Raw genomic sequence first — 72089 nt, forward strand, 5'->3', positions numbered from 1 at the left:
ATAGCACTGTATATATATATATATATATATATATATTCTGTAGATCAGTGCTCCTCGATCTTTACTGTGTATATGAACCACCTCTTGCCATGTGGCTTTCTCCCTCTTCAAAGCTAGCAATACAGAATCTTTTCCATGCTGGATTCCTCATGTGCTTCACATTCTCTCTTGAAGATCCTGTCCATATTAAGGACTCACCTGATCATGTTAAGTCTATTGGAGGATAATCTCTATCTTAAAGTCAGCTGATTTGGGGTATTAATCACATCTTCAAAATTCCTTTACAGCACCTATATTAGTGTTCAATTCGATGACCGAGAGAATGTATATGTACATCAGGGGCCAGGAATTTGGGGGACTATCTTTTAGAATTCCGCTTAACACACCTTCTAAGTCAAGGGCAAATTCTCACTTAAAGGGGGAATCAGCACAGCCTCTGAAATTTCCCTGTGTTTATAATAGGAGCTGACTACACAAGTAAGATTGCAAAGTATTTGCATTTAGTCTTTCATTCACCAAATGGTTATTGCCTACATTATATTGTTAAGTATAATTCTATTCATGAGACACAGTGTGCTGAATGAGTTCACCAAGTTCTAGAACTTTAGAGAGCTTAGTCTTTAATGAATAACAAAGGTAGAAGATTAAAAGTCTAATGGAAAGCATGTTTTAATAAGGCAAACAAATCGATAATTAAAGAAATATCTATGTCTCTATGTATCTAAGTACCTATCTATCTATATTTTGATTTCTCTTCATAGCATTTACCATTAATTTAATTATATATTTAATTTGTATTCATACTTATATATATCATATATGTTTGTATATAATTTAAATTAATGGTAAATGCTATGAAGAGATAGCAAGACACAGAAAAGAGTGATGCAGTGTAGAGTGGGAAGCACATTAGGTGAGCTACTCAGAGAAGACCTCTTGAGGACGTAATATCAGGCAGGGACTGGAAGAAGTGAGGGAGTAGACTAGAAATCGATCCCCATACTTAGGGAAAAGTCCAAGGCTCTAATAATCTTAGTGTTTTTAAAGACAGCCAGTTCAATGCAGACAGCACTAAATGAGTGAGAGGTGAGCCATGTGAAATGAGGGAGGGGAGGGAGGCTAAGGCCAGATTATGTAGGAAACTGGAACTCGGTGTGATCAGCAGTATCAGCATCATCTGGAAGCTTATACGAAACCCAGAACTTCAGGCCCCGCTTCAGACCTGCTGGGTCAGAATCAGCATTTTAACAAGATCCTCAGGTGATGTTCAGGTGATTCAATTAGCTCATTAAAGTCTCAAAAAACACTGAGTACAGATAAAAAGCATTGTAACGTATTTGAGTCTTATCGTTATTGATGAAAAGCCATCAGTTTGGTAATGGCTGAGTTTTTAAAAGGATGCTGGCTGTGTACAGAACAGATCATGGTGAGGGTGTACAAGAGTTAGGAGATTACTGAGACATGGTGATAGTTTCATGATGCTCTCACTCTCACCTGTAAGATAGAGGCAGGTATACGACTGCCTGGAGTCTGTATATACAGATGGAATATGTGAAGGAGAACCTGTGCATCCCAGCCTTCAAAGCAAGTCATGGCTATCTTTCCCCAGTTCACAAATGAAAGCTAATTTGTAAATATTTATTCTTCACACTGAAAAAAATATTGGCACCTGCTCTTCCAAGCTAATTCGAATTTTAACATGGAGAAAGAGAGCCACTATCGACACAATCTAGAAGTCAATTGAAGGTGTTGGAGCCAATTCAAAATGACTTTAAAGTATATATTAATGAAATCTTCAGATAGTAAGAAAGAAATACTATCTACATATATAAACAAGGAATCAAAGGAGATGGAGAGAAAAAAGATCTAATTGAAAATCCTGACAGCAAAAAAGAGTTATTGAAATTACAAAGATGACAGCAAATGGGATAAACTCTTGGCTGGGCAGAAAGAGTAAACTAGAGAGGTGGACAATGGTAGTGAACATTTGTCTAGAATACATTACAGCTGATAAAAACATGACATCAATCAAAGAGAAGGTAAGGGGTATGGAGTATCTATATCAAAGAACCAATATACATCTGGAGAAAAAAGAATCCTCCTATACTGTTGGTGGGAATATAAATTGTCACAGCCATTATAGAGAACAGAATGGAGGTTCCTTAGAAAATAGAACTCCCGGGCTTCCCTGGCGGTGCAGTGGTTGAGAGTCCGCCTGCCGATGCAGGGGACACGGGTTCATGACCCGGTCCAGGAAGATCCCGCATGCTGCGGAGTGGCATGAACCATGGCCGCTGAGCCTGCGCGTCCGGAGCCTGTGCTCCACAACGGGAGAGGCCACAACAGTAAGAGGCCAGCGTACCACAAAAAAAAAAAAAAAAAAAAAATAGAACTACCATATGACCCAGCAATCCCACTCCTGGGCATATATCCAGAAGAAACCATACTTAGAAAAGATACATGTACCCCAATGTTCAGAGCAGCACTATTTACAATAGTCAAGACTCAGAAGCAACCTAAATGTCCATCAACAGAGAAATGGATAAAGAAGATATGATTCATATATACAATGGAATATTACTCAGCCACAAAAAAGAACAAATAATGCCATTTACAGCAACATGGATGGACCTAGAGATTAACATACTAAGTGAAGTAAGTCAAAGACAAATATATGATATCACATATATGTTGAATCTAAGAAAATGATACAAATGGACTTATTTACAAAACAGAAATATACTCACAGACATATAAGACAAACTTATGGTTACCAAAGGTGAAAGGGGTGGAGGAGGGATAAATTAGAAGTTTGGGATTAAATATACAGACTACTATATATAAAATAGATAATCAACGAGGACTTACTGCATAAGTATTTATTTATTTCGGCTGTGCTGGGTCTTAGTTGCAGTGTACAGAATCTTTTGTTTTTTTCAGTTGCAAAATGTGGACTCAGTTTTAGCATGCGTGCTGGATCTAGTTCCCCAACAACAGAGCGTGGATACTTACCCACTGGACCACCAGGGAAGTCCCAAAGACTTACTGTATAGCACAGGGAACTATATTCAATATTTTGTAATAACCCATAATGGAAAAGAATCTGAAAATGAATATATATATATATATATATATATATATATATATATATATATATATATCTGAATCACTTTGCTGTACACCTGAAACTAATACAACATTGTAAATCAACTATACTCCAAGTAAAAATAATAAATAAAGGGAAAAAATACACACCCGATATAAGTTCCAGAAGGAAAGAATGAAATAGCAGAGAGGCAATATTCATATTGACAGTGACAGAGAATCTCCTAGAATTGAACGACAAGTATCTGCAGGTGGAAACTACACTCTAAGTGCTAAACAATGTAAAAAAACATTGTCTTTCACTTAGACACATCATAGAAAAACTGATGAACATTAAAGATAAAAAGAACATTAAGGGCATAAACCTTTTTTCACCAATGGAGAAACTAGGTCAACAAAAGATATACAGTAAGCATTCCTTTGTTCTACTTGGTGTGGCAGTACTTGCTAACCACTTGTTAAACTGCTCCAGCCTGAGCCTCAGATTCTCTTCACCAGGGCCCTTTGTGACTTGCCAACTCCTCCTTAAGGGAACATTGCATCTCCCCATGACACAGGCCCTGAGAGAGTGGACACCTGCACAGCAGCATGAGACTCCAGCATTGAGGCTGCTGTGCATTCTGACTTCTCATTGCCTGAGACACATGCATGGAAACATGAAAATATCCCCTAAGATTGCTTGCAAAGCATTATTACCAATGGATGCCTGGTCATGGCTCAAGCAGAATAAAGATATTTTCATATATTCACAAATGAAGAGAATTTACCAGTAACTTCTAAAACTAAAAATACTAGCAAAGACAGATACTTTATGGGGGATAAAAGTGAATCCAAAGACAAGAAGTGGAATGCCAGAAACAAAGATGAGCAATGAATCTGGTAAAATTTACTAAAAATGGTTTAAAAGTTAAATAAACATATTTATTTAGGGGAATGAAGCATTTGAATTAAAATGTTAGGCAAAAATAACAGGGAAGATTTTATAAGAAACAAGCAAAGAAACTATAATGGTATTTAAAATCTGCTTTGTTCTCCATCTCATTTAGGAAAAAACAAATCAAGATAATGTAGTAAAATTAGAGATTATTAGAAAAAGTTAATGACACATGTGTATGTATAATATATGGTAACTACCATAAAAAGAAAACCTGAACATAAGATGGGTGTTTCACAGAAACATGAGCCATAAATAAATACATATAAAGCTGCAGTCTCTTTAATAAGCTGGGTAATACAAACCAAGACCACAATGAGAAGCATTTTTATATCCATTAAATGGACAACATTTAAGAATCCTGACAAATGGGAATTTTAATATTTTTATAGCTCTTCTTATTTTTACTTAATATGGGAAAAATTAACATGTTGCTGAACATGTGATATAGAGAAGCTCACACAATGTTTTAATTTATGTCTTCCAAAATTGAACATAAACATTTCATGCATCACATCAGTCCCACTCTCCAGAGAAACTCCTTCAAATGTGCACCAGGTTATCTGTGTAAGAATGTTTGTAGCACCATTGTTCATGATCACAAAAAGTGGTAAACAGCTTGAATGTCCATCAATAATAATAATGGATAAATAACTTGTATATGTTAAGGTAATGGAATACTATACGTGAGTAAAAATGAATTAAATATAGCTGTGTTAGTCAGCATGGCTCACTGTTAGAAACATAAGCAGGACATGGAAGACTGTATACCAAAGTATAACATTTGCATAAATTACAGAAAGAGGCAAAACAACATGCTGTATGGTTTGGGATGCAAAGAATAAGCGGTACATAAACAGCATGGTTTGGGGATAGCAAAAATAACGTTGTGGGGGACAAAAACAAATTTTCAGCAGTACAGAAATGACTAAATATAGATTGTGATACATTTATGAGGCATATTTATAATATGTGGTCGATGTGTAGATAAGGTGTAGAATTGAACAGTAAAAGAGATGAAAATATGTCAATATGTATAAACAAGTTGCTAAAATACAATTTCGAGTGAGTAATCATGGTGTGCAACCTAATACACTGCATGATGCCTCTTACATAAACTAGATTCACAAGTCAGTTCATGTAGTTTATTGACTTACACGTATGTAGTAAAAACAAAATGTACTAAACACACACCTACATTCATGATAGAAGCTGTGTCTGGGGTGACAGGATAAAGGATTGGGAGCATTTGGGATGGTGGATACATATGTGTTTTTATATTCTCCTTGTACTTTTCTGATTTTTTAATAGGTAAAAATATGAACATTCAACAGAATGAAGAGTATAAGTCTGAAAGTCTGAAGGATCTATTCCCAGCTCTGCCTCTGTATTGAATTACATGGGGCCATCCCTTCACCTTGCCAGCACTCAAGGTCTCCACTTCTAAAAACAGATTATAAAACTATTTCTTAAAGTCTCTTCTGCCTCTGACAGCCTGTAGTCCAACATAAGACTTACAATTTCACTCTGTTTCAGGGACAGTGCCATTGGCCAGGCTGTTCTAATAAGTTGTCCATTAGACCAGATAATCCTTAAGGAACTTTAAGAAAGTGATTTCAGTTTAACATGCCAAAATTATTCTGTACCTTTTACTGACCTTGGGTAACCCTAGGCACAGGTTTTCACTCACTAGTTTATTGCTTAGATTCATAAGAGAGAGATGTGGAAGAAAGGAAATGACAGCTGTAGTCTAGGAGAGGAGTCTTCACTTTGCATAGTTTACCTTGAGGTAGCAATAGAATGCCAAGAGGGTCAAAAAACCAGAAATGTCAAAGCTGTGAGCAGAGGGAGCATTGTTGATTCTGGTTCAATCCTAAGCACTTGAACAACTCTGAGGCTGTCTGACAAATGGAAGGAATTTCAGATGTGGATAAACGTGGATTTGAACTTTCTGCACTGCACAACTTGTAGATGTGTGACTCTCAGTACATTACTTCGCCTCTTTAAGCCTCAGCATCCAACCTCTGAGAGTTACTGAGAGAAAGAAATACAGTGAGATGAGGCAGATAGAACATCTAAAATCTAACCTCCTGGCACATAAAATATCGTCAGTAAATGGTAGCTAGTATTATTTTAGCTGTGCTCTCACTTAAATCACTAGCATGATTTTGTTAGTAATAATAGTACCTAAGTTCTAATGGTTTATGCATGCATTCATAAGCATTAACTCACTATATATTCACAATATAGATGAATATGTAGTTGTAGAATTCTTGAAACAAAGCCAGGTGACTGCTCCATTTTATCAACAGCAAGAGGTTTCTAAAGAATTGAACATTGTGTAAATTATATACATACTCCTTGCATATTTTGCATAAAGGACTTTGAAGCAATCAGCTTTGGAGAGTTCATAGTTCATAGCCCTCCTCATAATATGTGCAAAGTAATGAGAAAATCCATATTATTTTCTTCCACTGACAACATAGATTTGAGATCATTGTATAAATAAAAATATTCTTTAAATGAAGACCATTAAACCTTAAAAAGAATAATAATGTTTTATATTTTAATAGGGTTATAAACTTTCCAGAGTATTTTTAGACATATTCTTTCACCAGGAAATGGGAGCACAAATCAACATGCCATAAAAAGAAGATAACCTTGTGAAGGATGTTTTATTTTTATATAAATGACTTACAAAAACAGATCTACAAGATTCCTTCTTCAGCACTTATCCTAAGATCTCCATGATTTTTAGGAAAGCAGGTATCGAGCATACCTGCTTGAAAGTATCAAGCATGGAGTTGGCCAAACTTGAGTTTGGTGTGATCTTGGACAAGCTATTAACTTCCTTGAGCTATAGTTTCCCATCTGTTAAAAGGGGGGATAATAATATCCATTCCTCAGATATTAAAAAAAGATTAAATTAGCACTCTATGGAATGATACATAGTATATAAATGTTGAATAAGTGGTGAATTCTTCTTATTTTATTTTAATTTCTCATCCTCTTACTTGACTGGAGTTCTATAATATAGAGGACTTGGGGAGAACGTGCCTATTAACTGTGGAAGCAGCCTGGAGTGAGGCAGAGGGGTGCCAAGTAAGACATCATGGGCAGCTCTTACTTTTGTTTGTCTGTGGAATAAGGTAGTCCCTGAGTAGAAGGTGATGCATGATAGTTCTGACAATTTTCATAAAGAGTTATTACCTGATGTCAGTTATCTTTAGGGAAGTAGATAAACTTCCCTACTACCCTATGCTAGGGTAAAATGTGACAGGGAGAAACTGATGTCCCATCTCTAATGTCCAGAGTAGCCGTAAGAGTGTGGTCCTCACTGGAGGTGAGTTCTGTCCAGTGAAGCAGTGCTTGGTTCGTCAGCTAGAAAGCCAGTACTGTGCTGAGACAGACAGGAGGGAGTGGGCACACTGTGAGCCTGTTCCCTCCAGAAATTTCAGAAAAAGGTGGGGACACTGTGAGGGGGAAGCTGATTGTTGACAACAGCATCACAGATTTGCACGAACGTGGTTAAGTTACAAATGTTAGGCAACTGGCAAAATATTTAGCACACAGGATGCTCCACATTGCATTTTCTTCCTCGTCAATTTGTGCGATATTTTCACCCAAATAAGAAAGTAAACAGATTGGTCATGTGTGCTTTGCATCCTGTATTTAGCTACAAGCTCTAATTTTGACTCTTCTATTAGATTGATGACATGACTTGCTTAAAGCTGTAGAGTATTGGTCATAAAGACTAAATTATCTAAGGCAGCAGATCTAAATAGACATTTCTCCAGAGGAGGCATAGAGATGGCCAAAAAAGCACATGAAAATATGCTCAACATCACTAATTATTACAGAAATGCAAATTAAAACTACAATGAGGTATCACCTCTCACCAGTCAGAATGGCCGCCATCAAAAAAATCTACAAATAATAAATGCTGGAGGGGGTGTGGAGAAAAGGGAACCTTCCTACACTGTTGGTGGGAATGAAAATTGATAGAGCCACTATGGAGAACAGCATGCATGTTCCTTAAAAAACTAAAAACAGAACTACTGTATGACCCAGCAATCCCACTCCTAGGCATATACCCTGAGAAAACCATAACTTGAAAAGATACATGCACTCCAATGTTCATTGCAGCACTATTTACAATAGCCAGGACATGGAAGCAATTACTCAACCATAGAAAAGAATGAAATAATGCCATTTGCAGCAACATGGGTGGATCTAGAAAGACAAATATCATATTATATTGCTTATATGTGAAATCTAAAAAAAGGGTACAAACGAACTTACTTACAAAACAGAAGTAGAGTCACTGATGCAGAAAACAAACTTATGGTTACCAGTGAGTAAGGGGGGGGGGAGGGATAAATTGAGAGATTGGGACTGACATATACACACTACTACATATAAAATAGATAACTAATAAGGACCTACTGTATATCACAGGGAACTTTACTTAATACTCTGTAATGGCCTAAATGGGAAAAGAATCTAAAAAGAAAGAAAGAATGGGTATTTGTATACGTATAACTGATTCACTTTCCTGTACGCCTGAAACTAATACAACATTATGAATCAACTATACTCCAATAAAAATTAAAAAAAAAAAAGAATGAATTATCCAGGATGAATTGTGGGACTGTGGTTTTGTGGCTTTGTTGACTGCCTGATTGTTCTACAGGCCAATGAAAAGTCTCTGATCTGTCAACCAAATACCTGTTAAAGTGCCTTACAAAGAAAAGGCTCACTGCCAACTGAATCACAAGACTTACTCAAAGTAATCCCCCTTGCCTTCAAATAAGTATATTTTTCTCCCCAAATTGAAATGCACAGGAATAAAAAGACAAAAACCCTACAAAAATTAGCAAACACTCCAGGAAGTTTTTTCAACATTGCCATCAATAATTCAAAGAAATCACAACTCAGGTGGTATTTTCCGTTTGACTAGCCTATATGTTAGTATTCAGCACTCCCATAACAAGCAGCAATGTGGTAAGTAAAATGAAATGTTTTGCATTGTTTCAGGATCTGTTGTTTAGGGCATTACGTTGAAAAGCACTTACCCGAAAAGAAGAGCTAATATTCTGTTCATGGTGGAGAGCAGGACTGATTTCCATTTGCTCTGTGCATGTCACTAGAGAGGTTCTAAACTATAAACAGCTCAGTGTCCACTAGGTGGTTTATACATGCAATTTCTGCATCATTTGTCTTTGTAAATGGAACTCAAAATTATCTTTACACTTATTCAACAGCCTTTTCTCATCTCTGTCAAGTGGGAATGAACCTTTGGGAATGAAAATATCTTCTAGGTGTATGATTTTGCTGGGAAAATATGAAGTGAATTTCCAGCTCCAGAGTTTGTAAAAACAAGATAATTTTTTTCATTTATTAAGCCAATGATATTCTTAAAAATGATTCCTGTATATTACATCTTATACAATATAAATTTCCAGGGAAAGACCATGAGTTTTGTAATGAGATCTAACAGTGCTTGCTCCCTCTCTGCTGTTTACTGGCCAGTGATGTAGGACAAATTAACTTAATTCTGAACTTAAGTTTCCTCGTAAACAAAATGGGGATGAAAATATTTTTTCTGAGTCCTGTTTCCAGAGACTGTGACACACTAAAATGAAAGCTGAGATGCATGATGTGAAGGGTAAAAATAAAAAGAGAGATGAAAGAAATGAATGTAAAATCTGTGAGAAAATATTTTGGAGACTGAAAGTGACTGAGTCTCATTGAGGGAAAAGTAGCAGCTTTGAGTAAAAAATATCCAGATGCATAGTCAGAGATTATGTTGGGATACCCTTTTCATTGGGAGGATATCATTCCCCCCCCCAAATTTCCCAGAATAGACTGTTGCCCATCCGTTGGCCCAACATGGTTGGTCAGGAAGAGAAACACTGTCCACGAACTGTTCAGAGATGCTGGAGATATCAACAAAGAAGCCCTTGAGAATAGCTGATGGAAAGTAAATCTCAGTGAGTTTAGGTAAGAGAGCTGGTACTTGAGAAATCCCTTGTCCACCCATCTAGCACATAGCTCCAAGGGCTAGGTGATCACACAAAAAAGTACAAACCAGGAAAGAGGGATAAGCAAGCCTCCCAAGGACCAGGGTTGCAAGGGGGATGTGGCAAACAGGTAGTAGGTCTGCACCTTGGAGTGTATCCTTTTCTCAATATAGACACATTCCTCTTGCCCAGGCCTTTCTCACACTTCAAATGTAGCATATATTGAAGCTTAAGAGTTTGCTTCTTCTCCCCAAGAATATATCAACTGTTAAAGTAGCTGAAAGCATCAAGAAATTATGTGACTACAGGGGAAAATAACAAGACACTTAAGGATCATAAACCTTGAAAAGAAAGAGAATAAAATAAATAACCTCTATCTGATGACCCATTGAGAATGAGAATTTAAAATGATATTCACAGATAGAGAGGGTAATATTGGTAATGAGAAAAAAGAAGGCCCAGTAGTTACATTAAAAAAAAATCTAAATTAAAATACTGAATAATAAAATTATAATAGTTGAAATAAGAGAACTGATATATAAGTGAATAATAAACTTAAAAAAGAAGAATGATTTGGAGATCCCTTTCTGAGAAGGCATGAGAAATAAGTATAAGAGGTAAGCTAAGTAAACGGAGAAGAAAAAACATGATTAATAAAATAATAGGCCCAGAAGAAAAAAAGAAAAGAAATAGAGGAAAAGTTAAGTACTTGAATACATTATGCTGAAAGATTTCTCATAATTAATGGAAGATGATGACTTCAAATTGATAGAGCTCATAGATACTACAATGGAAATAGAGAAAAACAAAACATCCTTGATGTAATAGTGAAATTTAGGTAGATCAAATGACGAAGGAGGATTCCAAAAGGCTTCTGGAAGTAAGAAGCAAATTTATATCAGATATCTCAAGAGCAACAATGGCTGAAAGGTGATGATTATTATTTACAACATATTCAATCCAGAGAATATTTAAATTTTTGTATCAGTAAAGATAGAAACAAAGTTTAAAACATCATAAGAGTACATAATAAGGAATAACAGATCAAGAAGATATAACAAACATGAACATACATGAGCCTAGGTATGTAGGCTTGAAATATATAAAGCAACAACTTACAAAGTTGAGGAACAAATAGATAAACTAATAACTGTAGTTGGATAATTTAACATACATCTTTCAGAAACTAACAGGTCAAGCAATTGGATTATAATAGACTTACAGAAAATATAGATAACCCAATTAATGAATTATACATATGTATAATGCATGTGTAGATAGATGGATACTGCTGAAAATAAATATTTTGAGTTCATAGGTAAAAGTCACAAAAATTACCATATACAGGCCACAAATGAAGCTGCATAAATTTCAAAGACCCAAAATCATGTAGACTAAGGTCTTTAGCCAGAATGCAATACAATTGGCACTCAATAATAAAAGAGCCACTTAAAAATTCTATTTTAGATAACTAAATAAGACACCAAAGAGATTTTGAAAGTATTGAGAATATTATGAGCTATTATATGCTAGTACATTTGCAAACTTAGATGAAATGGTGAATTCCAAAAAAAGCATGAAATATAAAAATGTGTCAATGAAATAGAGAGTATGAGCCATTCAGTAAGTGTTAAAGTAATTGAGCTGGTCAGCAAAGGATTAACCAATAACTTCTACAAAAAAAAAAAATAACTTCTACAAATTTTCAAGGAATCACTATTTATTAACTTACATATATTAATTTATAAAATTTATAAAAATATAAATTTTTACAGGAAAAAAAGAAAATTTCCCAGCTTATTTTACAATGCTAGAGTAATCTTTATTCTAATGCACACAGGGTTTCTAGAAAGCCATCAAGGGTGTGTGTGACCCATATACTGCTGATTCCAAAATTGATTGAGAGATTAGGATTAAAAGTTCAGAAATATAACCATGTATTTATAGCCAATGAGATATATGACAGAACTGGCATGCCAGAATAGTAGGAAAATGTTAAGGATATAAGCCCATTAAACTGAGAAATGTGGAGTTGGATCCCTCTCATTCGATATATAAATGTGAAATTCAGAGTGCTTATAGATCAAAACCACTATAAAACTAAAGGAAGAAAATCTAGGAGAATATCCAGGGGACCTTGAAGAAGAGTGGAGGAAAGAGACAGTATCCCAGATCCCCAAACCAAAAACTTCATGGAAAAAAAAGAGTTAATGGATTTTATTACATAAGAATTCAGAAATCCATTAAGGAAGAAAATCTAGACAACTAGCAAACATATGGCAGATTAGAAGGCGCTATTTTCAACAACTAAATCCACTTAAGGACTAATATCTTGAATACAGAAGGACTTCTATGAATCAACAGGGAAACCTAGAAAGCAAAGAAAAATATCTAGAAGTATATGGAAATGTATTCAACATCAGCAATAACAATCTGGTATATCATTTTACTAATATTAAAATATATCCTTTAGAAAATAATTAAGATTTGCATCATAGCAACTGTTGATGTGGATGGGGGTATGTGTGGATGTAGGCAATGTAGAAAAATGTGCAATGAAAGATTGAATAAATGAGTCTATATAATTTTATATATATATATATATATATATATATAATAAGCCTGTGGCAAACAATGTGTAAAATATGTAAAAGTGGTATCTATTCTAGAGCAATTCTCCAGAGAAATATTGACCCAGGGATTTGCATTATAACAGATTTTTAAATATACAAATTTCTTACAGAATTCCATCTTCTAAAATTATGTCAAGGACAAAAATTACAATACTGTAATTATACCTTTAGTGACACAGCTACCTGGTTTTTAAGAGTAGCATACTATGTAATTAGCAGTTTATCATTGAAAAAATAGTCCAAGGATTTTTGCTGGACATTTAAGAGTTTGTTGTGTTCAGGAATCAAGATAATAACAGAATAAAGTTTTCAGTGTGTGAAGTTTTAAAAACTGAGATCTGCTGACTAGTCTTAAAAGACATTTGCACAAGCAGAATAATACATTCAACATCATTTTAACCTTTAAAAAGAGTTTGCATGGTTGATATGGAGGGCAACTGGCAGTAGTTCCATAGTATATGTTATGTTGTCTGTTACCCAGGAACCCCATTCCTATGTATATGTTTCAAAAAAGTATGTATGAAGGTAATTCTTTTCAACATTGTTTGTGGTAGCTACTGTTTGTAGCCATCTTATGTGTTCATCTCTAAATAAATAAAATATGATGGATACATTCACTGTAACAAGCATTTAGGAGCAATGACTTAGGTATACATACAATGGCATGAAGACTTAAAGCTACAGTATTATACATATACAAATCTCCATAGCACAATACCATTTACATAATCCAAAAGCACATAAAAAGAACCATTGTAATCTTTTTTTATGTGACAGAATGTATGACTTGTAAACATTTTTTAAAATCATCTTTATTGGAGTATAATTGCTTTACAATGGTGTGTTAGTTTCTGCTTTATAACAAAGTGAATCAGCTATACATATACATATATCTCCATATCTCCTCCCTCTTGCCTCTCCCTCCCACGCTCCCTATCCCACTACTCTAGGGGGTCACAAAGCACCAAGCTGGTCTCCTTGTGCTATGTGGCTGCTTCCCACTAACTATTTATTTTACATTTGGTAGTGTATATTAGTCCATGCCACTATCTCATTTTGTCCCTGCTTACCCTTACCCCTCCCATGTCCTCAAGTCCATTCTCTACATCTGCGTCTTTATTCCTGTCCTGCCCCTAGGTTCTTCAGAACCATTTTTTTTTCAAATTCCATGTATATGTGTTAGCATATGGTATTTGTTTTTCTCTTTCTGACTTACTTCACTTTGTATGACAGACTCTAGGTCCATCCACCTCACTACAAATAACTCAATTTCATTTCTTTTTATGGCTGAGTAATCTTCCATTGTATACATATATGTACCACATCTTCTTTATCCATTCATCTGTCGATGGACACTTAGGTTGCTTCCATGGCCTGGCTATTGTAAATAGAGCTGCAATGAACATTGCCGTACATGACTCTTTTTGAATTATGGTTTTCTCAGGATATATGCCCAGTAGTGGGATTGCTGGGTCGTATGATAGTTCTATTTTTAGTTTTTTAAGGAACCTCCATACAGTTCTCCATAGTGGCTGTATCAATTTACATTCCCACCAACAGTGCAAGAGGGTTCCCTTTTCTCCACACCCTGTCTAGCATTTATTGTTTTTAGATTTTTTGAGGACCACTGTATTTTTATAAGGTTATATACATATCAAAGGAAATGTAACACAAACATCAGGTTGAGTGCCTATGTGGGAATACAGAACAGGATTGGGGATCAGCAATAGTGAAAAGAAAATAAAAGAGAATAAAATCTTCCATAAGCTAATGAGAATGTTCTACCCTACTGGAAGTTATACTTTCAACTCTAAAGCTGAGACCAAAAAAAAAAAAAAAAGAAGAAGAAAATTCCCAGTAACCAGAAGATGTTTCTGTTAATAGGGCACAATATATTTGTGTCTCTCTGCAGTTAAGAACACTGGAATTTTGAAAGGTTGGGTTAATTCCATATTTCTTATGCTTTTTGTTTGGTCACTATCTTTGTTCCTCGTCAGGCAAAAGAATTTATTCCCTGATGTGAATTCCTTTTGTAGTCTTTGGGCAAAATCTTCAAGTGCTTTAATAATCATGTGATCTTTATTTACTATTCAAATGATGTTTTTAAAAAATATTTATTTATTTATTTATTTATTTTTATTAAAGTATAGTTGATTTACAATGTTGTGCCAATCTCTGCTATACAGCCAAGTGACTCAGTTGTACAGATATATACATTCTTTTTTTGTAGTCTTTTCCATTATGATTTATCAGAGGATATTGAATATATTTCCCTGTGCTATACATTAGGACCCTGTTGTGTATCCATTCTTTCTTTCTTTTTTTAAAAAATTTATTTAATTTATTTTTTATTTAGCAGGTTCTTATTAGTTATCTATTTTATATATATTAGTGTATATATGTCAATCTCAATGTTGTTTTTTTTAATCAGTTTCTTGTGTTCAGTTCCAGGTTCCATCTAGCAGACACCATGGTAAGAGTATGCTCCTTAGTTGATACACAATGCATACTTATAACAAAAACTCTTCACACGTTGGCAGCTGGCCTGTGAAGGGTTCCCAGCACACCCCCTTGCCCGTGATGTGCCAGTGGACAAACACTAGTCCAAATGAGCTAGAATAAAGCAATCCAGAAGAAAACTATGTGGTCCTTGAATGATGGGAACAGGTCTAATAATATGGAGAATGTAAATAATACAAGTGGAAAATATCACCAAACAACAAAATTCCATGCACGGTTTTTGTAGTAAAGATATGTTTGAAAAAAAAAAAATGAAACACTCTAACAGTGATTTATCATTGTCAGAGGAAGACTCGTCTTGGCTGTAGCAGACACAGCCAACCCCCCACCTCCACAAGCCTCCAGCCCTTCAGAGTGCCTCTGTAGAGGCACGTCTTCCAGAGGCCAGTATCTGCATCTTTGTGCCTGAGAACCATTCCCATGAAAGAGTGGGAAGCTGCCCTGTTGATGTGTTGATATGCCCATATGCCAAGAAACCCACACCTCCTTGGGGCAGCTTTCCACAAACACATTTGGGAGTTGGTGCATAACACCAACAGGAAAAACAAGGCAGCATGAACATTGCTTTATGACAAATGAACTCCGTTGGCGTGATGACTGGTAGTCTGGAAATGTTATCGATAATACAACTCTCTTGACTTCCTTGGACTCTATTTATGTCTAAGGCTCATGAGCAGCATGTGCTAATCACTTTCCAGATATCCTTGGGGGAAGAAAAAACTAAGATGTAAAGGTCTACCTTCCCACTTAAAAAGAAAAGTAGAAGTTATGAAAAAGGCTAAATTTTTCTTCAACCCCTGCTGTGATATAAATCTTGGACTGACCAAATATTCAGTGCCAAGAAGCTAAGACAAGGTGAATTTAAGATCTCCTCAATTTTTATCTTGATCTTCCATTAATTAAACATTTTTAGTGTTCTAATTTCTTGTGTTCATGACTATCATTCAAAATCGGCAAGCCAGCCCCTTTCTACACGGAAAAGTCGTGCTTACAGACTAATTGATCTTAAGTAATACTTGGTATTCTTTTGGGTGTGTTTCTTCCAAAGCAATTGGAAAATAGCCTTACCCTTCCCCATCCAATGATTTAGAATGTCTGTTAAAAGTGTCTCTGAATCTCTTATAAGCTCACTTCTTGATGTATGCCAGGATTTCTCTTAGAAAAATAATTGCTATGTAGTTTTCATAATAAATATTGACAAACCAAGTCACATTAAAACACACACACACATACACACACACACACACACACACACTAGTGCTCACACAGGCACGTATGGATAAAACAAAAGAAGTATGTGTTAAATCTAAGACAAACATCTTTTACTTCATTCAGTTAAAAATAATTTCTCCATTGAATCCTAAAAAAAAATCCTTCACAGTTTAATATTTCAATTAAAAGAAATTCCAATCAAAATATTTCGCTGAAGTTTAAAAAGTGATTCTCAAATGTATCTATAAGAAGAAACACGTTAGAATAGTTCATGTCTTTCTTGGGACAGGGGATTAGCTTTGCCTTGTGTGGAATGGACCCAAGTACTCCAGAACATATGTGGTGTCCTGCCTTCTGTGCCCAAGCCAAAGGAGGATTTCTTCCAGCTCCCTGAAGGAGGCATGTTCAGATGACCCAGGACTTTTAAATAGGGTATTGTTTCTTCTCTAAAATTACATTTCTGCCCACATCACCATGCAAGATTTATTATATTTAATCTTTATCCAGTCTCCAAACTGAGACTGTTCTCCATGGTTTTTTAAAGAAATATTTTAGTGATAATTTGTTTAATATTTGTTTCTCTTACTGCAATGTAAGTTCAATGAAAAAAGTAATTTTGTCCATTTTTTTAATTATATTCTCAGTGCCTGGCAGTAAGGGTGTTCAATGAAGAATCTCAATTCAGCATAAACAGAATGAAATTAATACTCTATAATGGGTTAATGAGTTAATCGTCTTTAAAAAATTACATGGAGCATGCAACCTTACACAACTCCAAAATAAATGCCATATGTTCTAAATATTTAAATGTAAATTATGAAATTACAATATATTTTAACAATATATCTATAATTTGGGTGGTTGGAAAAAACTTTTAAAAACACAAAACCAAAAGAGGAGCCATGAAAAATAATATTAATAGTTTTATTGCATAAAACTTAAATGTGTTTGAATAACAAAAGAAGTTTTAAAATGTTAAAAATATATAAAAAGGAATGTATAAAAAAACTGGGTTTTTTATATATCTAAAATAGGAGCTTAATTAAATAGCACATGAAAATGTCTTTTTATAGATTTTAAAGCACTATCAATTGTAAGATATAAAATTACTAGTCTAGTAAATTAATAAACTTCAAAAAATGTTAAAAATCAATGCTGAGAAATATATGTAAACATGCTATTATCAATAAACAAGAAAAATAAAACTTCCCTTTGGAAATGGACATAGAACATATAAGGAGGTGATTTAAAAAAAGAAATAATTCATATGATTTACAGTTTACAAAGATATAAAAACATTAAATATTATTTGAAAATAAAGAAATTTAAATCCTACAGCATTGAGATACCACTTTTTCCCTATCAGATACATAAAGAATACATAATAGAAGTACTCACTGTTTCGAGGAAACAGTGCAAAAATAGACACTTATCTATACTTTAGCACAGAAGTGAAGGAAAATTTAAAATAAAATAATTTGAAATATGCGTATTTATTGCTGTGTTCATTGTGACATTTATAATAATAAATTGGAAACAAATTGTGTCTCCAGTTTGAGGCTTATAAAAATATATTATGGTGCATCCAACAATAGGATGAGCCATGAAGGATGATATCATAGAGCATTTTTATTAATGGGGGAAGGTATTTCTACACATGTGTGAACTATGCCACAAAAACATTGAAAAAGCTTGTATTTTTAGCATAAACCTAATAACGGCTGTTATAGTTTCTTTAGAAATGATTTAATTTTTATTTTTCTAGTATTTCTTCAAGAAGCAATGGGGAGCTATTTGGAATAACATTAAAAATGTATTCTTGGGTAGCCAGCCCAAACCTGAGATTCAATAAGGTTTATAACATGGGAGAGGTGAAACCAAAAACATTTTTCTAAAGTTTTTTCTTTTTTGTTTCTCTGATTCAACCTGGTTTGGCCTACATTTAATTTTCTTGCAAATCAGAAGTAATTTATCACTAATCCCTTAATTGTTTAATAAGGAAAACAAAGGATGATTTTTCCATTCTTATGTAAAGTCTAATTCTCAGAGGACTTTATATGTGCCACATTTATGTCACTTTGCACATGATAATATCATAGTTTATGAACATGCTTTTCTTCTACTGTATTGTAAATTTCATGAAAACTGTATTCTGACTAATCTATCTAATGTATCTTCCACTGTGCTGAAACTAAATATGTTTTTAAACGTAATAGATTCTTAATGTATTTGATGCAATAAATGAACTTTTTCTTTTCCTACATTTTTCCATTTAATATGGGGCCTGAAATGGGTTCCTCTCTTGAGTGCACCTGTTCTTTACACTTAAGCTCTCTCCTTTCTCAATTAGAGCAATTTTCAGATGTTTTTACAGTGTCTTAGAGAACACATCTTCAGTGGCTAAGATATATAAGGGGTAGCCTCAATAAGGCAACATGTCTATTTTTCACGGTATGAAGCCCATAATTTTGTAAGCTAGCCCATTCCATTATTGGACTGCCAAAACTGTTTAAATTTTCTTTCTAACAGGTGAATTGTACTCATTTTTTCTATGAATACAACCATTGATTCCAGCTCTACCTCTTGGAGAAGCAGAGGAGAAATATGGCTTCTTGTCTATATGGCAGCCCACATCTGAAGATTCAGCCGAGTTACCTCAGACACTCCTCTGCTGGGCTAAGTGGCTACTTGTTCCCAGCATTTGTGATGGTTCTTCCTGAATGCTCCGTTGGTTAGCCATGGCCTTTCCAGGATAGACAAATTTGTTCCTGATTTAACCAGCCCTTTACAGAGCACAGTGAGACAATCATCACCTTTATTTTGGAGTGTATATTCCTATGATAATACCTGTTTGCTTTGCCTTTGCTTTTTTCAGCAAGTATGGGCCATTGCTGCATTACACAGATCTTATGGTTATTTGTTCCTGTTGCTCAATGTCCATTTATATTGTCTTTGTTCTCTAGCCCTGCAAGAATTCTCCACTGACTACACAGTAAAGAATTCCAAGGTTTTAATTTTTTCATCCATTTTATTTTTTTCCCCCAAGCTATTGCTGTAAAGGAGAATTGGTAATACACCTTGAAAACTAAATTCTTTTCTATACTAATTTCCCCCACACTGGCACTCTTGTATTATGTATGACGTGAGGACAGAGTCAGCACGATTTCTAGGGCGTGGAGACCCCAAAACGTTGAGATACAAGTCTCAGGGTTGGACACTGCTAAAATCAGAGAACCAAGAAGCCAGATTCAAAAATAGTGTTCACAAAATATCATTCCTTCACCATCAGAGAAAAGGGTCCATGCCTGTTAGAGGCACCAACTTGAGTTCATATTACAATTGTTCAGTAAATTATCTCATTCAATCTTCTCAACCATTCTGTAAGGAAATTTCGTTTGTTTTCTTCACTTTACATTTCAGGAAAATAAGTCTTGGGAAAGTTACATACTTGTCCGAAAGGTACTCTCAGATTCTGCCTTTTCTCCCCTCGTCAGAGCTCTTCCTGAGTCCTTAGAAAAAGAAATCTGAAGAAACTCTCTCAGTTCTGTTATTTACTCTCTTAACCATCTCACCCCAAGACAGTAAGAACTCCTTGTCTGAATGGGCAGAGCCTGAGACACTAGGCAGTGTTTTACTAGACAGTGGACCTCCTCGTATGAGGAGCACACAGTAAAAACCGAGCTTTGCATTCACTTCTCGCCTTCTGTGTTTTCCCCCTTGTGCTCCTTGGCTCCAAGAGAAAACCAAATCAGTGGAACCCATCTGTAAAGAGCCCAGCTATGTGTGCATTTTCTGCTTCCGCTTCTCATCATGATGAAACAAGGTGCCAGGTTAGCCTCTCCACCGGACATTTGTCTGGGATATGGTTCCACACATCCAGCTCTTCTAGACTAGAGGGAAAGAAAAGTAAGAAGTCTCACATAGGTTCCTGAATCTGAACCCAAGCTTGAGAGCTGTTGGGAAAAGGCCTGCCCAGGGTTGTCATGATAGTGTGATCACGCTCTGGCCTAGCTACTAAGTAAAGTGTTGTTTTTAAAAAAATTGTTTTTCAAGTTCAATTTGGCTGTTGTGAAAATATTGTGTCTGAGTAAATATAGTTTCCTCCTTATGAAACTGTGGAGAGAATGAGTGAGTGGTAGTATTTGTGCACCAAAACCCCTGCCTTATACTCTTAACATTAACCTTATACTGCTGACTCCTACCTGTCTTAGGCTTGTCCTGGGAGGCATGGGGTTAACTCAGCTTATTCAAGTGGGAAGAAACACTAGGTGGCCTCGTAGAAACCTTCTGAGCTTGAAATAATGAGAAGGAACATCTTCGTGGGTGGTAAAGACCTTCCTCCTCCTACTTAAAACACAGGTTCACAGCTTAAATTCTGTCCAGAATGCCCCCTGCCGCCCTCCAAACTTTTTCTGCTCCCCTTGTCAGCATACCCTGTCTTTCTTCCCCCGCCAGCTCTCATGTTTGATGCAGTGTGTTCTCTCAGGCTGGACAGCAGAAATAGCCCCTCTATGGACTCCCTACTACTTCAAGTTTACATTTATTTGTAAACTATCTCTCTCCTGCATTTTACATTGGGGCAGACATCAATACTGAGCCTGCTTCTGAAAGCTGGAGGTGAACAGCTTACCTGGGTAAAATGGGAGTGAAGATGAGACAGGTGGGGCCTGGGACCTGGGACCCTTTGCTGCAGGACCGTCACCTGGACAGACGTCTCCTCCAGCAACAGATACACGGTTATGAGGGACTAAAAATAACTGTGTGCACACACGCTGGGGCAAATTATGGACAGCAAGATACAAAGAGACCAAAACTCCAACTTGCACTTCTGAAAAGCCAGCCAAAGCAGGGTGTCAGGAGAAAAAGCAGGGCACTGCGCATGCCCGCTGCACACAGCACCACCAAAAGGGTGGGCAGACACCTCAGCCACCCCTCCCACCGACCCCTGGACACACCCTCACCCTCACCCCATGTAAGGAACAAGGTTGTCCCCCCTCAGGAAGCAAGCAAGCAAGGGAACATGTTGTTTGTTTTCGCTCCCCCCTGCTGCCTCAGGGGTCCCAGTAAAGCCGTGCCTGAATTTCTTGTCTGGTTCTTATAATTTCTATTGGTTAAGGAAGGCCAAGAACCCTGGTCGATATCAAAGATAAGAGGAGTGAAACCTTCCCTAATTCTGTGGGTGAAAATGAGCCCACCTGAAAACCGAGTTTATGATTAATCCCTCTATCTGAAACTATCCTCTTTCTTCCCTCCTCTGACCTCAGTCCTGTGCTAACTGGACACTAATCAACCAGAGTCAGATGACTAAGGTTGCTATTGTCAAAAACATCATTAACGTACTAAAATTGCTAGTATAGATATCATCTTTAACATACAGGCTGTCTCCCCAGGGCAAGATGAGCTCACAGACTCCAAGCCATGGACCACCTGGACAGAGGATCATAAACCAGAGTCATCCTGGCTCCCGAAACTACGATTAAGAAATGTTACCAGACAAGGATTAATCCCAGCCTCTTTGTTCTTCCCTGTTAAAAAACCCATAACTCAAGGACCAAGTGGGAGTGGATCTTTGTCCCCTACTCCCTTGCTGGGCTACCTGCAAATAAACCCTTACTTTATTGCTGTCAGGGTTTGGCTTTCTGTGCTGCAGGCACATGAGCCCTTGCTCGTTTGTCCTCCACGTGTGCACAGAGCTTGTCCTATTGCATTCTGCTTATCCTGTCACCTCTGTCTCTACCATTAAGCTGTGATTTCCTGAACTATCTTTCCCTTTATTCCTTCAGCATGTACTGTTTTGAGCTTTTCCCGTGTGCTAGGGAGTCGTGACTAGCTCTCAAAGTAAAAAGAAGTGAAACAAAGAAATAAATATGATAGAGTTGCAGTCACTTGCCCACAAGTCACTCACAATAACCCAGACAAGTAAACATGCAGAGTCTGGTGACTGCTTGAAGGGTTGGCTAATGCCTATGAGTCCTCGGATGAGAGGCACCTTATCTGGCTGAGAGGTGAGGAGACTCAGGCTGGAGCAGACTACTTTATTTATTTATTTTTTTAATTAATTTATTTTTGGCTAGGTTGGGTTTTCGTTGCTGTGCATGGTCTTTCTCTAGTTGTGGTGAGCAAGGGCTACTCTTCGTTGTGGTGCACGGGCTTCTCATCGTGGTGGCTTCCCTTGCTGTGGAGCATGAGCTCTAGGGAGTGCGGCTTCAGTAGTTGCAGCGCGTGAGCTCAGTAGTTGTGGTTCGTGGGCTCTAGAGCGCAGGCTCAGTAGTTGTGGCGCATGGGCTTAGTTGCTCCGCGGCATGTGGGATCTTCCCAGACCAGGGCTCGAACCCGTGTCCCCTGCATTGGCAGGAGGATTCTTAACCACTGCACCACCAGGGAAGCCGTGGAACAGACCACTTTAAATGGAGTCCAGAAAGATTAGCAATCACTTGAGGCAAGGAGCAAGGCTGGGAGTAAGGGGCAGGGACCCCTCATGCCCTGCAGATGAAGCAATGGCTGTGCAGTCTTCCTGGTGACAGCACAGGTGGGCTCAGAAAATTGAGCGTGTTCAGTGCAGCTGGGGAGGAGAGTGGGAGGGGTGTGGATTGGACAGAGGCTTGAAGGCAGTTACTCATCATTGCCATTACGCTATGACTCCACAAAGAGTAGCTTCTGTCTGTCTGTTTGTCTCTCCCTTATCTCTATCTCTGTGCTCTCATTTTCTTTAATTTTTAAAATTTTGTTGAAGTATAGTTGATTTATGATACTGTGTTAATTTCTGCTGTACAGAAAGTGATTCAGTTATATACACAGACATGCACATATATATATTTTTTCACTTTCTTTCTCATTTTGGTTTATCACAGGATATTGAATATAGTTCCCTGTGCTATACAGTAGGACCTTGTTGTTTATCCAGCCTGTATATAATAGTTTGCACCTGCTAATCCCAACCTCACACTCCATCCCTCCCCCACCCCCTCCCGCTTGGCAACCACCAGTCTGTTCTCTTTCTCTATGTCTGTGAGCCTGTTTTTGTTTTGTAGACATGTTCATTTGTGTCATATTTTAGATTCCACATGTAAGTGATATCATATGGTATTTGGCTTTCTGTGATCTCATTTTCTAATGAATAAATGAATGAAGATCAAAGTAGACATCCCAAGGCTATCTCCCAAATGTTATATAAATATGTATGAATCATGGTTGTTGAAATCCCCAGAAGAAAAAAAGAACTTTACTATTTGTCTCATTATTCCTTAAGTGCCTGTTCATGTGTTTGCTTAATTACTTTAAATGGAAACATAGTGCTTCCCTGGTGGCGCAGTGATTAAGAATCCGCCTGCCAATGCAGGGGACACGGGTTTGAGCCCTGTTCCGGGAAGATCCCACATGCTGCAGAGCAACTAAGCCTGTGTGCCACAACTACTGAGACTGTGCTCTAGAGCCCATGAGCTACAACTACTGAGCTTGCTCTCTAGACCCCGTGAGCCACAACTACTGAGCCTGTGTGCTACAACTACTGGAGCCTGTGCTCCACAACAAGAGAAGCCACTGCAATGAGATGCCCGCGCATTGCAATGAAAAGTAGCCCCGGCTCGCCACACATAGAGAAAGCCCATACGCAGCAACGAAGACCCAACACAGCCAAAAATAAATAAATAAAATAAAATAATCTTTTAAAATCTTAACAAAAAAAGGGAAACATAGTTTAGAATTGCTGTGATTTCTCCTAAGGAAGAAATAAGCTTCAGGGTATGGGAGAGACTCCAACCGTGGACCACAAATTGCCTTTTTATCATGTGAAGTTATTAGTATTGCCCTTGCTTATTGATTATTTGGAGGATTGATTTGGCATATTTCACCGCAGGTATTTTAGTCCGTGCTAACAGCTCCGGAAAGGCGCACCTGTCCAGCCTGTGTGGTGTGATGCCCTGCTCTTTGCAGGCAGCTGCCTGTGCCCTGGACTCACAAGCACTCAAGAGATTGTAGGAAAACCGTGGGAAGGAGCAATGTGAGACAGGAGACAGGCCAGAGGGGAAGTGCAATAGAGTGAAAACAGTTGAGAAGCGTTTGACTGTGTTTGCCACTGAGTAGATCAAGGTGTTATTTGAGTTACATCAGATAATCAAACTGGAACCAAAAAAAATGGGGGGGGGACCTATTCTGTTCTTAGTCTTGGCTAAACAAAGACATGTTTAGATAAAAGCATTATAGATGCTACAATGCATTGGCATTGTAGATCTGTACTATGTACTTTATCAAATTGCTATTATTCATCTTTCCATACACCATAATGACTCTCAGGGAGAAAACAATATTTCAGTGGAAATAAAATGAATTGTGGGTAGAAGGGGAGGAAGTAGAATCCTGTGAACAACTGGAATAAACTTTCCCTGCCAGCTGAGTGGAAAGAGTATGGGATTTGGAGTTAGCCTTTTCTGTGTGTATTTCTGGGCCAGTAACTGAGTAACACAAAATGGGGAGAATGATACATAATTTTCATGGTTGCTACCATGATTAACTAGATAATGCATGCAAAGTGACAGGCAAATTGTGGTTATTGTTGTTTTAACCAATGAGGCTATTATTATTATTATTATGATTATTATGATTATTTTAAATTTTACTCATTCCTCACAGTGAACGGAGAGAAAACTGAGTTCTTGTGAAAAGTCACACAGCAGCTAATGAGGGAACTAGAGTCAGTTCCTCTGACTTGTAAGCAAGTTCTCTTTCGTATGTGCTCAGTTCATCCCTGAGACTCCTTCTACTTCCTCTTCACCGCTTTCCATGTCCTCGTCACCAGGTGGGATAACCCCAAGGCTTGGATGCAAGGAGAAAATCCCCTGACTCTTAATGGAACAATTTGGGGTGTCCAGGAAAGGTGTTCCCTCCCTAAACGCACTCCCCGTGATCCACAATGATAACTGAAATCTCACCACCGATAATCTGATGCTCTGTTTCAGCACTGTCTTTCCCTCTGTCTTTTCAAAGCTGCTACCAGCCATCAAGAGGAGCATCAGTGACTTCAGCAAAGATTCTTGAATTCCTTCAAGTATTCAGGTAACTGAGCCACTGGGTGTTCTTCCACCCTGTGGAAGGTTCTTCCAACCTATTTTCATAGGTTTACATTAAAGTCAGTAAATAAACCAGACACCATTTATTTTAGGTCCTAGGGTGGAAAAACGTTTCAATGAAAGGACCAAAATGGAAATGAGCTCCCCCAACGTTTCATACATAGATATAGCTCAGACAACTGAGGCTGATTTTGTACCCCTGTTTCCAGAACAGGCGTGAGGGGAGTACCTAATGACCTCTCTGAAATAAGAATAAGAAGGGGACATGTTGGCACACGGTAGTAGTTATTGATTGAGAAAATAACTGTAACAAACGTGACTTAAGTAACTTTGAGTTAGGGAGTCAGATCTTGGGTTAAGGCCGTAGAGTCACATATAACTTTTGTTCAAATGCTAGGACAGCATATCTGTAGGATGCTGCAGAAGTTACTTACTCCTCAGGGTTTCTCAGTTTCTTTATCTGAAAAACAGAAATAATAAGATCTGCCTCTTGGGTTGCTGTGAGAATTAAATTAGATAAGGAGCCTTCTATTACATCCTCCATAGAGTAGCCTTTTAGAAGAGGCTAGCTTTCTTTCTTCTGGGGCTGCGCCACTTGTCCTGTGGGATCTTAGATCCCCCACCAGGGATCGAACCAGTGCCCCCTACATTGGAAGCATGGGAGGTTAGCAGCTTCTTCTTTTTTTTTTTTTTTTTTTCAATGGTTTTACATAAAACAGTTTTAATTCTACACCTTATGAGAAACATTTTACCATCACAATAGAGTGGCTCAGAGCTCTGCCCTCATATTTAGGAGGCCTCGACCCTCGTTGCCAACCTAAGATGTTCTGAGGAGCCCAATGTTTCAGCCACACCAGGGAAGGCAGACCAATGGTGATATTTTGTTTGCATAGCATTTCTTTAAATGAAAATCACCCCCAAACGTTTTAAAATAATTTGATTTCATATTAAAAACCACGATGGTGTGCCTCTCTGTGAAAACTGGAAAGTCTGCAAACCAGGTTTCCTTCTGATGAGGCAAAGGTGACCCATTCAACTGCCACTTCAGAAAGGATTGTTCCCGCTCCGACCCTGCTCCCTACTCACTTATCTGGTTGATTTCTCAGCTCAAACTCAGAAATGTAATAGTTCTGAAAAGTTGTCTGTCTTTATTCATTAATATTTAAACTAAATGTTTTTTTCTTAAAATTTGAACCCTTGTAATTTGATGCAAATTTTCACCCAGTCTTAGGGCCGCCTTAGAGCTTTCATACTGCCTCTTGTGAACCTTATGTTAGAGTCAAGAGTGACAACTAGCTGCAAGCATCTAGCATTCCAAAGTCCACTGTTGCAAAAGGGAGGGAGGGAGGTGGTGGTGTCGGGTCTGAGAGTGATGAGAAAGTCGAGACCTGAGCTCCCACTACAGCTCAGATAACAAAGAGAGATGAACCAACTTGTCCTCTGAATCTCCCCTGAGAAAATGTTTTTTTTCCCACTAAGGTAGTGACCTGGCTGAAGTTTGGTGCTTCATCACACTGATAGGACAGAAAAACACACTTGGGATGCACAGTGCATCCCATAGTTGGGAGTGAGCAACAGAGGCTGGGAGAAAGCAGGGCTGGGCAGGTCCAGAAATCCTCCAGAACCATAGCTGCAGGCCCAGAGAGACTGGCTGGTACAAGAGGGGAGCATGTGTGAGTGTTCTGGAAACACACTTGTACTGCAGGTCAGGGCAGAGGGCGATGCCCAAAGCAAGACAGAGAAGAAACAGTTAAGGGAACAAGTGCTCACAGGCCGAGAGAAGGGGTGGATCAGTAAGACTGTAAGTAGTAGTTTACTTTAAAGCCTGGGCCATGTGATATAAATGTGAATATTAGTTTGGTCCCATTGCATGCCAGGGTTAGTCAGTTGCTCTAAATGTGTCAGAAAGATCTGGCAGCGTTTAATCAGAAAATCCACATTCCAAGGGTGGCTACTACAAATATTTGGATTCCTTTCTCACCAAATAATATCAGAGGCTATGCTAATTCACTAGAAAGGTTGTTGGGTGTTAGAAAGGTTGTTGATTAGGAACAGGGAAGGTTAGAAATGTGCTTCCATTGGAGCATTTTTGCTATTCCATACTGGTGGATAAGGTAAAATATTTTTAAAACAATCCCTGCTTTTTAAGGAACAGGACTTTAAAATCTAGTGTCTCCTTCACCGTATACCCTTAGAGATAACATGGGAGGTTTGGTTCATAAATGAGCTAGTGTCTTGCTGCTGGTTTAGAAGAGTATTCGTCATAGTATTGAAGAGATGATTCACTGAAATACAAAACTGGAATATTGTATCATTTGTTTTCAGAGAAACTTCCATGCAAGGCATTTTCAGAGCCTCAAAATAGAATAGTGGGATTTCATTGAGGCTGAATGCTTGCCCATTGGTTGTATGTGTGGCAGAATTTGGTCTGGGACTTGATTTTATAATTTCTTAGTAGAAATTATAAAGGAGGACTGCTCATTCTCACTTATCTCCCATTATTGGGCCATGCTAGTGAGGTCTTCAAAAAGAACCTAGTAACTGTGTATGGCCATGGTGCTCAGGAAGATGGACAAGAATGAGGATGACCTAAGGATTAAAAAGACAAATATCATATGATATTGCTTATATGTGGAATCTGAAAAATGATACAAATGCACTTATTTACAAAGTAGAAATAAACTCACACATAGAAAACAAACTTATGGTTACCAAAGGGGGAAGGGGGTGATGGATAAATTAGGAGTTTGGAATTAACAGATACACACTACTATATATAATATAGGTAACCAACAAGGACATAGTGTATAGCACAGGGAACTATACTCAATATCTTATAATAACCTATAAGGGAAAATGAATATATATATATATATATATATATATATATATATATATAACTGAATCATTTCACTCTACACCTGAAACTATAATGGTTAATCTACTATGCTCCAATTAAATAAAAGAGTGGAGCTGCCAGGGGATTCAGGCTCAGTGTGACCACTTGTGTAAAAGGCTTGGCCCTTGTTATGCCTGCTATGGGGAGTAAGCAGCTTGGTGTGTAGAAAAGCTGAGACAAGATTCAGGGGACTTGGTTGAGGGTCAGCCCCAACTGACCATGTGAACTTGTGTAAGACCCATATCCACTCTGCCCCTCGGCTCCCTAATATATAAGATGAAGTGTTAAAAGTCATAGCCTCAGCTGGGGTGGCACGGTGAGGTGAACTCAGCAAGACCTCAGAGTCTGTGGTCACGGCTAGGATCCCAAGCTCACCACTGATTAACTCAAACTCCCTGTGCAAGTTATGTAACCCACTGAAGCCTTAACTTTCTCATCCATGAAATGTGGGCAATGATATCTATCTGAAAAAAATTGTTTTTAGGTCTCAGTGAAATGAGAAATGTGAAAAGCTCACACATGCATCCCCCACGAACAGTGCTCAAAAATGTTAATTACTCCCCTCCTTGCTTTTCTTTAGGCTCACACAGTCTACAATTCTATGGATCAAGAGAAAATGAAGGTCAGTTGTGACACAGGCAAAGCAATCTTGGGAATGATGATGTGATTTCCTTGGTATTGGGCTCGAGATGATGGTAAATTATTTTTGATGTGAGATGGTTAATGTGCTAGTGAGGGAATATATGTTTAAACTAATAAATAGGAGACTCATTTTCAAGTTAAATTCTTCTCCACAGAAAGAGCAAAAATAGCAGCTGAAAGCTAAGGAATATCTGGAACTTCTAGTTAGGACCTTGAATCCAAGGATACACATCTCTGGGTGACGGATCAGAATTTGGAGCATGAGGAGAATACAGTGTGAGCACAAAAACCATCTCTTCACTACCACTGGTCGAAAGTACCACCAGGGAGGAGGAATCTCTCTCTCTATCAATCTCCTTAGGTGGATGATAGATAGATAGAAACACAGGGATTATATACATACATATAATATATGTACACATATTATATACATTCAGTAGATTTGAAAATTATGGAATTATGATAGAATATGATTTCAATCATTATCAACAATTCTTTCTGTCTTCTTTAAGCCATTACTTAATGACTTCCTTTTTATGAAAAATTGGATTGCTTGGTTCCCTATCTGACATTTTATTTTTAAAATGATTTACTTGTATTTAAAAAGGTAAACAAAACAAAAAGTAGAAGGAAACCATTAAAAATCCAAAAGGAAACCTCCAATGCAATGAAAGAGAATGAATCACTGTTAGCATTTGATAAAGCTGAGCTGCACCTGGAGGCAGGAAGGCAGAGGGTAGAAGGTGAGCTTGGGACAGATTTGTCTGAAGATGAGGACAAGGAAGGCTATTGTACTAGGTTCTGGGAACATGTCTCTGGATCAGTGTGAGATCCTGTGGATCAGTGTAGCTCACAGGAGCACTCTTGAAGTCCTAAGTTTTCTGTGTTGAAATCTCATGATTTCTGCTCTTCCATTTTGCCTCTTTTCAACTTCATTTCCAGCAGTTCCTCAACCAGAAGGTAGACTGAAGACATAAAATACCACATGAGAGTTTTTCCTTCTTCACCTGTACCTATTTTAAAATGATGTCCATGTGTGGACATCCCCCATTTTTCCTTTGTACCCTCCTTCCACCATGCACTGTTGGAAGGCTGTTTGAGGCCAATATTCTTCCTTTAGGGAGAGCTGAATCCTGCCCAAGATCTGAATTAAACACTGTCTTTCAGCCTTCTTCTTCATTCTGAAAACAATATCAGTGTATTTGGCAAATGATCATCAAAGCATGATTTGAAGTTGGGAACTTTTCCATGTTGTGATGAAGATGGAGCTTTCTTCTTTGTTGTCATTTTTTTAGAATTTAGCAATTTTAATAGCATGAGAAGTGGAACAGAAATGGCTTCTTTCAGGAGATTGGTTCAAGATGGCAGAATAGAAGGACATGGGATCACTCCCTCTTGAGAAACCACCGGAATCACAACTAACTACTGAACAATCATTGACAGGAAGACACTGGAACTCACCAAAAAAGATACCCCACATCCAAAGACAAAAAAGAAGCTGCGGTGAGATGGTAGGAGGGGTGCAATCACAATAAAATCGAATCCCCTAATAGCTGGGTGGGTGACTCACAAACAGAAGAACACTTATACCACAGAAGTCCACCCACTGGAGTGAAGGTCCTGAGCCCCACATCAGGCTTCCCAACCTGGGGTTCCAGCAACGGGAGGAGGATTTCCCAGAGATTCAGACTTTGAAGGTTAGTGGGATTTGATTTCAAGATTTCGACAGGACTGTGGGAAACAGAGACTCCACTCTTGGAGGGCACACACAAAGTAGTGTTTGCATTGGGACCCAGGGGAAGGAGCAATGACCCTATAGGAGACTGAACCAGAACTACCTGCTAGTGTTGGAGGGTTTCCTGCAGAGGTGGGGAGGGGGGTGCTGTGGCTCACTGTGGGGACAAGGACACTGGCAGCAGAAGTTCTGGGAAGTACACCTTGGCATGAGCCCTCCCGGAGTCTGCAATTAGCCCCACCAAAGAGCCTGTAGGCTCCAGTGCTGGATCGCCTCAGGCCAAACAACCAACAAGGAGGGAACCCAGACCTACCCATCAGCAGACAAGCAGATTAATGTTTTACCAAGCTCTGCCAACCATAGCAAGACACAGCTCTACCCACCACCAGTCCCTCCCATCAGGAAGCTTGCACAAGCTCCTTAGATAGCCTCATCCACCAGAAGGCATACAGCAGAAGCAAGAAGGACTACAATCTTGCAGCCTGAGGAACAAAAACCACATTCACAGAAAGATAGACAAGATGAAAAGGCAGAGGACTATTTACCAGATGAAGGAACAAGATAAAACCCCAGAAAAACAACTAAATGAAGTGGAGATAGGCAACCTACCAGAAAAAGAATTCAGAATAATGATAGTGAAGATGATCCAGGATCTCAGAAAAAGAATGGAGGCAAAGATCGAGAAGATGCAAGAAATGTTTAACAAAGACCTAGAAGAATTAGAAACAAATGGAGATGTACAATACAATAACTGAAATGAAAAATACACTAGAAGGAATCAATAGCAGAATAACTGAGGCAGAATGCATAAGTGACCTGGAGGACAGAATGGTGGAATACACTGCTGCAGATCAGAATAAAGAAAAAAGAAAGAAAAGAAATGAAGGCAACCTACGAGACCTCTGGAACAACATTAAATGCACCAACATTCATATTACAGGGTTCTCAGAAGGAGAAGAGAGAGAGAAAGGATGCAAGAAAATATTTGAAGAGATTATAGTCGAAAACTTCCCTAACATGGGAAAGGAAATAGCCACCAAAATCCAGGAAATGCAGAGTCCCAGGCAGGAAATACCCAAGGAGACACGCCAAGACACACAGTAATCAAATCGGCAAAAAATGAGACAAAGAAAAATTATTAAAAGCAGCAAGGGAAAAACGACAAATAACATACAAGGGAACTCCCTAAGATTAACAGCTGATTTCTCAGCAGAAACTCTCAGAACTCAGCAGAAACAAACAAGAATGGAGTGGCATGGTATATTTCAAGTGGTGAAAGGGAAGAAACTACAACCAAGATTACTTTACCCAGCAAGGATCTCATTCAGATTTGATGGAGACATCAAAAGCTTTATGGACCAGCAAAAGCTAAGAGAATTCAGCACCACCAAACCAGCTTTACAACAAATGCTAAAGGAACTTCTCTAAATGGGAAACACAAGAGAAGAAAAGGAACCCAAAAGAAACCCAAAACAATTGAGAAAATGGTAATAGGAACAAACATATCGATAATTACCTCAAATGTGAATGGATTAAATGCTCCAACCAAAATACAGGCTCACTGAATGAATACAAAAACAGGACCCATATATATGCTGTCTATAACAGACCCACTTCAGACCTAGGGACACCTACAGACTGAAAGTGAGGGGTTGGAAAAGGTATTCCATGCAAATGGAAATCAAAAGAAAGTTGTAGTAGCAATACTCATATCAGATATAATAGACTTTAAAATAATGTTGCAAGAGACAAGGAAGGACACTACATAATGATCAAAGGATCAATCCAAGAAAAAGATATAACAATTATAAATAAGCATGCACCCAACATAGGAGCACCTCAATACATAAGGCAACTGCTAACAGCTATAAAAAAGAAAATCAACAATGACACAGAAATAGTGGGGGACTTTAACACCTCACTTACACCAATGGACAGATCATCCAGATGGAAAATTAATGAGGAAACACAAGCCTTAAAAAACAAAATAGACCAGTTAGATTTAGTTGATATTTATAGGACATTCCATCCAAAACAGCAGATTACACTTTCTTCTCAAGTGCACATGGAACATTCTCCAGGACAGATCCCATCTTGGGCCACAAATCAAGCCTCGGTAAATTTAAGAAGATTGAAATCATATCAAGCATCTCTTCTGACCACAACACTATGAGATTAAAAATCAATTACAGGGAAAAAAACGTAAAACACACAAACATATGGAGACCAAACAATACTTTACTAAATAACCAAGAGATCATTGATGAAATCAAAGAGGAAATCAAAAAGTACCTAGGGACAAATGACAATGAAAACACGATGATCCAAAACCGATGGGATGCAGCAAAAGCAGTTCTAAGAAGGAAGTTTATAGCAATACAATCCTACCTCAAGAAACAAGAAAAATCTCAAATAAAAATCTAACTGTACACCTAAAGGTATTAGAGAAAAAAGAAAAAACAAAGTTTGTAGAAAGAAAGAAATCATAAAGATCAGAGCAGAAATAAATGAAATAGAAACAAAGAAAGCAAAAGCAAAGATCAATAAGATTAAAAGCTGGTTCTTTGAAAGATAAACAAAATTGATAAACCTTTAGCCATACTCATCAAGAAAAAGAGGGAGGGGACTCAAATCAATAAAATTAGAAATGGAAAAGGAGAAGTGCAAGGGACACTGTAGAATTACAAAGCATCATAAGAGACTACTACAAGCAACCCTATGCCAATAAAATGGACAACCTGGAAGAAATGCACAAATTCTTAGAAAAGCACAAACTGCCGAGACTGAACCAGGAAGTAATAGAAAATATAAACAGATGAATCACAAGCACTGAAATTGAGACTGTGATAAAAAATCTTCCAGCAAACAAAAGTCTAGGACAAGATGGCTTCATAGGTGAATTCTAACAAATATTTAGAGAAGAGCTAACACCCATCCTTCTCAAACTCTTCCAAAAAATTGCAGAGGAAGGAACACTCCCAATCTTATTCTACGAGGCCACCATCACCCTGATACCAAAACCAGACAAAGATGTCACAAAAAAAATAAAACTACAGGACAATATCACTGATGAACATACATGCAAAAATCCTCAACAAAATACTAGCAAACAGAATCCACCAACAGATTAAAAAAGTCTTACAGCATGATCAAGTGGGATTTATCCCAGGGATGCAAGGATTCTTCAATATATGCAAATCAATCAATGTGATACACCATATTAACAAATTGAAGAATAAAAACCATATGATCATCTCAATATTATATAAACATATAATAATCTGAAAAAATATGTCATTGCCAAGGTGAAACTATTTTTAGTATTTAATAATTTAATATATGTAAGGCCTGTAAGTTTTTAAGGGGGGGGTTCCAAATGAAAGAAACATAGGACAAAGTTAGACATGGGAAGGAAAATGTTCACATGTGTGTCATGTCTTGTTTCTGCACTATTTTGGGAAATGCCAAGGTCCCATTTAGACTCCATGAAACCTCGATTACCACGAAATCACCCACCACCACCCCCAGTGTAGGCTGCTGTTTCTTCTGTTCAGCTTTTCTCCAGGAGACCTCTATCTCTCTGTCTTGGATATATATTTGGCCCTGCATGGTAGCCCCAGAGCACCAGAGCTGGGATATTAAAATGCTTTGAGTTAAATGGTGTTAGGTGATTATTTTCCCAGGAGCCCTTAAAAATAGATGTATCCAATTACTGTAATTCTAATTTTTCAAATGTTAGTGCTTTTGATAAGTTGTAGCTTTGTTTACCTATTCTTGTAGGAGCCTCGTGATTTCCCCTAAAAGAGCAGCATGAAGCTGGAATTTTCCATTTATCAAAGAAAATTGCATGCATTTTCCAAAAGTAAATTACAGACCAAAGGTATTTGTAGATGAATAGAAAACTATGAGGAAAGGAACACTCTGCTGTGTTTGCCTACTTGTAACTTCAACCCCAATTACCTTTTGAAACACTCTTTGGAAATCTAAAAAAATTTCAAAAGGCACATTAATGGGTGTGTTGAAAATAGAACCTGACTTCCTTCTGGAGCTGAACCCAGCTCCGGACCCAGAGCACCACTATTCAGCAGCTTAACCTTAGCAGAGTCTTTTTCCTAAGTTTCTTGGAGTATGTCCAAGTTTCAGTTCTTAAAGTTCACCGGCCCCCAGCACAGCAAAGTTTACATTCTACTTTCTGATCACTCATATGCCAAGGGCAATTAGGAGGTCCTTCACACCGTGTCCTGCCCTGAAGAAGAGTGGCTTATTGAAACTCTTGTCACATATATCTGAACAAACCCTTTTATTTAAGAAAAGGTCAGTAAAAGTAGTGCTAGGGATTGAGGCACAGAGGATTTAAGGGACTGCTTCAAAGGCTGTCAGCAAACCGAGGGCAGACTTGGAACTTGAATTCAGGTCTCAACTTGCCTTTCAGCAGGAACATGCTGCTCTAAGGATAACTTATGATTTCTTCATAATATTTAATTAGATAAAGGCATCATCCCTGTGGTGGTGTTTTCTCGGCATTTACTCTCCATTTCCATTCTTCAACTCACTCTCTCCTGCTGTGTGTGTTCTGGAGGCTGATCAAGGATGGATCAACTGGGTGCCTTGCTCTTGTGTTCTACAAGGCTGATGGAAATCATGGGAAAGAAATGAGAGAGTGGGAAACAGAAAGATCAGAGCACTTAGCCCTCCCACATGGTCCCTGCTTTAGTTCAGGCTTGGCAATGTCTGCAGCACTAGGAATATAGCAACGAGAGCAGCTCCTAATCATGCTCCAATAACACCACTTCCTCCCTCTGTTCCATCGCGTCTAGGGGTGGAAAATTTTTTCCACTACTGCTAGTCTTTAGAAAGGGACTTGTGGGTTCCCTAGCTCTGCTCACACCTTGGTAAACAGCCACCTCATTAAGAAGTATCTTTGACAAATCCCAGCTCAAGGTGCCATGGTTAATGCTGGAGTCCTCACATGTCGTGAACACTCTGTGTATATAATTTTTTAAAAAATGTAATTTACTTTCTTCTCCTGCCTACAATTATAGTGTGTATCCTGTAGCTGGATAAGAGATAAGCAAACTCTGCCACTAAAAGACAGGTATGCACTTGATGTCTACATAAGCAGAGATGTACTTCTTTTAGCAAGAGCTTCTTATCATGTGGGTATCTTACTGCCCTCTGTCTGCTGTGGTTTCTGTGTCTTGTTCAAGGGTCTTGATCTCATTCATCATATCCCTTATGGAACCTCTCCAGGCAGGGCAATGTTTGAAGAAAGGCAGCCAACAAGGCAGATACCGTTTTGTTTCCAACTGTGAGAGGGGAGTTCTGGTATTCAGAACAGGAGATAATTCTTTATTTTTGTTCTTGGGATATGTTTGGCATTTCTAAACTGGTATGCATGTGATATGTCCCCAGAACTCTGAAAATGTATTTAAGTATAAGTTTAATTTCTTTATTGTATGCTCCTTCAACCTAACTTTGTTAAATCACATTGACCCTTGAACAGTGCAGGGTTTAGGGCGCTGATTCTTCACAGTTGAAAATCTGCCTATAACTTTATAGTCTGTCCTCCAGATCCACAGTCCTGCATCTTGGGATTCAACCAACCTCAGATCATGTAGTATTACAGTACGTATTTCACGAAAAAAAATCTATGTATAAGTGGACTAGTGAAGTTCAAACCTATGTTGTACAGAGGACACCTGTATTCTACTCTATTCTGAAAGTGGCCAGAAAATTCTTTTTTGTTCTGAAAACTCTCCAAGATTAACAGAAAGATCATGCCAAAATATAGCTTTCTCTCTTACATGTTCCTTCTCAATTTTGTTTTTACCACTTGATATATTTTATCTTATTTATTCTTTAATTGTTTGCTGGTTCATTAGATTAAAGATTTAATTTACTATTTTATTTTTAAGCCTTTCCCTTATCATGCAAGCTGTGTTCCATACAATGCATGAGAGAGAAGAAAATTTTAAAGAAAAATAAACAATAGTTTGACTTTCACGTTACTAATAGTAAATAATCAATTGAAACTATTTCCTGGGAGGTTTTTTTATTTATAAATTACTACACTAGGCTCAAAATAATAATAAAAATAAGGTTTCAACTAAAAGCGTGCAGAAAGTGTCAATAAAATCCTAACTATGGAGTCTTGGGGTAATTGATAATTGCCTATACTTATGTGCTTTGCAGTCTATCAATTACTTAGTCAACAAATATTTTCTACACCTCCACTAGTATACAAAACAATTTTGGAGTGATATCAAAAACATATATTCTCTACCCTAAAAAAAAAAACCTTAAACTTGATTTCAGAAGAAAATCAGGTATTTTTAAATGAAATACAAAGATAGTGGAAAATAAGCATTTCAAGCAGTACAGAGCAGTGCAACGGAGGCTCTTATCTGGGGTTGGAGACTGGGGGCTCTAGTCTCAGCAACAAATCAATAACAAATATCAATGACAGGAACCATGAGGCCTAGACAACTGGGTGACTGTGTATACTTCTAGTTATTGATTCAGTCCTCAAAGGAGATGAAGTAAATACTGGTTAATTGAATAATGGAGTGTGTGTGTGTGTGTGTGTGTGTGTGTGTGTGTGTGTGTGTGGTGGCATATGCTAGTACTTTGCTCTGTGAAGATAGGTTAAAAGAACCTTCATCCCTCCCTTCAGTATAGAAAGATGCAACTTGAGACACCACAGAAAGTAGGGAAATAACCTGTTAATAAATTTCCAGGATTTACTCCCTGGGTTTGATGGTGAGGGTGAGGTTTAAAGTCTAAAACCAATAGTGTGCAACTGATAAAATAAAATTTTAGTTTATCTATCAGTTGCTAAATAGTTAGTAATAGGTGGTTGGTAATTCAACAGGTGGTACATTCAGGCAGGCTGAAATACAAGTAGGTTGAATAATTACCTAGAAAGGGTCCAGTGTAAAATGTTAAGAAAATAAAGTATTGTTCAGACACTTCCATATAACATCCCTAGAATGGAATACATCAAGGCTTTTCCTTCACCTTTATGTACCTTTAATAGAATGGACCTCTGGGAGTCCAGGTCATGAGAGATAGATCCAGGAAAGCGTCAACCAAGAGTCTTCATGCCTCTTTGTGTTGGTCAGAAAAGGCTGAAAGAAACTTCTGAAGAGAAATGACAAATGTTAGAAGATGGGTAGAATGTGGGCTACTATTAGATGGTATCATAGCAGGGAAACCAGAATGGTCAGAATCCTGTCCCAAACCATAGCCACCTCTTTTCCAGATGAGGTATCTCCAGAAGACACACACAGAAACCACACTGCTGATCTCAGGTAAACTGAGCTAAAACATGTGGGGAGCCCAAAGACCTACTGGGCTTTCTCACACCTGTGTGTCCAATCTCATGAACTTGTAAGAGCCCACTGCCAAACCCTGCCATGGTTGAAGTATCTTTTATCATGGGAGAGACAGAGACACAGAAATAAGCAAAAGAAAGCAGCTGGGCTTTGATTTGCATTTCTCTGATAATTAGTGATGTTGAACATCTTTTCATGTACTTTCTGGCCAAACTAAAATGAGGTTTCACGTCACACTAGTCAGAATGGCCAGCAATAAAAGTCTATAAATGATAAATGCTGAAAAGGTTATGTAAATTGGTGCAGCCACTATGCAGAACAGAGCGGAGGTTCCTTAGAAAACTAAAAATAGAACTACCATATGGTCCAACTATCCCACTCCTGGGCATATATCCAGAGAAAATCCTAATTCAAAAAGATACATGCACCCCAGTGTTCATTGTAGCACTATTTACAGTAGCGAAGACATGGAAGCAGCCTAAATGTCCATGAACAGAAGAATGGCTAAAGAAGATGTGGTACATATATACAATGGAATATTACTCAGCCACGAGGAAGATGGAATAATGCCATTTGCAGCAACGTGGATGGACCTAGAGATTATCATACTAAGTGAAGTAAGTCAGACAGAGAAAGACAAATATCATATGATATCGCTCATATGTGGAATCTAATTTTAAACAATGATATAAATGAACTTATTTAAAAAACAGAAACAGACTCACAGATTTTGAAAACAAAGTTATGGTTACCCAAAGGGGAAGGGGGGGAGGGAAAAATTGGGAGATTGGGATTGACATATACACACTATTATATATAAAATAGATAACCAGCAAGAACCTACTGTAGAGCACAGGGAACTCTACTCAATATTCTGTAATAACCTAGATGGGAAAAGAATCTGAAAAAGAATGAATATATGTATATGTATAACTAAATCACTATGCTGTACACCTGAAACTAACACAACATTGTAAATCAACTATATTCCAATAAAATTAATTAAAAAAATAAAAGAGCGGGGCTTGCTCTGAGAGTAGGGTTGTCAGATAAAATAAATACAAGACACCTGCTTAAATTTTCCTAGAGGCTGACATCAGATACCCAATGAGAGATCTGCCATTTATCCCATCTTGTCAAGGATTTGTGAGAGTGGCGACTAGGAGAGACTTTCTACCCCAATTTATTTCCTCTACATTGCTCTCTCTGTTTCACTTTTTGATTCCCAAAGTGCATCTGTGGCCAGCCCAAGTGTGGCCTGTCCTTTGAGGTCACCATCTACACAGTTTCAGTAGCTCACTAGCCTCCCCATGTGGTCACTTCTTTTTTCCCTTCTTGCCAGAGTGCGATGCTTATACCCATCCTTGGATATTACTCTCAAGAGTCCAGTGTCATTGTCAACCATGAGAAATTTCTACCTTGAAACATTTTTATCTCCATATTGGAAAATTTTATTAGCAGCCCTACTATAGAAGTTATAAAAAGTACAACTATACTGTTCAGCGGTTTAAATGATTTCACCCAAGGAGATGCATTTACTTACATCAGCCCCACTCACCCTCTCCTTTGCTCCTCCTGCCATGTGTGCGGGTCTGGGCATGCACACACACACACACACACACACACACACACACTCATGCACACACAGTAGATATTTCATGTGAGAACTGATATATATCACATGAATTTTAGATATACAATTGGAGCAAAAGAAGGACATCTACTGAAAATAGTTTTTGGGAATTCCCTGGTGGTCCAATGGTTAGGAATCAGTGCTTTCATGCTGTGGGCCCAGGTTCAATCCCTGGTCAGGGAATTAAGATCCTACAAGCCATGCAGCCAAAAAAACAAAAGTATTTAAATCTCATTTTATTTTTTCACTATTCAAACATTATTTTTCTCTCTGTGCTTACCTAGAGGTCTTTTGTCCTCTATAGTCTGTTTCAAGGGCCTGTCCTCTTCTTGCCCTGTTCAGAAATGATCACCTTCCACATCCCACTCCTGCCCACCACTCCATCTTGCCCAGCAGACAAGCCAAATAATTACAGATCAACATCCGCAGTCAAAACGCTCACCAGGTAATGAATGAGTCCCCCATGCTAGCAAGTAAGGAAAGAAAAAAAATCAACTCTGCTAATATTTCTAGTAGTCTGGAGGAGAAATGCATGATTTGAATGGGAGCATTTAATTGTCATTATCTGGAACAGCTACTTCATTTAAACTTATCTTTTATTTAAAATAAACACCTCAATGCTCAAATTTCTGCCTGAGACATTTTTAGCGATAACTGCCAGTTGTCACTTGACAACAATCATATTTAATTGTTGTTCCTGAGATGTTCCAGCACTCTATCAAACACAGATTACTCTAGATTGAATAAATGAATAGCAAAGATGCTGGCCAAGAGCTCTGAACACGTCAGTGGTAACAGTGAGTTACATCACCTCTCATAAAAATACAGGAAGAGTAAGCATGAGAGCTTGTTAAGAGTTCCAGGTCATCAATTTCTGTCTGAATTTTCAAAAAACAATTGTATTATTGACTGTGTCTTGTGAGGGGGAAGAAGATGAAGTTCAGATTTCTTGATTGGAATGTTATTTAGCTATTTTATTATATCTCTCAAAGTTATAATTCAGGAAGAGAATGAAATATATCTTATTCCTTATATTAATTTGTAAAAGGTAGATAGTTTTATTAACTGAATTTTAGTTCAATTTCATTTTCACTTTATTTTTATTATTACTATTTTATCAAGGACAATAACTAAGTATTACTTTTTCACCAGTTATTATAACAGTGTTTTAATAAAAATGAGATTAGCTCAACAAATGTCAGAATAAAATTATAGAATCCTCTTTTCATTCACATACAGTTTTATAAACATGCCTTTCATTTGCTTCAATCAAATCTTGAATTTTTCTGAAAATTCTGGAAAGAATAAACTTTTCTGACCATTTTTAAGTCATTTGCAAGTCATATTATAACTATTTTTCCTTTAAATAATGATGATGAAAAGTGTGGGTTGTTTAATTAGTCACATCACTGAACCCGGCTATACAGATGGAGATCACTTTGGTGCTTTGTACCATGTCACAAGTCCAGATGTCATGCTCTGGTACTGAGCTAAACACTAATTACAAAATCATTACACAGAATTATTATTATTATTATTTTATGACAGGTGGGTGTTAACATCTGAGCATGTTATCAATAAAAAAAACACTCCTTTTTAAAAACATGTGCCATACATATTTTCTCTGCACATAATAAATATATCAATAAATGATTTTATTTGCTATAAAATGATCCATTCAATAACAGTAACCTCCCATCATTTATTCAATAATTATTTTCTTAGTTACTATAATACATTTTCATAGTTTTACTGTTTTAAAATTGCTTACACAAGCATCCCTGTGTATCTCTATGCACAGGAAAAGCAGGGGATGTGCATTTTAAGACTTTGAGAGACATTTCCAAATTGTCCTTTAGAAAGTTTGTAACAATGCATGTGGTCCAATAATAGACAAGGGCATCTTTCTACTGATCACATTGAATATCTATTTGACAAAATTATAGGAAATGTGATATCTGGTTATTTAATTTTTATTATAAACAAAATATCTTTTCACATGTTTATTGACTATTTGAAGTTCTTTTATAAATTTCTTAGCCTTCTTAGCCCTCATTAGACTTTGTGTGCCATTCATGTTGCAAATATTTTTCAGTTGATCAGTTTCCTTTTGTTTTTTATTATATTTGATATAAAACTTCAATATAATTATTATCGTGATTAAAACAAAGTGTCTCTAGCACCAGAATAACAGTACATACAAATAGAGAATAAATGTGGTGGGATTTTAAAATCCATACATTGAGTGGGAACTGAGGGGAAATCTGTCTTCATGATGCAGGGCACGGGCTTTGTGAAGGCTGCTCCTCTCAACCCCCACCTAACATTATCTAGATGTTTGAGGGTGTCAGAAATTTTACCTCCAGAAAGGCAAGCACTGTTTCATGGTGTCAGTTATTGTCTTGGATTGCAAAAAGTGTTTTGTGAAAATTAAACGATGACAGTTGGTTTCCTTCTACGTTGCTTTGCCTTTAGATGATGGTTTTGTTTCCACGCACATTATGGTCTATAATCCTGCATAGTGACCCATCGACAAGGGTTAGCCAAATATTCTGAAGCATCAGCCTGAGAATTTTAAATGTAGTTTTCATAGAAAATAAGAGCAAGCTTGTCTTACTAATACTGACTGCCCAGGAAGGCTCCTGTACTTTGATAAAAGCTGGTGAAATGTCTTTTTATTGAGACATTATTTTCTTATAACAGATATTCATTGAATATTCTGTATCAAGCCCTGTATTCAGCACTGGCAGACTAAAGATCTATCTATCTATCTATCTATCTATCCATCCATCCATCCAACTACCTATATCAACTTATCTATCATCTATCTACTTATATCTAAACTATGTATCTATATGTATCTATGCATCTATGTTTCTATCACCTATCTATCTATCACCTGTCATCCATACAACATAGATGTAGATATATAAATATGGATTTATTTTTTATCCTCAGGAAAACCAGCATTAAATGAGGCTCTCAAATGAATGTGAAGGCAATAAGAGGGCAAAAAGTGGGGGAATCTAATTCAAGTGTGCCGTTCAGGGACGGCTTCCTTGGGAAATTACACTGAAACTTGAAGGACAAGTGCATTATGTGGGTAAATAACTAGAGGGAGGGCTATAACAGACTAAGGAGGAAGAGGTAAAATTTAACATGATTATTTAAAAATTGTGCTATGGAAATAAAGGAAAAGTAACAGGAAACTACCTTAAGTCAGTGTTTCTCAGGCTTGTCCATAAAAAAATAATTCTTGGGAACTTTAAAAAGTTCAGATGTATGGGAACTATCCCAGGCCTACTAATAACTTTAAAGAGGCCAAAGCTGGTATTTTCAGTGATGGTAATCTTGAAAATTACAGGTAAGGAGAGAGGCTAAAGAGCCAATGCAAACAATCATAATTCTAAGCACAGGGAAGAAAGATAATGATTATTATTCTTAAGTATTAAAACCAAGCTTATAACTAATGCACAGAAACAGACACCTAAGACAATATTTGAAATGAAGTGATGAAAAATATATCTATAAAGCTGACTGTACACTTACAAAATAATTTAGAGAAAATAAAATTTGTTTTTTCCAGTAACTTTGGAGAAACATATTAAGATTTAGACAAATAAAGAGGAAGAAATTTGAAGTCACTTAATGACCAATAAGAAATAGCAGGTTTCTTGACTTAATCACCTTATTTGCTAAGCTAATGAAAGGCTCTAGAAACAGCAAAAGTGTGAGAAAATTCTTATCAAAACTCAATCAGAAGGTCTTTCTCAAATTGAGGAATCTTTCTCTCTTTCTCTCTCTCTCACACACACATATACATACACACATACATACACAGGCACCAGCAGATTTTAAATACAAAATCAATATAGATGCTATGCATATATAATAATTTTTAACATTTAATATAAAAAAACAAAGATCAATAAATAGGTTGTTCAGACATAAGAAATTTTAATATTTTGCAATATTTGTTCCATATTTCTGAAGAAATAAAAGAGCTGTAGTTGAAGTCTCTTTTGTACTGCCCTTCTTTGTGTGAGTTTTCTCATTTCTTCCCTTTGTAGAAGATGCCATTTTACTGAGTATTAAACATTTAGATCTAAGTCATCTTACTTAAGTGCTTTACCTTATGAACCTACCATGATTATTTACACATTTCTCTATTAATGGACATTTAAACTTATTCCCAACTTTTTATGTTACTAAATGTTGCAATAAACATCATATCTTTATCTCTTTATGCTCACGTATCAAAGTTGTCCTTTACGGTTTATACCTAGAAGTGGGAGTTCCGAGTTGCAGTATATGTTAACAGTACTAAACCTCATCCTTTTCCTCTATTTTTGTTTTCTCATTCTTCACCCTACTTCTGCCTAATCACAGTCACCAAAAGGGTGGTAGATTTTTGGGGTGTGTAATTCCTTGGTAACGAGGGTTGGCTAAAAGCACATAATCCTTTCAAGAACGTCATGCAGTGTATAGACTTAGTTCCATTTTTCAGTTGAGGAAGGCAATGTTAAAGCAAGCAAAAAACATTATTTATATCTCAGCTAGCAAATGGCATACTGGAACGCAAAAGTCTGGGCTGTTTTAGTTAAACTCAGAAGTCACAATTGAAGATGAATTTATTTAATTGTTTTAAAGTTTATTTTATTGAAGTATAATTGATTCACAACGTTGTGTTAATTTCTGCTGTACAGCAAAGTCATTCAGTTATACATGCATATACTTTCACCAGGTCTTATTATTTGGACTCTTCTCTTATATTCACACCTTTGAAGGTTTTATCAAGTCTCTGGGCTATAAATATAACCTATATTCTGAAGACTCTAATTTATATCTCCAGCGTGGATCTTTCCACTTAATTCTAAACTCAACAGATCCATTTAGATGTGTACTAGGCACCCATCACACAATCTATCAGCAAATTCTTAAAGCACTACAATTGATATATAGTTTGTGTATATCTGTAACACACACACATGACTAATGGTCATTTAGACTTTCAAACATTATTCCTTCTTATTTTTTTCCCCTAAATTTGTTGCAATGTGAGTTCCCATTTTTTTCTTCTGTCTTTACTCAGCCAATGCTAACGATTGCACCGTATAGCTAAACATTAGTTATAAAGTTTACCCTTGTATTTCACTATTATGAGAAGCAATTTGAGACTCTGTGCATCAGAGCTGCTTATTATTAAATCATGGGGATACTATTACTTCCCCAATGGGCTGGCCCTAACCTAACCTCCACATCCTTATAAGCACGTGTCCATGGGCATATTTTTAAGTAAGAATAGTTACTCATACAGTCTCATCAAGTGAAAAGAAGCAAAGGAAATCTGGAGGAAAAAGCTATTTAACACTAATGGTCCATTTTCCATTACAAGCGCTTCTACAAGAATAAGCAAATATAAAAGTGATGGTGTATCTCCTCCTCACTCTTGTGTTATGGCATATCTCAATTCCTAGTCTAGTTGTTTGAAACTAGTTGTTTCAAACATTGTTTCATCAAAATTGCATGTATATGAAAACCTTCAGTCTCATCCCCTGTTTCTTGATATTTGTGTTTGAGATGGAAACCACACCCCATCATGTCTGTAATTTGTGCATGACTAGTTGCAAAACTTATAATACAACCTGGGCTGGAAAAATAGAAAGAGAAAACTTACAAGGGGATATAGAATCATATCAGAGTGACAAAGGCTGAGATGCACCAGTCTCAGAAATAAGCTTGAAGCAAGTGCTGGCTACCAAGCAGATTCTTTTGACTTCACTCATCTTTGTTTTGGTCCACAAATATTCTCCATTCTTCTCTTATGTCTCAATCTGCTTTCTCCTGATTCTTTTGTTTGTGAAGTAGAGCTTGGCCTCTAATAATTCTTGAGCATATGTGTTACTATTTCCATCATCAGGCATAATAACTTCCTCTTAGTACCAATATCTAATTCCTAGGGAAGCGTCTCTATCTGATGCTATCAAATATTGCCAAAGAATTGAAATTCTGCTCCAATGAATACTTCATTGTCCTTAATTGTATATTGAGGGAGTGGGCAGTTAATGGAAATTATCTTAATAAATTCCAAAATTGTCCATTTAATATACATGTAATGATTTAAGTCATATCATGCCATTTTCTCTTTTGGTTCAGCACATATCAAACAAACCAACCCAAAGTCATGGTCTAGACATATGGTGCCTTGGATTTGTGAAAAAACAAAAAAGGGAGGAAGGAGGAACCTCAATCACATATCCTATCAGGCTTTGCTAAAATCCACACTAAATAAACTTTATTTGCCAAAACTTGGGAGGCCCTCCTAGATTTCATTCCATTCAATTTATCCAGATGCTATTCAACACACACCTTCCATGGAAGGTGTCTTGGTTTCCACACTCATTCCCACCTTTTTGCATTAATCAAACTATCTTCTCATCCCCGAGATGCCCTCTCTCTTGCTTACCTAATTTTACCCACTCCTCAAGGCCCTCCCCCAGTCTGTTTTTATTAAACTTTTATTTTTAATACACACTGTCCAGGGTTCAAAAGTTGCAAGAATAAAAACAATATTTTTTTAGTTTCAAGGCATTTATTGTATACTAATTCAGGAGGCAGACTTTAAAAATAAATATAGTATTACAGTCTTGTATATGTAAAAATTAGAATGGCTGTGTATCTGGAGGGGATAGTTGAGATATGAAGACAGGAAAAATTAGCTATTTTGGAGGAAGGGAAAGTAAGAGATAGAGAAATTCCGGACGAATTCATGTAACTGCAATGAGTTTCCCTTGTGCTCCTGTCAGCACTGTAGTGCGGGTCAGGAATGTCGCATCCATTGGCTGGGCCATTTCTTATGTGTACTCTGTCACTAATGAGATTATACAGTAAGTCCCCTACATACAAATGAGTTTGGTTCTGAGAGTGTGTTCATAAGTCCAATTTGTTCATAAGTCCGACAAAGTTAGCCTAGGTACCCAACTAACACAATCGGCTATATAGTACTGTACAGTAATAGGTTTATAATACTCCTCACACAAATAATACATAAAAAACAAACACAAAAAATAAAGGAAACATTTTCAATCTTACAGTCCAGTACCTTGAAAAGTACAGTAGTACATACAGTACAACAGCTGGCATCCAGGGGCAGGTTAGCATCTTTGAAAGTTCACAAGCTGAAGGTTCATATGTAGGGGACTTACTGTAACTTTTTGTGAGGAGAGGACATAAGTTACCTGTCTTCTTCCTTTCACAGAGCTCCCTGAAGGATCCTCATCATGGTGCTGTATTTCAGTAATGAGTTCCTAATTATCTTTCACTTTTCTAAGTTTTGATGTTTTCTGAAAGCCAGGAACTTAACAGTCATTAATTTCCAGCAATGGGAAAAAAAAAAAAAGTTTGATGCTGGGAATGAAACAGATATTATCAGCCAAAGTGCTCTTCCCCTAATGTGCTAGAAAATGATAAGGGCAGACAATACTCTCAAAAACATATGTAAGGTGGAAGTGTGTCATTGGAATGATCTGCCTCATATTTGCTTCAAATAAAGCTAAGCTCCTCTTTTTGCTTCTTCGTGTTTCCATATAATGGATTCTATTCCACCATCTTTCCTCTAGCTCCACTTGTTAGTCCTTTAAAGGGATTAAATTTTGGATTTTTTTTATCAGTATTTTATCTACCATTTCACATTTTTATTATTTCAACAATTACCTATTATTTTCTTTGTTCTACTTTATTTTGTTTATTGTCATTTTTCTAGGTTCTCCAGCAAATGCTTAGGTCATATGTTTTTTTTCCCACTCATATTTCCTAACTGTAAGTGATATTTAAAATGACAAATTCTATCATGTGTGCTATTTATAAAGCTATTTCAATCTTGTTGAGCCATTTTGTTTTGGGTGTGTCTTGTAAACAACATAGTCCCAATTTTGTTTTCTATTACAAAATCTGACAGTTTCTGTATTAAGGAGTGGAGGACAGGGTTTTAACTTAGTCACTTTTATTGTGATTATGGAATGTTTGAATTTATTCTAGACACCTTATCATATGCTATTTATGCAATGGGCTTTCATATTCATGTCATTTATTTTTCTCTTTGCTGTCTTTTTCTCCTTTCCTGACTTTTATTAGAGTGATAACATTATGCTTTGTTTCATTTTGTCTTTATCATTTTTTGCAACGATTTGCTTTAATATTTTTAAAGTCAATTTTTAGAGCAGTTTTAGGTTTACAACAGAATTGGGAGAAAGAGACAAAATTTCTCATATACCACCAGCCACAACACGTTCTTAGCCTCCCCTATTATCAATATCACTCACCAGATTGACACTTTTTTTTTTTTTTACCAAGGATACACCTATATTGACACATCATAATCACCCTAATTCCATTGTTTACCTTAGGGTTCACTCTTCCTGTTGTGCATTCTATGGGATTAGACAAATGTATAATGACATGTATCTATCACTATAGTATCAGAGTATTTTCACTGTTCTAAAAATTCTCTGTGCTCTGTGTATTTTTTCTGTCCCCCCGCTCTTGTTAATCACTGATATTTTTATTGTCGCCATAGTTTTTTCTTTTCCAGAATGTCATATATTTGGAATTATCCAATATATAGCCTTTCAGATTAGCTTCTTTCACTTAGTAATGTGCATTTAAGGTTCCACTATGTCTTTTTATGGCTTGAGAGCACATTTCTTTTTAGCCCTGAAGAGTATTTCATTCTCTAGAGGTACCACAGTTTATTTATCCATTCACCTACTGAAGGACATCTTGTTTGCTTCTAAGTTTTGACAATTAGGAAGAAAGCTGCTATGAACATCTGTGTGCAAGTTTTTGTGTAGGCATATGTTTTCAAATACTTTGGGTAAAAAGCAAGGAGCGTGACTGATGCATTACATGGTAAGAGTATGTTTAGCTTTGTAAGAAACCACTTAAATACTTTCCAAAATGGATTTACCATTTAGTGTTCCCACCAGCAATTTATGAGAGCTTCTGTTGCTCCACATTCTCACCAAAATTTGGTGTTGTCAGTGTTTTCAGTAGTGTAGTGCATGGACTGAATGTCTCCCCTGCAAATCCATATGTTAAAAGTCCTAACTCCGTGTCTCAAGTACGGCAGTATCTTGAGATGGGGTTTCTAAAGAAGTAATTAAGGTTAAATGAGGTCATAATGGTGGGATGCTGATCCCACTGAATTAGCATCCTTTTAAGAGGAGAAACCATATAAAATAGATAACTATTAAGAACCTACTGTATAGCACAGGCAACTCCACTGCACTGTACAGTAGAAACTAACACAACATTATAAAACAACTATACCCCAATAAAAAATAAATAAGTAAAATAAAATTTAAAAAAGAGGAGAAACCAGAGAGCTTGCTTTTTGTCCCTTCCTGCTCAAGAACTGAGGAAAGGCCATGTGAACACACAGCAAGAAAGAGTCCATCTGCAGTTAGGATGGGAACACTCATCAGAAATGGAATGGCTAGAACCTTGAGCTTGGACTTCCAGCCTCTGGAACTGTGAGAAAATATATTCCTAGAGTTTTAGCCACACGGTCTGTGGTATCAGCCTGAGAAGAGGGGCTCAACCCAGGTTCTCTTTTCAGCTCCAACACACCCATCCCATAGGGACTGAAGGCTCCCCTACTCTCACTGGATGTTACCTTCCACCAAAGGGAATCACCTTGTGCAAGAAAGTGCCTTCTCCCAGGTTGTGGCTCACAGCCTAGGTAGCTGATATGGGGATCAAAGGCCTCAGCCTCTTAATTCAATTTGGAATAATTCTGGAGGATCATCCCAGCTCTAGAGCTCCCTGTAGGGTCAGTAGAACATTGTAAGTGTATTAGTGGGTCAGAGTCTCCCTCCATCCAATTTTCTCTTCCTCACTTTCCTACAAATTTATCTCAGAACATTTATCAGTAAATGTTCTGCACCTAGTTCTCTGTCTCAGTGTCTGTTTACAGATAACTCAATCAAAGGCAGGGTTTTATAAGTTCTTTCCTGTATTGTACTTCCATTCCCATATTCCTGTTATGCCTTTTCTTATAGGAAGCTGACTGGTCGGCTATCCAAAGGCAAGGGCTCATCTCATGCTTACCTTACGCGTGTATAAAGAAAGATGCTTGAGCCTGGCAAGACTGGTGCTTCAGAAAGAATGAGGTCAATGCTGGAGATAGCAAGTGATAACTAGGATGGATTTATGAGACTTAGAACCATTTATCAGGCAACTTAGGAATGACTAGGGAAATTAACACTGTAAAATACAAGGGTTACTTCAGGAACAGTTACTTAGACAACTGTAATTTGGCATAAAGGAAATAACGACCTTAAAGGCCAGTGAATTATGGTACATGCAGGATATCTTTCTTTATATACATGCATTAGCAAAATTGAGATTATTCTGTATAAAATTTTATGTATGGTTTTATTTCAGTTTTAAAAAATTAGGTCATAAAATAATTTTCAAAAGCATGACTTTTGATGATTGCATAATTTTACATACTTGATATGCACTATAATTTATTTTACCCATTTCTGTATTTTTGGATATTGATATCACTTTCTCATTTTTTGCTATTATAAATAATACTGAGATGATTATCATTGCACATAAATCTTAATGTGTATTTCTGATTATTTGCTGGGAATAAATCTGTAGAAGTGGGATTCTTGAGTTGAAAGGAAGACCATTTTGATAGCTTTTGATGTATATTGCAGAACTGTGATTCATAAGTGTAAAATATGCATTCCTTCCAGCCTTTCAATCAGTGTAGGTTTACTGAGTTATACAATGTAATGGGAACTCTTTCTAGATGTTGGGGGGAGAAAAGTCAGATAGGGTCTTATTCTCAGGATTCTTATATTCCAGTGGGAAGACAATAATAACTAGTAGCAAAATATAAGATGCCAGATAGTGATAAGCTCTGTGAAGGAAACAAATCAGTGATGGGGAAAAGCGTGCAAACATTGGTGTGACGGTTGAGAACTCTTAGAGGAGGTGACTTTGAAAGATCTAAATGAAACCTGGGAGCTAGTCATGCAAGGAAATAATTGTGTGGCTACTCATAGTGTTACCAAACAGTACTCAGTAAAAAATTCTGATATTTAGGTGGAAATGGGATCCCACTATTATTTTTAAAAATTATCCTTTTATTATTTTGAAAAACTTTATTTTTCAAATACTTACTGATCATTCCATTGCTTGCCTTGTGATTGTCCTATCTTGTCATTTATCAACTGATGGTTTAGAGTGTTAGTGGCTTTCTTACTTATATTCAAAGGTTTCTCATGTATTAAAAACAATGACATTTCAAATGTCAGTACTTGCTGCTAATGTTTGTTCCCAGTTTTCCATTTGTTCTTTACTTTTGTTTTGACTATATCTATAGAACTTTTTTCTCTTTAGATTTTTACATACTCAAATCTGTTCACTTTTACCTTTGTGATTCTCCTTTTTCAATGTAGCTTTAGAAATGACTTTCAAATTATCATTTTTGTCATTTAGAAGTGAAAGCTTTCCTAGACTGACAGAAGTTGAATTTGAACCTAGATATTTCTGTTCCCCAAAGCCTCTTTTCTTTCCATGATACCACATTACTTTAAACATGAGCTGGAAAATATGAATGAAGCCTGTGATTTTAGTTTTTGAACATGGCTTTTATAGCCAGCCAGCTAGCTAAAGTTTTGCCAATATCTAGAACAAGTAGAATACAAGACAAAATGAATTCTAGTGTTTTTGGATTGTGAAATCTGGGGCAAGATGCTGTTTGGTCCCAATTAGTATAATCTAAGTCAGGAGAGCCACAGTGGAAGAAGGAAAGTGAGCTATTCTCAGAGCACCAGAATGGTATCAAATTTCAAGTTCCAGGGTCAGGAGGCAAGGAGATAGAAAAGCTACCAAGTAAAGAAGATGTAGTACATATATACAATAGAATACTACTTAGCCATAAAAAGAATGAAATAATGCCTTTTGCAGCAACATGGATGGACCTAGAGATTAGCATACTAAGTGAAGTAAGTTGGAAAGAGAAAGACAAATATCATATTATATCACTTATAGGTGGAATCTAAAATATGGCACAAATGAACCTATCTATGTAAAAAACACAGACTCATAGACATAGAGAACAGACTTGTGGTTGCCAAGGGGGAGGGGGGTGGGGGAAGGATGGAGTAGGTTGTTGGGATTAGCAGATGCAAACTATTATATACAGACTGGATAAACAACAAGGCCCTACTGTAGAGCACAGGGAACTGTATTCAATATCCTGTGATAAACCATCATGGAAAAGAATATTAAAAAATAATGTATAACTGAATCACTTTGCTGTACAGTAGAAATTTACACTGTAAATCAACTATACGTCAATTTTAAAAAAATTTTTTTAAAATCTATCAAGAAATAGAGTCAAAGACATATCTAGAGGAAGGGCTGGAGCTGAAACTACAAGAAATATGGATTGGTGTTTGATTTTCGCTGAATTTATGAGCTTATGGTGGTGGCTAGGAGCTGGCAATGGCGTTGCCTGTGTCAGGGTGGAAAGAGACCCAACAGTGTGAATCGTCTGCCGATCCTTCCAATCGGTGGAATTAAAGACTGTGTGCACTACAATACAGCGCAACATACTATAAATACATAACCATGTGCAATTTCATGGATGAGTCTTCATTAGATTTTCAGTTGTATCAGGCATTATTTAAAGTATTTTCACATCCTCTTTTTGGTATGCCTCAAACAAAGCAAGTTTGTAGAGAAGATGCCTCATTTTCTTGGAAAGTAAAGATGGTCTATTTGATGTAAGCTTTTTCCCCGCTCTGATAAGAACACGAAGATACGCTGTTGTTGACCCTTCTTCCCTATATTTCTTAGCTACTTTTTATTTCACATTCTGCAGTTATACGTCCTAGATTTCAGCATCAGTTTATATCCAATTACATCTCATACTTCAAATCCTTACTTACTCCAGAATCTTCCCACAAATCCCTTTCTGGCCCTTGTAATTTATATGTACCTTTCAGGTTTTCACCTCATAAAAAGGTAAAGAAAAAGAAACACCTTTTGTTTTTACAGTGTAAGGAGTTGAGCTCCTGGCAGTTCTTCTGCCAGCAGAGCTGTTGATGAATGCTGGCAGCCTGTATAAAATGAGACACAAAAGCATCAAGACTCTCCCTCAAATGTTGTATGAGATTCCCCTAGTAATTTTACCCAAGAAAGAATGTTGTATGAGATTCCCCTAGTAATTTTACCCAAGAAAGGGCACCTTTGTACCAGTCATTTGCACCAGCAACGCTATTGCTACCATCTACATTATCATCCCTGCCATCATTGAATGTTTTGGGTCATTCCCTCTGTGAATAATGGCACAGAGAATGATCTACTTTTTCTATAAAGCCTGGAATACCATACCTGAGACACATACCTTAGGAGTAAAATCTAAATATCCCTCTTTTCCGATACTCCCATCTTCATGGACCAATAAAGGAAAACGAAGGAATGAAGATACATGCAAAAGCATACAAGTAATGCCAATTTATGAGAAAATCTATCATTTACAGGCAGGTGGAATGTAAAAGGTATAGGTTTTGAAGACTTTCAGCTCCGAATGAAGCCACAGCTCTGCAAATGAGTCACTGTGGCACTTTACCTGACCTCTCTGGGCTTCTGTTTTCTCTTCTGTAAAATGCATAAAAAGGTTTTGTTAATTTATATTATGCATATACCACTTCTAGAATAATGCCTGCCCTATGGTAGTTGTTCATTAAAAAAGTAGCAATAATAATGAAATCAATTTGGATTTTCTGTTCAGTAAGTAAGCTTACAAGTAAAAGTAACTACTTTGATTTTTATGGCAATTACATTTTTTAAAAAAAAATCACTGTTGTTTCAGCATATTCTTCTTGTTCCTACTCATGACCCTTTTGAACATAAGAGGACTATATTATCTAGGAAGTATCTGAGTTTTGACAATTGCACATTTTGTGTGCAGACTGCACATCAATGGTGTTTTCTAAAATAACTAGTAATGGTTTTAGCTATATTGTAGGTACCCACTATAATATAAATTTTTGTTATTTTATTTTTCCAAACACAGAAAAAAGGATTAGAAAATTACTGTTACAACATGTGACCCTGTATAGCTAATAACCCCAAATCAAAAGTCAGTTTCAGCCTCTTTTTCAGAAGTTGTAACTAAAATTCCAAATTGGATGACATATGTCCCATCAAGACAAAGAAATGGAGCCTATTAGTGGAAGTAAGTTCATCTGGTGAGGCCAAAAGACACCTGGGCCCCAATTTAGATTCTGTCTACTTGCATCCGTAGGAAAACATATTACACTGTTTAGATCTCACTGTCCTTATTTGTCAAATTCAGATGACACTGATCTTCCCAAAGCACAGCGTTATTATGAGGGCCACCTTGTACAATTGGTAGATGTCTGCTGCCACAAAAAGATGTAAATGAAGTACAGAATCAGACTCCCCTACAGAACATGCTCCCACTCAAGGTGTTTGCTGAATCACCTCAGGTTGTACAATCCAAGGTGAAGGTCCAGGGTTCCAACCACTGAATAGAGGGACCATCTGGGAACTAAAAAGTAGAAAACAGGCTGGTCTATGGTGAAAAATAGACGAGAAGCTGAGTAGTATTCCATTGTATATATGTACCACATCTTCTTTATCCATTCATCTGTCGAAGGACACTTAGGTTGCTTCCATGTCTTGGCTATTGTGAATAGTGCTGCTATGAACATTGGGGTGCATGTATATTTTTGAATTAGAGTTTTGTTCAGATAGATACTCAGGAGTGGGATTACAGGATCATATGGTAACTCTATTTTTAGTTTTTAAAGGAACCTCCATACTGTTTTCCACAGTGACTGCAGCAATTTATATTCCCAACAACAGTGCAGGAGGGTTCATGATAAAAACGTATGAAATAATGCCTTTTGCAGCAACGTGGATGGACCTAGAGATTATCGTACTAAGTGAAGTAAGTGAGAAAGTGAAAGACAAATATCATATGAGATCTCTCATATGTGGAATCTAAAACAGAAATGATACAAATGAACTTATTTACAGAACTGAAAGAGACCCAAAGACATAGAAAACAAAATTATGGTCACCAAAGGGGAAAGGGGGGAGGGTGAAGGATAAATTCGGAGTTTGGAATTAACATATACACACCACTATATATAAAGTAGATAACCAACAAGACCTACTGTGTAGCACAATATTTTATAATAACCTATAGGGGGAAAGAATCTCAAAATGTAAGTGTATATATATATATATCTGAATCACTGTGCTGTATACCTGAAACTAACACAATGTAGTAAACTGACTATAGGTCAATTTAAAAAAAAATTTTAAAAACATATGAGAAACAAGAAAATAAGTCTATAGTAAGAAAATAGAGAGATTAAACAGAGAAAGAGGCTCTGACTGAAATGAGCATTGTTGAGCATGGGGCTTTGAAAGGCCCATTGTGTTTAAACAGTGAAGGGTGGGCAGAAGTAGCTGGACTGACCTCTCTGAAGTCATTCATCATCTACGGACCTCCCTTTTCATCATTGGTACTTTTTCCCCAGATTCCCAGCCTTGGCACTTCAAAAGGGTGTAGGTGAGAAGGTACACGTGCCCATGAGTTACCTCCCTTTGACACATGGCAAAATATTGTTTGGCTTCCAAGAAAGAATGTATAGTTGAGTATTTGGGGGAAGATATGAACAAGTAAGAAAACAAGTGCTTTATATTGAGGTGGATATAAATTGAGGCATCAGTTGGCATCCAAGAAAGAAATATCAAAGAGAAAAATCCACCTTCAATTATTGGACCCATCATTTGGCTCTTTGGGAAAATAACTTAAATTTTCTAAACTTTATCTCTAAATTAAAAATATGGATACTATATTAATCAGGGTTCCCTAGAGAGGCAGAAGATGAGAGAGGCAGACAGAAACAAAGACAGAGACGAGACTGATTTTAAAGAATTGGCTTACAAGACTGTGAAGGCTGATAAGCCTGCAATCCATAGGCTAGATATTCAGGTAAGGATTGATGCCATTTGAGTCTGAATTTCGTAGGGCAGGCCAGCAGGCTGGAAACTCAGACCAGATTTCTATATTATAGTCTGAGGCAGAATTACTTCTTTGAGAAAACTCAGTCTTTGCTCTTGAGGCCTCCAACTGATTGGATGAGACCCACTCATACCTACCTAAAGTCAACTGATTGTAAATGTTAATCATGTGCACAAATACCTTAACAAGCCACGTTTAGACTAGTGTTTGACCAAACAACTGGGTACCATAGACTAGCCAAGTTGACACAGAAAATTAACTGTCACAGATCCTTACTGCATGGGGTAAATGTGATAAAATGCAGAACATTTAATAAGGGTGTTGACACAACTTGCCTTGTCAGTGTTTGATCTGGGTGACTGGTGGAAGTGAGGTGTACTGAGGAGATATTTTTCAAATATATCAAATTGAACCTAAAACCATTTCCAGTTGGCTGGAATATATATATATATATATATATATATATATATATATATATATATATATATACACACACACACACATATACACATTACTTTATCTTAATGTTTTTTATGTTAAAGAAATTGATGTGACTTTGGTCAAAGAAGCCAGAGAAAACAGTGCTATGTATAGAAGAGAGCACAGCATTTGACAGTGTCAATGCCAAGTTTGAATCTAGGTTATGCTCTGTGTCACTTTGGGAAAGTTGCTCTCATCCTCAATTTCTTTATTTGCAAAATGGATATAATAATGTCACTTCTTAGAGTCTGCGGGATATGTGAAACATTTAGACCATGGAGTTTCTCAGAAAAAAAAAATTTTTTCTTCTCCATTCACTGTGTTCAACTTGCTGGATAGAAGCTCATTTTCCGGTCAGAGGATGACATTGTAAAATTTCATAACTGTCTGGCCCTTTATGATTATTATACATAGTCCAGGGAAGTTTATAAATCCAATCCTCTATTAAATTTAAAACTTCTGTCTCCATCATTAACTATAACTGAGGGTGAAAAGGCTTGGAGTGAAGATTGAGCGTGGCTTGTTTTTTCACTTCTAGCCATCCATGTTCTGGACGTTGCGTGAAGACCTGTAATGAGACAGTTATGGCCATATGCAACGGAGGGGGTGCTGGCACCACGCAGAACTGCCCCTGGCCTTCCCCTGATGTGTGGGGCATCTGAAGACATAGCAGTCTGTGTATGAAGCGTCTGATTTTCTTGGAGAGGTATACAGATTCCTCTAGCCTGTGTCTCACTGAAGACCATTGTTTTGAGGTATAATTAACATACAACATTATATCAGTTTTACTTGTGCAACGTAATTATTTGATATTTACATAGGTTGCAAAAAAGATCACCACAATAAGTCTCGTGAACATCTATCATCACACATAGTTACAGAATTTTTTTTCTTGTGATGCAAACTTTTAAGATCTACTCTCTTAGCACCTTTCAAATATGCAATAGAGTATCATTAACTATAGTCACCATGCTGTGCATTACATCCCCATAATCTATTTATTTTATAACTGGAAATTTGAACCTTTTGACTCCCTCCATGCATTTCTCCCATCCCTCACCCTTTGCTTTTGGTAGCCACCAGTCTGTTCACTGTATCTATGAGCTTGTGTTTTGTTTGTTTTTAGATTCCCCATATAAGTGAGAGCATGCAATATGTGTCTTTCTCTGTTTGATTTATTTCACTTAGCATAATGGCCTCAAGGTCTGTCCTTGTTGCAAATGGCAAGATTTCATTTTTTATGGCTGAATAATAGATATAGATTTAGATACAGATACAGATAGATATAAATCACATTCTCTTTATTCATTCTTCTGTCAATGGCACTTAGGTTGTTTTCTGTATCTTAGTTATTGTAAGTAATGCTGCAATCAACATGGGAGTGCATATATCTTGTTGAGTTAGTGTTCTTGTTTTCTTTGGATAAATACCCAGAAGTGGAATTGCTGGGTCGTATGGTAGTTCTATTTTTATTTTTTTGAGGAACCTCCATACTATTTTCCAGAGTGACTGCACCAATTTACATTCCTACCAACAGTGTACAAGTGTTCCTTTTCCTCATATTCTTCCTAAAACTTGTTATTTCTTGTATTTTTGATGATAGCTATTCTAACAGGTGTGAGATGATATTTCATTGTGGTTTTGATTTGCATTTCCCTGATGATTAGTGATGTGGAGTATCTTCTCATGTACCTGTTGGCCATCTCTATGTCTTCTTTGAAAAAAATGTCTATTCAAATCTTCTGACCATTTAAAAAAATCGGATTCTTTTTCTATTGAGTTGTATAAGTTCTTTATATATTTTGTATATTAGCCCCTTATCAGATGTATAATTTGCTAATACATTCTCCCATTCAGTAGGTTACCTCATCACTTTGTTGATGATCTCCTTTGCTGTGCAGAATGTTTCTAGTTTGAAGACCACTTTTAGAGGGGCATATATGTCCCTTCATTGGCTGCCACCATTAACAATACACACCTCCACATTCTCTCTTCAAAAAGAGCTACTGGGGTCCTTTTCCTTCTGTGTCTTCTGGGGTTCTTAAGGATCTGGGATGGGGAATGGCATATTTGTTCCCATTGCTTAGGGCTACTCTTGTACACCTCCTATGTTCAGATATTAGCTTGCCTGGAAAGAACCAGAGAGACATCTCTGTTTACATTCCCAAAGGCACACATGTCAAGCTCCTCAAGAACTGTCTCACAATGCAGCATTCTCAGACCTCACTAAGACAGTGCTGCAGATTTGCAATTCTGTGAACATCGTATGATTAGTGAAATGCCAATCTCTCTTTCCTGAAGACTTACTAAACCTCTGAGGGTTGTTTGCTTAGAGCTCCACTGCCCACCATCTCTTGGCTTTGGGAGTGTGGTGGTGAGGAGGATCACAGGGCAAGGGGAGAGTAATTTCTCTTGTGCCATGTGTGTTTTATTTCCTAAAAACCAGAAAATTTAAAAAAATGACTCTCTTCTTTTCTCCTCTGCCCTTGTTCAGTCATCCATTATATATCCTGGGTTGACAAGTTATCCAGTGTTGATTGGTTCAGAAATATTTCCATCCCATCTTTGTAAGCCTCAGGGGTCTATATCTGACCCCTTTTGTTGATCACCCTCTTTTGATTATAGGCCTTAAATGCCAATTACAGGGGCAACTTGAAAATTTCACTCTGAATTCTATTACAGTGGCTAATATTATTATCAGCAGAAACAGTAGCTGCATTGTTCACACCAAACAGGTAGTCTTCTGTTTTTCTCCTTTATGACCATTGTATAATGTATAGTTTCTGGATGGTGACATATTGGGGCCTAAATACTGTAAATTTCTCCTACACAGATTTCCAATAGACACTCCTTTACAATCATTTTATGGTTTTAAAAATAGCTCCATATCTTCAAGATGTTGTTTCCTATTTCAAAAAGAGTTATTGGTTTTCCTCTTCCTTGTGCTGAGAAAAAATACATTTGAAGAACAGAATATTGCATGTTCCCCAGGGTTTGCTTTCTATAGGGTTACTCTGGAGGAGACCAGCCAAGGCATTTCAGGAGGCCTTTGCCATTTTTCTGCAAATCCTGGTCACATCTCTCTTTAGACTCCACCTTCATATATATATATATATACATACATCTTATTTTTGGGCCATGCTGTGTGGTATGTGGGATCTTGGTTCCCCAATGACCAGGGATTGAACCTGGGCCCCCTGCATTGGGAGTACAGAATCTTAACTCCTGGACCACCAGGGAAGTCTCTCTACCTTCCAATATGTGCTGTCCAATTCCCAGTTTAATGAATTATTTTACAGGAAAACCCAGAACCAACAAAATCATCAGTAAGCTGGAAAAACTCAAATTTTATAGGGTGGAGTATCAGGCTGTACTGCCCTGGGGGTACTGTCTTAATCACGGCCTATGCTTTTCTGACTTAGTTAAACACAATTATGGGTATCTCTTAGCACCTGGAAAGGACTGACAGTGATGTCTTTGAATAGGTCTCTGGTAAGTAAACTAAGACTGAGGCCAAACAGAACATTAGGATGCTCTTGACAAGGACATCATCTCTGCTCTGCTTCAACCCAACATTCCATTACATTGAAAACAGAGAGAAACTAGATTTTCAATTAACCTAAATTGAATACCTCATTACTTATGTTTATTACTCACATAGAAGATGTTCTCCTTCAAAATTTTCAGGCTCCCCCAAAACAAAGCTGCACTTGTCTAGGAAATTAGGAGAAATGCAAGATTTACTGAAGATTCTGTAAGTGAAGTAGAGGTGGCCCAGCACTGAGCTTTGAAGTAGCAATATCCATCAGTGGCTAAGTCTCTTTTTTCTTTCCTGTGCTTAGGTTTCCTGGCTCTTGACTCTTTTTCTGACATCTCTTTTCTCTTCACTTCTTCCCACTGTCTTCTAGGTTTCTCTGCCAGAGCCATTTCACTCTGCCCCAGCTACTGTATTTTGTTTTCCTCGTTTAAAGGAAAGGTGATCTGGTTGCTAGGGTTCTTCCTCTCCAGAAGACAATAGGTTATAACAAATGACAAATAATTTCTTCCTGTTCTATGCCAGTATTCAAAACTTTATTATGTCTGCTCAATGCAAGATAAAGCAATTTATAATTTGCTATTTGTTTGAATTATGTGCAGAAACCCATGTTAACTGGCACCATATTTTCTATTTATTTCACTGACATTTTAGCACCCCTTATAGATCAATGCATCCAGCAGATGCCCAGATGGCTGGCCTATTAGCAGGTGTCCAACTGACCCTGATCCTGGGCTCTACTAAGCCTGTTCATCCATACACAATACTAAGAGCAAATAAAAATGAGAGTTGAGCACGACAGAATTTTTTTTCAATGTTTTTCTTTGTTGTAGTAAAGCACAGATAACATAAAATTTACAGTTTTAAACATTATTATAGTTCAGTGGCATTAAATGCATTCATAATGTTGTGAAACCATTACCAAGATCCATCTTCACAAATCTTTCCACCCTGCAAAACTGAAACTCTATACCCATTAAACAGTAACTTCCTGTTCCCCCTTGTCCCGACCTTGACAACCACCATTCTATTTTCTGTCTCTATAATTTTGACTACTGGAAGTACCTCATGTACAAGGAATCATACAATATTTGTGTTTTTGTGATTGGCTTATTTTACTTAGAAGAATATCCTCAAGTTTCATGCATGCTGAATCATATTGCAGAATTTCCTTTCTTTTTAAAGCTGAATATATTCCATTGTGCGTTTACACCACATTTTGTTTATCCATTCATCTGTCCATGGGCACTTGGGTTGCCTCCACATTTTAGCTATTGTGAATAATGCTGTTAATGAAGATGGTGTACAAATATCTTTTTAAGATCTTGCTTTCAATTACTTTGGGTATATGCCAGAAGTAAAACTGCTGGATCATATACTAATTCTTTTTTTTTTTTTTTGAGGAATTACCATACTGTTTTCCATAATGGCTGTACCATTTTACATTTCCACTAACAGTGCACAAGGGTCCTAATTTCTCCAAGATCTCTCCAACACTTCTTTTCTTTTTTTTGAATAGTAGCCTTCCTAATGGGTGTGAGCTGGTATCTTATGTAGCTTTCATTTGCATTTTGCTAATGAATAGTGATACTGAGCATCTTTTCATGTGTTTATTGGATATTTGATGTCTTCTGTGGAGAAATACCAGCTCAAGTCCTTTGCCCATTTTTTAATCAGCTTGTCTGTATTTCTGTTGTTGAGATTTAGGAATTCTCTATATATTCTGGATATATATTCCAGGTATATAATTTTCAAATATTTTCTTCCATTATGTGGGTTACCTTTTTATTCTATCCAGTGTTGTTGATACACATATCTTTTAATTTTCATGAAGTCCAATGCGTCCATTTTTTATTGTGTTACATATGCCTTTGGAGTCATATCCAAGAAATCATTGCCAAATCCAATGTCATGAAGTTTTTGTCCTATGTTTTCTTCTCAGAGTTTTATGGTTTTAGGTCTTACATGTAGGTCTTTCATCCATTTTGAATTAATTTTTGCATATGGTGTTAGTAAAGGGTCCAACTTCATTATTTTGCATGTGATTATCAGTTGTCCCAGAATAATTTGTTGAAAAGACTGTCTTATTCTCATTGAATGGTCTTTCTCCATTGACTGGTCTTGTTAATCTTGTGAAAAATCATTTGGCCGTATTTGTGAGGATTTATTTCTGAGCCCTCTATTCTGTTTCATTTGCCTATATGTCCTTTTGTTTTTTGTTTTGCTTGTATCACACTGTTTTGATTACTGTAGCTTTATAGTAAGGCTTGAAATCAGAAAGTGAGTCCGGCAGGTTTGTTATTTCTCAAAATTGCTTTGGCTATTTGAGGTCCCTTGAGATATCATATGAATTTTAGGATGGGCCTTTCTATTTCTGCAAACTATATCATTGGGATTTTGATAGGGGTGGCATTGAATCTATAGATTGCTTTGGATTGTATGGACGTTTCAACAATATTAAGTCTTCTAATCCGTGAACATGGCATGTACTTCCTTACTTATGACTTCTTTCATTTCCTTCAGCAATTTTAAAAATTTTTTATTGTGCAAGTCTTTTCCCTTCTTGGTTAAGTTAATTCGTAAGTATTTTATTCTTTTTGATGAAATTATAATTTCATTTTTTTTTCTTACCTGGGAATATCCTAATTACACCTCACTTTTGAAAGATAGTTATGCCAGATATAGAATTCTTCTTGACAGCTTCTTTTTTGATTTTTAGCACTTTGAAAACCTTGGTCCACTGCCTTCTGGCCTCCAACATTTTTGATGAGAAATCTGATAGTTTTCTTTGGGACATTCCTTGTGTTTGGATTCACTTTTTTGTTGCTTTTAAGATCCTCTATTTGTCTTTGATTATGTTTGATTATGATGTGTCTTGGTGTGGTCTCTGAATTCATTCTACTTGGAGTTTGTTGAGCATTTTGGAGTTTTATAATCATGTATTTCATCACATTTGGGAAGTGCTCAGCTATGGTTTTTAAAAATATTCTCTCTGCCTTTTTTTCCTTTAGCTTTGGACTCCCACAATGTGCATATTGGGTCCATTTGATTGTGTCCCAAATGTCCTCTTATGCTCTTTTCAATTTTCTCAATCTTTTTGCTTTCTGTTCCTCACACTTGATAATTTCCATTAAGCTTTCAAGTTTACTAATTCTTTCTCTTGTCTGCTCAAATCTGCCTTTGAATTCCTCTAGTAAACTTGTCATTTTAGTTATTGTACTTTTCAGTTCCAGAATTTATTTTTGGTTTCTTTTTAGGTTATTTATGTCTTCATTGACATTTTCATCTTGTTCATACATGATTTTCTTGAGTTTATTCATATCTTCCTTTAGTTCTTTGAGCATTTTTAAGAAGTTGCTTTCGTCTTTGTCTAGTATATATCCCATCAGGTCTTTTTCAGGGACAGTTTCTGTGGATTTATTTCCTTCTTTAAATGGGCTGTACTTTCCTGTTTCTTTGTATGCTTTGTGATTTTTGCTGTTGTTGAAAGTTGGACATTTGATCATGTGGTAACTCTGGAAATCAGATTTTCCCCTTCCCTGGGGTTTACTGTTTTTTCTTATTGTCTTTGCTTATTTATTATTATTATTATTTTAGGCTATCTCTTGCTGACTATCAGCCTGAAGAATAAACTTAAGGTCTTCTCAGGTCTTTATTAGACCTTTTCCTGGGTACACAGTGTCATTTTCTACATTTCCCCACACAAGCAGTTGTTTTTAAATGTCCTAGTTTTTAATGTCTTTTTCTGAAAAAGGGGAAAAAAGAGAAAAAAGAAGGGCAGTAAAAAGGGTGCCAGCCCTTTAAATTCCTTGGAAGTGACTGAGGAAGAGAGTCTTGCAACATTGGGGGTTGGTGCAGATACAATGGCTGCCCACTTCTTGTCTGCACCTCTGTGATCAGAAGCAGCAATCAGCAGTCAGAACACAGTTGCCTGATATTTGGAGGATAACGTCCTTTTTGCCCACCCTGGCTTCTGCTTCAGGAATACATGCATGGCTGCCTGACACACGGCTGGCATGTCAGATGGGTTGCTGCTAGTATACTAAGGGCTAAAATTGTCAGAAATAAACCACAATTTACTGTATAAGCCTTCATCTGGAAGTTGCAAGCCTTCAATAAACTCCAGAGTTCCAAAATGGTTACATCAGACAGATTTGGTCATTGCAATTTTTATCTACAAAATTTTTAACTACAGAATTTTTAGAACAATTTTCAGGCATGAACTTAGCTCTAAGCCTTTTTCTTTACCATATTTACTTGGTTCTTAGCCTTAATTTTGTCTCATTTTACTCCTAAATTTGCTCCTCAGATTTCACGAAATACTATAGCATCCTGGTTTGGGTCTTCACAATTCCCTGAGACATTCTGTATAGAACAGTAATGAAGTCCACGAGGGCAGAAATCCTAGACTGGAATCATAGGTCAGCCACTTGCCATCTTTGTGATCAAGATTCATCTGGCATCTCAGAGACTTGTTCTTCTCATCCATGAAACTTAGTGCTTAGAGAGGTTTGTTGTAAAGATTAAATTAGAAAAGCAGTTAAATGGCTTTAGTCCAGTGTAAGAAACATGGCAAACTTCATTGCATACTAGTTGAAATGATAATTTCATTAGTTGTATTGTAATTACAATGCCTGACTATTTTCATCTCTAGCAAGTACCCAATGTTTCCAGCACTGGTCTTCAGACCCTCACTGAGGCATCAGTCCTGCTGGAGACCCGTATGAGAGTTCAACCTCTTCCTTGGCACTGTGCACATTCAACAGTTACCTCCCAATATATGATCACTTGTGGACCCAAGGCAATATTCTCTTCCTAATTAAAATAAGATCAAATTGATGTTTATTGTTAATAGCTTTAAATGTCCACTTAACACAGCTTTCACCATATTAAGGTAAAATGAGGTTTGAATTGTCTTCACGCAAGGAAAATCATGTGTTTTTCTTCTAACAGTCACTGCTGACATCGGGCCTATTAACAACAACAAAAAATGAGATAAAGGTATAGTTTTTATAAACAATACACTCTTTAGAATGTGTTTATGAGAATAGATATATTTGAAGGGGAGAAAGCAGCCCTTTTTCATTTCTGACGTGATGTAAATATGTCACTCTCAACTTGTACACTTCGCTCCCATTTCCAAGAAGCACTTAGTTCCTTTTTTTATCAGTTACATAAAAATGAAGGACTTTGGTTTATTCCTAGTTTAAATAAAGAGAACACGAAGGCAGCAGATCGTCAAGGACAGAACGTTGTCAGAAGAGATGGTGCTTGACAGTGAGAGGCTGACCAGGAGAGGCAGGTGCCACCATGGAGAGTGAACAAGCTCAGTTCTAAGTGGCTCATTTTCTATCTGTATAAATATAAAAATAAAAACATGCCACATTGTCAGGAACTCTCTGGGCTCTGAGCATTGGGTGTAAGATGGGCTGGGAAGGAACCTAACAAGTGCCCTAGAAGCCTCTCTTTGCTGGAGTGCTTTGGGGACATGCACCTCCCTTCTGGCTTAGAGCCTTGGTCTTTCAGTTGACTCCTCTGCTTTCTTTTCCCCTGAGTTTAACCTTTGTGTTTCTCACTTTTATATATGCTTCTGCAATCTTGATTATCCCACGTCTAAACTGTATGAGCTTGGGTGAGTCACTTAACACTCTAAACTTTAGTTTACACATCAGTAAAACGGGCATAATAATAGTGACCAACTCATATTAAAATATTTAAAGTATTTTATCTCTCTTGTGGTATTTTACCACTCGACTCGGGTCTAGTAAAGACCCGAGAAGACCTTCAGTTTACTTAGACTCAGTACATTAAAATACTTACAAGCTTAATTCACTGCAATCATTGAATTAACAGCATTTCTGATGATAAGCAATAGAATCCTTGCCGCGGTTCAAGTGCAGGGTAAAACCTTCGGCTGGTTGCTGTGCTGCTGGGGAAAGTCACACAGCCATTCTCAGTAGCTTCACTCCAAAGCTGTAGTAAAATCAAAATGGACACTCAATATTATCATGACACCCTCTGCATTTTTCTAGAGAGATCATTTTTCACTCCTGGGAATAAATTTTGTATAATACCTATCTCCATAAGATTACCAAACCATTCCTTCTACCTCCCCTCTCAACTATGAAGTTGCTCACACGACACTGCGAGAAAAAGAAATTGGCAAAGACAAACTACATCATTTCCCTATTACCAACTGGTAGTCTCCCTCTACTCAGCTTTACTTTCTTAATCTGAATACAAAGAAGGAATTGTCCCTTCTCCTATAGAATGTCAGTTCCTGCACATCTAGGGCCAGTGCTCTATCCCTCTTGGTTCTATTTGGTTATCCTATTTCTCCTGAACCATAAGCATCCATATTTCTGTTGAATCATTTCCATTAGCACATAGAAGTGTGCTAGTGCATTCTATATTTAAAATTAAAAATAAAGAATTCTCTCTTTTCTTCATTTCTGTTTGGCTACCTCTATAATTGTCTGCCTCAGATTCACAGAAGGAGTCTCAAGAGTGATTTACCTTTGCACTATCCACTTCCTACTCAACCCACCCCAAGAGGCTTCTTCCTTGACCATCCCATCCATTCCTTTAAGTAACAAATGTACAGGCCAAATCTATGCTAGGCTTGGGAGATGCAATAGTGAGTAAGAGAGAGAGCAATTCCTTCTTCACTACGCTTACATTGTCTAGCATTAAAAAGAATTAAGGAAAAACAAGTGACCACACTAATTATAAAAGATGCTAACAGGGCTTCTCTGGTGGCGCAGTGGTTGAGAGTCCGCCTGCCGATGCAGGGGACACGGGTTTGTGCCCCGGTCCGTGAGGATCCCACATGCCATGGAGCGGCTGGGCCCGTGAGCTATGGCCGCTGAGCCTGCGCATCCAGAGCCTGTTGCTCCGCAACGGGAGAGGCCACAGCGGTGAGGGGCCCACATACCGCAAAAAAAAAAGATGCTAACAGGAAAAAAACAGGTAATTACTTAGATAATAATTGAGGTTCATTTGGGTAAACCTGAAGGGCCTGTGAGGAAAGCTCATTGGATCCTCATGGTGAGGAAAAGTGAGGTTCTTGGGTCAGGTTCTAGGTCTTTGTGGAAGACATAAAGAGATAGAACAGATACTCTAGATAGTGTGGGTCTTTCCAAAAGCAGGAATTATTCATTTCACGTTTAATGATGAATAGGACTTAGTCAAGAGTTGAGGAAAACAGTATTCAAGTTAGATCAAAGGAACGTTATGTCAAAGTCTGGTGCAGGAAAGTATGAACTTTTCCAGAACTGAAAGAAAATCTGTAAGCCTGCATTGTGGTGAACAAGATGAGGAAGGACCCAAGCTGGGCATGGAGGGTGTGTAAGGACCAGAACTTGAAAAATCCAGAAGACCACTGTCAGTAGTTTGGAAATGCATTTCTTACACAAGGATTATGACTGAAGGCTGTGTAGCAATTAATAGCATTTTTTTTGTTGGAGACAGTCTTGAAATACTGCTTAAGTGAAAAGTGAGAGGCCAACTAGCAGATTATTCTGATGGGCCTGGAGGGAGACAATGGTGGTCTAGCTAGTAATTAATCCTCCCTAGTAATTATGCTCCATCTTAGCCAACTGGACACCCTACAGAGCCCTCACCCCAAATGGCCTATTTTGGTGCCTGAGATTTTCTAATAGTAGAAACTGAAACCCAACTCTATTCTTTCATTATTATTGGATTTCATAGAACTCAAGAGTTGTGGCCCTATGCCATTGCGAGTTATTATTTTTATTGAGTTCCCAAAATATTTATTTAGTTATGGTGCTAGACATTCTTAGATATAATTTTGCAAGTAAAACTTACAGCTTCATGGAGTTGGAGGCCCTGAAAGCCTATTGACTTATCCAAAATCTCATATTCACTAGTAGATCCTATATTTTAAATAAGTTCTTTCTATCTTCCGGGTAATAAGGAAATGATGAACTAGCCTTAAAATAATAACGTTACTTGAGTAGCACACGATGTATTAGTGTTTTCCTCATTGTATTCAAATTTGCTTCCCTTTTCACCTTCAAATGTCCTCTAATCTTGAGTCAGGTGAGAGGATTTACATATGGAAACCCAGAGCATCTCATTGACTTTCCTTCCTAACTACTTCATATTCTATTGGAAGAAGCAAGAGAGGTAAAGTAATAGAATAAGTTAATTTAGTAACCTCTGGACAATTCTGGGAAATTGAAACACAGAGTCTGTGATCACACACACACACAAAAAAATACCATATTTGGATAATGAAAATGTATCACGACAAGTCTGTAGAAAGTGACATCTTGAAAACTCACATTGTACCAAATCAAATCTTTCCTTCATGATGGCAAATGGATAGGTCCCACCTCAAATTTCTTTCTACTGTCCCAAAAAACAAGGTAGTCATTCTATTGCCTAAAATGAAAGAAATCATTCTAGGGAAACTTCAAGTGCTTTTAAATGAATAATCCTTTACATGTTTAGCCATATCTTCCTCAATGATGAGAAAAGGAGTGCCCTTTTAGTGTGACTAAGGCTGTAGAAAACAGGTCCTGCTTATTTGATATTTCTGACGGAGAGAGTCTGGAGGTATTAATGTCATCAGAGCACATACTGTTGTTATAAAGTGGGATCCAAACACAGAGAGAGATGATTGATTGACTGATAAATGTGGGCGTACTTTTATTAAATCATGAAAACAAGAGTCACAAGGCCAAATGACTGTATCATTTATCATAACTGTGAAACTGTAAAAGGAGGTGGGGATAGGAATATTTAACATAAACTGTTTCTGAAATGAAGGAGACGTTAAAATCAGGCTAATTTGGATTGTGTCTTAAACTCATCATTTAGTTGATGTCTATCCCATTCCCTGCATGTGCTGTAGAACTCCTGCTGTCCGTCTCTAGTAACTTGGGAAACTTTGCACAAGATGTGGTATTTTTCCTGGAAACCCAGGAAAACCCAAGATCCTTCACATACCAGGATTAAAACTGAAGCTCAGAGGAGGGAATTGACATGCTCAGAGCATCATTTTCCTCACACATTGTATTCATTCCTAGGGTTGCTATAAAAAATTGCCACAAACTCGAAGCCTTAAAATAACAGTAATTTATTCTCAGTTTTAGAGGCTAGGAGTTTAAAACTGAGATGTGGGCAGGACCACACTTCCTCAGAAAGCTCCAGAAAAGAACTCCTTCTGGTCCCTTCCAGCTTCTGGTAGCTCCTGCCACTCCTTGGCTCGTGGATGCTCTACTCTCTGCCTTCTTCATGTGACCTTCTCCCCTGTGTCTCTGTGTCTGCTCCACTGTGTATAAGGACACCCTTCATCGGTTTCAAGGGCCACCCTAAATCTAAAGTGGTTTCATCTCAAGGTACTTAGCTAATTGCTTCTGCAAAGACCCTATTTCCAAATAAGGTCATATTCTTAGGTTCTGAGTGGACGTGTATTTTGGGTGGGACACTATTTAACCTCCTATTTAACCATCTATAAATGGAGCTGGCAATGCCTAACTTGTAGGATCGTTATCATGACTGAATAACTGTCATGTAAAATATTTGGTACATTTTAAATGATCCATATTTTTTGTGTGTTTTTAGGGATACCACTATAATTATCTTTATTCCTGACCAAGATTGGTCTGGATATTCTCATTTTCTGAAATATATTTTCAAGGTCTGCTCTGTTTTAGGTGTTGAGTATACAAGTAAACTGCAGTATACAAATAAGAATGATTATTATTCCATCTACTAGGCTGTGTGTTATAAATGCTTCCCAGAAGCATGGACATTGTGAAGAAAAGAGAGTGGTAATTTCTGGAAGAATGTGGCTGATAACTTTTCAGTAAGCCTTTGCAGGAAGGGTCACATGTTATTTTAAGTGGGTGGTGAACTAAACTAAGAAGCAATGCTGGGATGTAACTAATTGGCTCCAAAGTGAGGTTCTTGAGCACCATGCTTTTCTCTCTCTGACGTTAAAATTGATAATTGGAAATGAATTTATTCTTTGAAATGAACACAGTTTAGGTAAGACAAGCACTCTATGAAAACAAAATTTTGAAGATTTTGAGCATTCTACCTTGCTAATGACAATAGTGAATCCTTATTGGAAATCAGTTTCAAAATATATACTCAAGAAATATTTAAGAGCTTGTATTTTTTGACCCAGGAACTCCTTATTATTGAGAATAACTTTGGAAACTGTACTTGACTTTTTAAACCTTTTTACACAGGTATATTTATTTATTTAATCTAGCAGTGTTTTTGACATTGGAATTGGGAAACAATGTAATGCTCAACAGTGGGGTATTAGTAAAAGAAATTATGATATTCCCCTCAATTGAATGCTGCATGGTCATTATAATTTGTATTTCAAAAGAGTGTAATAAAGTAGAAGAAAATACTGGACTGAATGTCAATATTATGACATAGTGTGAGTGTGTTTCATGTTTGGTAATTGCAATCATTGTTGCTTTTGTTGTAGTCATCCATTTACAATGCTTGGTGTCAGTTTATGTATCTCTTGTTAAAATAAAATACAGTGTGTGTGTGTGAAAAAAAAATAGAAGAAAAGTTAACCTTTGATAAAATGTATCTTAGATTGCCTGTTCCTAGAAACAGACCCTGAGATAACGATTTGTCCCAGTTGTTTGTTTGAGAAATGAAAACAGAGAGCACAGTAAGAGGTGCCAAGAACTGAGGTAGACAATAAGGAAGCCACTAAAAATAATGGCTGGCAAACAATTTGTCACTATGGGAAACTGGGTCTCAGTCTTACTGGAGACTTCTTAGAGATACACAAAGTATGCTTCAGAGTTGTTCCATCCGAGGGACCAGTCAGCTGGTGTCCATCTCTGCCTTCCAGCTCTGTCACTGGTGGAGGCCTCTTCTCAGGGGTATTAACTCTATAGCACTTATGGCACATTTGGCGCATGACATACATTCTAGAAGCTATAGACAGACCCAACTTCAGTGAGAAGCTCTGGGCTGGGCATGCACAAAAAGGTTATGACAGGCAGCATATTCCACATCATAAGGGAAAAAAATATTGTTGCGTTCAAATTCTGATAACGACTTTTTGTAAAGCTTCACTAAGAACATGCCTTTTCTTGTATCAGAACCCTTAAACATAAGAGAATTTATGTGATGATATTTTGTAAATAATCACAACAATAATGATTATTATTGTGAGAGTGGTTATTCATTACTCACTTACTATTGGGGAACTATTATGATTTCTTTTTGTCCAGGTAATATTGCTAGGAGATAGTGGTGCTACACTTCAGTGTTAAGCAACCTGGTTTCAAGAAGATAATTTTAACGAATATGTTATATTATACAATCCTGCCATCGTGTAGGTAAGGAGAATTCCCGCAAATTAGAAAAATAGAGAAGCAACAATAGTGTGTATATAATAGATCAATGAATGATACCCATGTAAGGAAACAGTAAAAGAAATGTAATGTGTTACAAAATACAAAATATGCTTGCATGGTGGAAGTTATAGGGACTTTGCTTCCTTTCCTCCTTTTTGATTAATTGATAGGTCATGTGTTCGTCTATGAAAAAAAACTGTTGACTCTTTTCAACTGGTGATGAGGAGAGGTGAAACAATCCTTGAAGACCTGAAAATGCTGAATCCTGATTCTGCAATTGAGCAGACTCGTAGTGTTCAAACTTTGTCAGTCTCCAGAGGACAGAGACAGACAAGATAAGTATTAGAGTTTCTGGGTGCCGTGTTCTTTGAGGGCATCTGCCTTTATAAGAAAAATAGATTCTGGCTCAGGTGCAGTCATTATCACACTGTCCAACATCAAAAAGCCCCTCCTCCCTGCTCTGCCCCCGGCACCCCATTGATCCTGGACATCACTGGGTGCTCTTGGACTCTTCCCAGCATCTGCTCAGCCTCTGAGCCCCTCCAACCCTCACTTTGCTTCTACAGGTCACATTAAATCCAAATTATGGAATTCCTTTAGGCAGAACTTTTTCAAAGAGTTGAAGTCAAAATAAAAGTTAGTGAATTCCGGCAAAGGCAAAAGACTTCTGGATAGATGTTTTACCCTTTTTATTCATTGAGCTCATGCAGTTTTTGTTTTCTCAATTTTCTCTTTGTGAAACTCTCTGTTTCACCAATGTTTCCAAAATTAATTTTGACCTTCCAGCAACATTTTAATTTCACATGCCCCAGTGGATTCTCTTTGTTCAAAAAGTTATTCCATATATTCATTATTCTTTTTAGAAAATAACATTATTTTGCACAAT

This window comes from Monodon monoceros, unplaced genomic scaffold (assembly GCF_005190385.1).
Source record: "Monodon monoceros isolate NGI ecotype Baffin Bay Population unplaced genomic scaffold, NGI_Narwhal_1 Super_Scaffold_16, whole genome shotgun sequence".
Classification (NCBI taxonomy): Eukaryota; Metazoa; Chordata; class Mammalia; order Artiodactyla; family Monodontidae; genus Monodon; species Monodon monoceros.